This window comes from Lagenorhynchus albirostris, chromosome 4, assembly GCF_949774975.1.
Source record: "Lagenorhynchus albirostris chromosome 4, mLagAlb1.1, whole genome shotgun sequence".
NCBI classification, from domain to species: Eukaryota; Metazoa; Chordata; class Mammalia; order Artiodactyla; family Delphinidae; genus Lagenorhynchus; species Lagenorhynchus albirostris.
In genome coordinates this window covers 124,349,037-124,421,125 of record NC_083098.1, presented here as the reverse complement: position 1 = coordinate 124,421,125, position 72,089 = coordinate 124,349,037, and the positions used below count along the sequence as shown (strand labels likewise).

The following is a 72,089-nucleotide window of genomic DNA, read 5'->3' as shown; positions in this document are numbered from 1 at the left end:
TATTATAGATAATGCTGCTATGAACACTGGGCTGCATGTATCTTTTCTATAGAGTTTCTGTCTTTTCCAGATATGTGCCCAGGAGTGGGATTGCTGGATCATATGGTAGCTCTTCTTTTAGTTTTGTAAGGAACCTCCATACTGTTTTCCATAGTGGCTGCACCAATTTACATTTCCACAAACAGTGTAGAAGGGTTCCCTTTTCTCCACAGCCTCTTCAGCATTTATTATTTGTAGACTATTTTATGATAGACATTCTGACTGGTGTGAGGTGATACTTCATTGTAGTTTTGATTTTCATTTCCTAATAATTAGTGATGTTGAGCATCTATATATAGAGTATCATGTCATCTGCAAACAGTGACTGTTTTACCTCTTTCCTTCCAATTTGTATAATATTTATTTCTTTTTCTTGTCCTATTGCTGTGGCTAGTACTTCCAATACTATGTTGAAGTGAACAGGTGAGAGAGTGGGCTTCCTTGTCTTGTTCCTGAATTTAGCAGTGAGGATTTTGGCTTTACACCTTTGAGTATAATGCTGACTATGGGTTTGTCATAAATGGCCTTTATTATGTTGAAATATGTATCCTGTATAAACACTCTGGTGAGAGTTTTTATCATAAATGGATGTTATATTTTATCAAATGTTTTTCTATATCTGTTGAGATGGTCATGTGATTTTTTTCTTTCCTTTTGTTAATGTGGTGTATCACATGGATTGATTTGCATATGTTGAACCATTCTTGTGATCCTGGAATGAATCCAACTTGATCATGGTGTATGATCCTTTTTATGTTTTGTTATATTTGGTTTGCAAATATTTTGTTGAGGATTTTTGCATCTATATTCATCAAAGACATTAGTCTGTAATTTGATTTTTTGTACTTTGGTTTTGGTATCAGGGTGATGGTGGCTTCACAGAACGATTTTGGGAGTTTTCCTTTCTCTTCAATCTTTTGGAAAAGTTTAAGAATAGGTATAAGTTCTTCTTTGTATGTTTGGTAGATTGCCTTATTGAAGACATCTGGTCCTGGACTTTTGTTTGGAGGCAGCTTCTTTATTACAGATTCTAAATATTTCACTTCTAGTGATTGGTCTCTTCAAGTTATCTGTTTCTTCTTGACTCAGTCTTGGCAGGCCGTATGATTCTAGAAATTTTTCCATTTCTTCTAGGTTGTCCAATTTGTCGGCATATCACTGTTCATATTATTTTCTTATGATTTTTTGTATTTCTGCAGTATCAGTTGTTATTTACCCTCTTTCATTTCTTATTTTGTTTATTTGGGTCTTCTCTCTTTTCTCCTCGGTGAACCTGGCTAGAGTTTTATCAAAATTTTTATCTTTTCAAAAAACCAGCTCTTGGTTTTACTGATCTTTTTTGTGTGTGGGGGGGGTCTCTTTTAATTATTTCCACTCTGATCTTTATTATTTCCTTCCTTCTGCTGACTTTGGATTTTGTTTGTTCTTCTTTTCTAATTCTTTTAGGTGTCAGTTTAGGTTGTTTATTTGAGATTTTTCTTGTTTTTTGAGGAAGGCCTGTATTGCTATGAACCTCCCTCTTAAAATTGCTTTTGCTGCATCTCATAGATGTTGTAAGTTTGTCTTTGTCATTTTTCTCAAGGTATTTTTGTATTTCTTCTTTGATTTCAAGTTGACCCATTGTTTTTTTATTAGCATGTGGTTTAGTCTCCATGTGTTCATTCTCTTCCTGTTTCTCTCTGTGGTTGATTGCTAGTTTCATACCATTGTGGACAGAAAAGATGCTTGAAAAAGTTACTATCCTCTTAAATTTGTTGAGTCTTATTGTGATCTTGTATGTGGTCTATCCGGGAAAAAGTTCTATGCATGCTTGAAAAGAATGTGCACTCTGGTTTTCTCTTTCTTTCTCCCTTTCTCTCTCCCTTCTTCCCTCCCTCCCTCCCTCCTTCCCTCCCTTCCTTCCTTCCTTCCTTCTCCCTTTCTTCCTTTTCCTTCCTTCCTTCCTTCCTTTTCTTTTCTTTTTCTTGTCCTGTAGTATCAATTAAGTGCAACTGCTTTATTGTATCATTTAGGACTTCCATTGCCTTATTGATTTCTGTCTGGATGATCTGTCCATTGATGTTAGTGAGGTGTTAAAGTCCCCTACTATTATTTTATTATTGTCCATTTCTCTCTTTATGTCTGTTAGTATTTGTTTTATATATTTAGGTGCTCCTATATTAGGTGTATGTTAATGAGTATAATATCCTCTTTTTGTATTGATCCCTTTATCATTATCTAATGTTCTTCTTTGATTTTCTTTATGGCCTTTTTTTAAAAAGTCTATTTTGTCTGGTATGAGTATTTCTATCCCCACTTTCTTATTGTTTCCATTTGCATGGAATATATTTTTCCATCCCCTCACTTTGAGTCTTGGTGTGTCCTTTGCCCTGAAGTGAGTCTCTTGTAGGTGGCACATTGAAAGTTCTTGTTTTTATATCCAATCTGCCACTTTCTCTTTTGATCAGAATATTTAGTTCACTGATATTTAAAGTTATCATTGATAGGTTTGTACTTATTGCCATTTTACTCCTCATTTTCCAGTTGTTTTTGTAGCCTTTCTTTGTTCATTTCTTCTTTTTCCTTTTGTGTTTTGATGATTTTCTTTTGTAGTATGCTTGATTTCCTTTATTTTTATTTTTGTGAATCTATTGTATGCTTTGATTTGTAGTTACCATGGAGTACAAGTATGTTGACCCATAACTATATCTACTTAATTTAAACTGATAGTCATTCAAGTGGAAACACATTATAAAATATTTACATTTTAATACTCCCCTCCCCCATATTTTGACTTTAATGTTACATTTTATATCTTCATGCCTATCCTTTCACTGTTTATTGTAGTTATAATCACTTCTGCAGTAATTTTATTGTTTTTAATCTACATACTTGCTTATTTAAGTCATCCTTAATCCTCTTATATGTTCGCCTTTCCTTTTGTGATTTTCCCTTACCTGTATATCCTTGCTTATTTTCTATTCAGAGAAGACTGTTCAATATTTTTTTTAGGGTAGGCTTAATATTGTTCAGGACTTTGAATGTATCATGCCATTACCTTTGGCTTGCAAACTTTCTGCAGAGAAATCAGCTGATAGCCTTATGGGTGTTCCCTTGTAACTGACTCTTTGTTTTTCTCTTGCTGACTTTAGAATTCTCTTTTTATCTTTCATTTTTGCCATTTTAATTATGGTAAGTCTTGGTGTGGATCTGTTTGGGTTCATCTTATTTGGGACCCTCTGTGCTTTCTGTACCCTGATACCTGTTTCCTTCTTTAGGTTTGGGAAGTTTTTAGCCATAATTTCTTCAAATACATTTTTGATCCCCTTCTTTCTCTTTTCTCCTTCTGGAATTCATATTACGTGCAGGTTGTCAAGTTTTATATCATCCCACAGATCTTGTATATTGCTTTCATTTCTTTTTCATTTGTCTTTCTGCTGTTCTGATTGGATAATATCCACTATTCTGTCTTCCAGATTACTTATTCATCCTTGGCTATTCATTGCTTCTAGATTAGTTTTTATCTTGACAAGTGAATTGTCTGTTTTTGGTTGGTTCATCTTTATAGTTTCTAGTTACTTGTTAACAGTGAGCTGCATTTCTATCTATAATCTCTCTAATTTGTTAGCATTTTATTACCACCATTTGAAACTTGGGGATAGCAGATGGGTGAACTATGTTTTAATATTCTTTCAGATTTCTCCTGTTTTTATTGGGAGTAGTTCCTTTGCCTTTTCATTTTAATTAACATTCGCTATCTCTATGAATTGAGGAGAAATAGTTACCTATTGTGGTCTTAAAGGCATGTTTTTATGTGGGAGCATCTCTGTTTAGACTGTGTGTATCCAGTGTTCTGGTGTGAGGGCTGGTTTTGATATGGACACCAGCCATGTTTTTCCTCAAGGTGTGCTGGCTGTTATACCCTTGCTAGGGAATATGGTTGGTGCTGGAGTATCCATAGCCTGTGCGGGGTGTGAGGCAGGGCTTCCTCTGTGCTTTGTGCCTGTTGCTGTCCTGTCAGGTGCAGGGTCTTCTCCTTCTGTTGGAATAGAAGTGCTGAGGGTTGGGTTGCCCTTGAGTTCATGTCTTGCCCCAAAGGAGAAGATTGCTGAAGCAAGTGAGGCCTGTGTACTCACAGAGGACCTGTGCCCCACCTGTGTAGGCATCTACAGTTCATATTAGAAGCAGCTCAAGGTCGTATCCCTTTCTCTGTTGTATTCATCCCAGGTCCCAGATCTATTGCAAGGCTGTGGCGTGGAGTAGGCTGGGGCTGGAGGTCAGGGTGTTTGGCAACAGGAATTTAGGTGGCTAAGCTGCTGCCAGAGATCTGAGGCTGCCTCTGTGGCCTTCTTTTCCTACTTTCTGGTCCAGATATAGTGCTAAGCCACAGTGTGGAGTGGGTGGAGCTGAGACACTCTTGCTGAGAGACAAACCTCTTTGTACTATTGAGCCTCCCAGGTTTCCTCTGCATAGCTAGACTGAGCTCTCTCCCAGGCCCTGTCTGCCAGAGTTTCAGTGCTTAGGGGTGGTACTGCCTTGTGTGTGTGCTGACAATGGCTGGCACTGGTGCCCCACCTGCTGCCCCATGTATGAGCTGTCCCTGGCTGCCTTAGCTCCAGCCAGATCACATCCCACGCCCTTGGTCTGTCTTTGCATAGCTCTACCAAGTCTTTTCCCAGGGCTCAGTTGGCCTGCATCTCACACCAGGCTGTGGTGTGGAGTTAGTGGGGCTGCGGTGTTCACCCTTCATACTGGGAAGTATGGTGAGGCAACAGCCACCAGTACGAGGCTCTCTCTACCCTGTTAGCATGTGTGCACTCCTAGAGAGGACAGTCTGGGCTTCTACAGCCCTTCTGTCTGTCCTAGTGGTTTTCCCAGCAGGTAAGGGTGCTTGTCTCCTCTGTGCAGCACCCCAGGACTGGGATGCCCAGATTGTGATTCCACCTGCTCACTCCCTAGGGTGAGGGCCACCCATGCAGACCCTCTCTTCCTTACAGATCCTTCTCAGAGGCACATGTCCCAAACCGATGCCTTTTTTTCTTCTGTCCTTTCAGGTTACATAGAGATTTTTCTTGTAGCTTTGGTTGTAGAGGTGTTCATCTGCCAGCTTCCAGGTAGTTTTCCATGAGAAATTTAATATAGATTTATTGTTGATGTGTTTGTGGGGGGAGTGCAACTCTATCATCTTGATCCCCCTCTCTATACCACTTCTTCTTTATTGTGATTTTTAAAATTTTTTCCATTGAAAATAACAACAGCACTAACTATAGCTAACATTTTATGAGGTTTTTAATATATGGATCTACTCATTTAACCTTCACAATAACCACATGGTGTAGGTATTATTATTATTTGTTGATAAGAAAATTGAATTTCATATAAATTGTCCACTGTTACCTAGAAAAAAGTGGAGATAAAATTTGAATTCAATCAGTGTGCTTCTTGAACTATACTTATTGTATTACCTTTATTCTGGGTATATCCTCTTTTAGTTATATGCAAGAGTTTGTCCAGTTGAGAGGTTTTATTAGAAGTTTTATGGAGAATATATACCTTATAAATTGTCATTATTTTTGATATACTGTAACTATTTTTGCACTGGTGAAAAACAATATGTTTACACACATTAAATGTTCACCAGTATTAACTTGCATTCATAAGTTGACCTTGCTATTATACCACATTTTCAAAAATAATTCTTCAATGATTAAAATGTTTTATAAAGAACTGATGATTCACTATATTGTAAACCTGGAATCACAATTGTCTGTTGGAATTTTATTTGTATATATATCAATTTTAACCAGATTATTTGTCTTATTATTTTAATAAGGATTGAGTTTTTGTGATGAATGTGGGACTCTTTAAACCCAGAAAAAATTAAGGCATTCTGGTGTATTGTACTGGTTGTCTAAAATTACAAAATAATAGCTCTAAGAGCAACTGTTAAGAGACTCTCTTGTCTATTATTTTGATAGTAACTAATATATACTTAAAGTAACTAATATCTCAGACATTTTCTCTTAGAAATAGTGTATATACTATTTTTCATTTCCCAATTACATTTGGGAAAAATAATTTTTAATTTTCTCTAGTTTATAGGTATCTTCCTCTAGGAGTTGGAAATTCTGATGCAAAACAAAGCAAAATACAAGAAAGAAATGTACACTGTAAGTCTTTTATCCTTGCATTCATTCATTCATTCACCATGGCGATTGGATAAAAATCCATGGGATACAACATATTTTAAAAATTAAAATTGAGATTCAATTTTGGCTTTAGTATTTTTGGCAATTAAAGACAAAGATACATGATTGGGAACATAATTTGTACCATCATTAAGTAAGAGAACACTCTGCTTTATATATCAGACTTTGTACTTAGGTCTTGTATAGTACATGAAGTGATATAATGATTAATAATATAAGCCATCAGACTTCTAAGTGAGGTATGCACATCTCTAGGGATAACACAAGGCTTTCAAAAAGGTGACTGAGCAAAGAATTTTGAGGAAAGCAATTTTCAGGTATTCAAGTTTCATATACATTGCATACTGCTTCAACACGTTTGTAAAATCCTTTCCCCAAATTTCCTTAGGAAATGCAAACCCCAACTACTGCAGCAGGGACCATCTTGTTTAAAGAATAGTTTCTAGATATTACTTTCTGGTTTCATTAAGCCCTTTCTCTTCTTTCTTTGGTTTTCATTTTTGGGGTCAATCTTATATTAAGCAATATATTCTAATATTTCTGAACTTAGTTTCAGAAGATTTTTTTCTCAGGCACAAGCTACCAATAAAAGTCAGCAAACCTGGGGCTTCCCTGGTGGCGCAGAGGTTGAGAGTCCGCCTGCCGATGCAGGGGACACGGGTTTGTGCCCCGGTCCGGGAAGATCCCACATGCTGGGGAGCAGCTGGGCCTGTGGGCCATGGCTGCTGAGCCTGCGCATCCGGAGCCTGTGCTCTGCAACGGGAGAGGCCACAACAGTGAGAGGCCTGTGTGCCGCAAAAAAAAAAAAAAAAAAAAAAAAGTCAGCAAACCTTTGTGTTTTCTAGTTGCTTTATATTTTCTTTGCATGCTGACATATTTTGATGACAGAATTATGATAGTTTCACAAAACAGTGGACGACTTTGTCTTTTTAGCCTGTGAAATATACAGTTATGGAAAATTTATAATTCACCTGTAATGAACTCCAGATCTGGCAACTTTGTTTAGGCAAGATTTACTAACATTCTTGATATGAATATTCACCAGGGTGCTTGTTGAAAATACTGATTCCAAGGTCCCATCTTCCTTACTAGATCAGAATCTCCAGGAGAAAATTTATAACAGGTATGCCAGAAGATTCATACGATCAGGATACTCTGGGTATTTCTTAGTCAAAAATTTACATTTTTTCGTGTTCATATAAACATTTATGTTTCCTTAGAGAAGTATTACTTCTTTTAGATTTTCAAATATTTGACATATTTAATATTTTTCTAGGTATGTTTTGATTTCCTCTTTGATTTCTTCAGTGATCTCGGTTTCTTAGCAGCATATTGTTTAGCCTCCATGTGTTTCTGTTTTTTACAGGTTTTTTTTTCCTGTAATTGATTTTAATCTCATAGGATTGTGGTTGGAAAAGATGCTTGATATGATTTCAATTTTCTTAAACTTACCAAGGCTTGATTTGTGACCCAAGATGTGATCTATCCTCGAGAATGTTCAATGAACACTTGAGAAGAAAATGTATTCTGTTGTTTTTGGATGGAATGTCCTACAAATATCAATTAAGTCCAAGTTGTTTAATGTATCATTTAAAGCTTGTGTTTCCTTATTTATTTTCATTTTGGATGATCTGTCCATTGGTGAAAGTGGGGTGTTAAAGTCCCCTACTATGATTGTGTTACTGTCAATTTCCCTTTTATGGCTGTTAGTATTTGCCTTATGTATTGAGGTGCTCCTATGTTGGATGCATAAATATTTACAATTGTTATATCTTCTTGGGTTGATCCCTTGATCATTATGTAGTGTCCTTCTTTGTCTCTTGTAATAGACTTTATTTTAAAGTCTGTTTTGTCTCATATGAGTGTTGCAATTCCAGCTTTCTTTTGATTTCCATTTGCATGGAATATCTTTTTCCATCCCCTCACTTTCAGTCTGTATGTGTCCCTAGGTCTGAAGTGGGTGTCTTGTAGACAGCATATAAACAGGTCTTGTTTTTGTATCCATTTAGCCAGTCTATGTCTTTTGGTTGGAGCATTTAATCCATTTAATTATTGATATGTATGTTCCTATTACCATTTTCTTAATTGTTTTGGGTTTGCTTTTGTATGTCTTTTTCTTCTCTTGTGTTTCCCACCTAGAGAAGTTCCTTTAGCATTTGTTGTAAAGCTGGTTTGGTGGTGCTGAATTCTCTTAGCTTTTGATTGTCTGTAAAGCTTTTGATTTCTTTGTTGAATCCAAATGAGATCCTTGCTGGGTAGAGTAACCTTGGTTGTAGGTTTTTCCTTTTCATCACTTTAAATATGTCCTGCCACTCTCTTCTGGCCTGCAGAGTTTCTGCTGAAAAATCAGTTGATAACCTTATGGGGATTACCTTGTATGTTACTTGTTGCTTTTCCTTTGCTGCTAGTAATATTTTTTCTTTTTATTCGTTAGTTTAATATGTGTCTCGGTGTGTTTCTCCTTGGGTTTATCCTGTATGGGACTCTCTGCACTTCCTGGACTTGACTATTTCCTTCCACATGTCAGGGAAGTTTTTGACTATAATCTCCTAAAATATTGTCTCAGGCCCTTTCTCTTTCTCTTCTTCTGGGACCCCTATAATTCGAATGTTTGTGCACTTAATGTTATCCCAGAGATGTCTGAGACTGTCCTCATTTCTTTTCATTCGTTTTTCTTTATTCTGTTCCTCGGCAGTTATTTCCACCGTTCTATCTTCCAGCTCACTTATCCATTCTTCTGCCTCAGTTATTCTGCTATTTATTCCTTTTAGTGTATTTTTCATTTCAGTTATTGTATTATTCATCACTGTTTGTTTGTTCTTTAGTTTTTCTAGGTTCTTGTTAAAGATTTCTTGTATCTTCTTGATCCATGCCTCCATTCTAAGATCTTGGATCATCTTTACTATCATTATTCTGAATTCTTTTTCAGGTAGATTGCCTATTTCCTCTTCATTTATCTGGTCTTGTGGGTTTTTACCTTGCTCCTTTGTCTGCAAAATATTTCTCTGTGATCTCATTTTTGTCTAACTTACCATGTTTGTGGTCTCCTTGCTGCAGGCTCATAGTTCCTCTTGCTTCTGTTATCTGCCCCCTTGTGGGTGAGGTAGGCCCAGAGGCTTGTGTATGCTCCCTGGTGGGAGGCACTGGTGCCTATGGTCTGGTGGGTGGAGCTGAGTCTTTTCTCTCTGATGGGCAGCGGCTGATCAGGTGGTGTGTTTTGGGGTGTTTGTGAGCTTAGTCCCCCTTGGGCAGCCTGTCTGATGATAGGTGGTGCTGTGTTCCTATCTTGCTGGTTGTTTGGCATGAGGTGTCCAGCACCGAAGCATGCAGGCAGTTGGGAGGAAACAGGTCTTGGCGTCAAGATGGTACTTCCGGGAGAACACATGGCAATAAATATTCTGTGGGCTCAGGAATTCTCTGGCAGTCCAGCATCCTGGACTCAGTGCTCCCATCCCAGAGGCCGAGGCCTGACCCTAGGCGGGGAACAAAGAGCATGCAAGCTGTGCTGCAAGGGCAGAGAAAAAAGAAAGGAAAAGAAAAGAAACAGACAAACAAAACCCAAGACAAGTAGCAAAAACAAAAACAAACAGCAACAACGACACAACACACACACACACACAAAGAAAACAGACACACTAAATCCAAGACAAATGATAACAAAACCAAACCAACAGAAACAATGAAGCAAACAGAAGAAAAAAGAGCACAAACAAAAGAATTCTAAGGGCTTCCCTGGTGGCACAGTGGTTAAGAGTCCGCCTGCCGATGCAGGGGACACGGGTTCGTGCCCCGGTCCGGGAAGATCCCACATGCCGCGGAGCGGCTGGGCCCATGAGCCATGGCCGCTGAGCCTGCGCGTCCGGAGCCTGTGCTCTGCAATGGGAGAGGCCACAACAGTGAGAGGCCTGTGTACCGCAAAAAAAAAAAAAAAAAAAAAAAAAAAAAAAAAAAAAAATTAAAATGAGAACAAACAATATGAACTAAACTAACAAAAACAAAAAAATGAAAAATAAAAAAAACAGAAAGCAAACAAAAAAGCAAGAAAACATAAACACATAGAAACAATCAAAACATAAAAACAAAATAAGAAACAGAAAAACAAAAAAATCCAAAAAAAGTAAAATAGAAAAATAAAAATATGAAAAATAAAAATACAAAATAATAAAAACACCACCATCAACTGAAGAAAACTAAACAAACAAAAGAATAATGGTAATAAAAATATTTTCCTGGGGCCTCTTCTGTTAGTGTCCTTGATCTCACAGTGAGTCACAGCCAATCCCCACCTCCCAAGGAGGCCCTCCAATACCTCTAGGCAGGTCTCTGCTATGGTCACTGTGGGGCCAGCTCAGTCTCTGACCTGGCCCAACTCCTGTGTGTACTTGCTCCCAAAGTGCACTGCTGCTAAGGCTAGACTGGTAACAGTTGTGGGAACACTCCTTGTTTATTCAGGTATTCCACAGACACAGGATTTATCAAGCCAATCACAGGGATTTAATCTGTGGCTTGTGCAGCTGCATGGAAAGATTTCCATTCCTCTTCTGTAGTCGCACCACCCCTGGGGCTCAGCTTTGGTTTTGGCCCCACCTCTGCGAGTGCGCCACCCTCAAGCAACTGCTCCCTGCCCAGGTGAGAGGGAGTGAAAGCAGCTGATTGTGGCACACTTACTCCCTCAGGTTGGGGAGTATTACAGCAGCCACAACTGGGGTGTGCATGAATTGCCCATGGCGGTGGGGACCAGCAGGCAGTTGCAACAGACCATGGCATGCTCACTCTGATGGGAGTCCCTCCCAGTGCCTGCAAAGGCCAAAGAAGCTGGTGGGTGGGGAAAGGGGTTGTAATGGCAGACCTGCCCCTTATGCACCACTCAACAATGATGCCTTCTATTCCCAGGCTTTTTCTGCAAACTTTCCCCGTTGTTGAGCTCCTTACTCCTTCAGGCTGTAAGCTGAAAAGACACCTCCTTCAGGCTGTCTTTTCACAGCCAACAGCTATCCCCTCCCTGGGTCTGCACTGCAAACCCCACTTTCCAGCACCCAGCCCCCCTCTGCAACAGGAGATTCATGACTCAGGCTGAAATGTGCAGAGCTGCAGCACAGACCATGCACACGGTTCTTTCTTTGTCCTGCCTTCCACAGGCCGTCCACTGTGTTCTCCTTTGATCTTCTGCATTCTCCTTTGATCCCCTGAAGGTCCCTTTCTATCCCAGTGGATTTCCCCACCATGAGGGAGTTTTTCTGAGTGTGGGGACCTCCCCTCACCTTCAGATTCCTGCCAGGGTTGCTGATCCCTTTTTTGATTCCTCTTTCTTTTTTTCTTTCTTTTGTCCTACCTGGTTGCGAGGGGATTTTTCTTGTCCTTTTAGATGTCTGAAGTCTTCCACTAATGTTCAGCAGGTGCTCTGAAAGAACTTGCATTTGTAGACGTATTCTACTTTTTTTTTTTTTTTGCGGTACGCAGGCCTCTCACTGTTGTGGCCTCTCCCATTGCAGAGCACAGGCTCCGGATGGTGTGTTTACCCTTCTTAGATTTGTGATTGTCTCTTCTTTCATTTGATACATTTATAAACTGTAGTGTGTTTAAACTACTTGAGATTATAATTCTCCATAATGTTCTTTTTATAATTCAGTTTTGTTTACTAGCATATATTAGATCTGTCTTATAGTTTTCAAAAAAAATTACTGTTCTCTTTCCAATTTGCATGCATTATATGCATGTTATTTGTTTTATTTTAAAAACTGGAAATAGTTATTATTCTTTATAAGCCGCATAAATGTCAATAGGTTGATTTCTCACTATCATTATTTTTTAAATATTACAGCAGTGCTATTTTGATTTGATATGGACTTAGTTATTCATAAACATCTCACTGGTCTCAAACGGTTAACATTTTTAGTTTATTGTTCATTTTAACTTTATTATAACATAGGTTAAAATATTTTCTTAAGGGAATTCCCTGGTGGTCCAGTGGTTAGGACTCAATAGGACTCCACACTCTCACTGCTGACAGCATGGGTTCAATCCCTGGTTAGGGAACTAAGATCCCACAAGCCGTGTGACCAAAAAAAAAGCTCCTTAAAATTTTTTTATTTTGGGGATTCATTTATTCATCAATTATAGCCTCATATGTTCACCATGTACAAACATATGTATTAGCATACATATATATTTGCATATACATCACACTATATGTATAGTATATATCATATATAAGTATATATGAATAAAATAGTGATAGTGGGTCTAGAAATTAAATTGTATATGTAATAGAGGTATCTGATACAAAGTATTGGTATTTAATTAATATTTTATTTGGATTCTGATTATATACCATATTTTCTCATTGCATATATAATCTGTGACTGTGTTCTCATTTTGTTACTGCTATAAATTAATACATTATGAACAATTTTTAGTTTATATGTTTAATATTTTATTATTTGGTATATAGTTTTCCATAGAATAGTCTATGCTGAAGCAGTAAAATGAGCTCCTCTCTTGTTATATTGTGCCTATTTTTTAAAATTCAGAATTCAACTTTTTCCCCTGTGGTGGTTTCCCAGCAATTGATTATCTAATTTTCTTGAAATTATTTAGTGTGCTTCAAAAATAGAGTTGATTTGTCTGTGGAAAAATCTCTCACCATTCTGACTTTAGGTATAGATCTCTTTCCTGGTGGCACAAAATCTCCCAGTGTGTTAATAATATGCCTTTACTTATTTTTAACTGATCAAGTAACTATACTTTAACCAATCAAGTTACTGTACAGTAAGTATACTGTAATGCTGATTGTCTTCTATGCTTTTTTCTTTACCAGTCATACCCAAAGCAAAGAAAATGAGTGTACATATGACTTGCAAAGAAATAAGTATACATGGGACCTGCAGAGAAAATGAGCATGCATATGGCTTCACTGAGCACCATATCCACTGCCACTTGGCCATGTGTATGTACATATAACTTCCTTTATCACCATACTCACTATCATTCTGCAGTGGCACATAGTTTCAGGGAAACTTCTGTAGCCAGCTCAAACATTCTGTTTGTATTATACCAAACAAGGAATCTTTGGTTTTATCCCTGAGTATGCAATCTATTCTGTAAAATTAATGCCTCTGCTAACTTGCCCAAGATCAACAGTAATCAGCACTCACTCCCTTTCCTTAACTTAGCCAAACTGCAATGCAGTTAGCAGCCTTTCCTTATATATGTTGTAGTTTACATAGTACATGTTATTAGTTTTATTAGGTATGGAATTTTATTTTCTCATTATTGTTTGCAATTGGTTTCAGAATGTTCAAAAGGCTGAGACTTTATTATCTTACTTTGGAAGTGGAGTCTAGCACCCTTATTTACAGAATAGGAATTCTGACATGCTAATTTAAAGACGAGGAGGAGAAAAGCTACTTAAGTAGCTTAAGTTTAAGATCGTGGACAAGAATTCAGATTTATTAGCTCCACATTCAAATCCAATTATTTCCTAATGTGGCACTCTGCTGCCTTGAATACCTGTGATCCTTTCCAAGTTTAAAATAATCTATTTTTTCTGCTTATCTTCATTAAGTGGTTATGCATTTAGTTTCTTGTATTAATAGACATTGAGATATTGTAACCCATCACTAAATCTCTGGGGATAACTCAAAGTCAAAAGTTTATCTTTCAAGAAATATTCTGATATCTCTGATCAATGATTTTAATTTTTGCAATTACAATAGACATTTTGGTTGCCTCAAAAAAATCCATTTCCCACTTTAATAATGACTCCCCAATTTTCATTCTGTTATGTAATCTCTGGCCCAGAACCCATGTCCTTCAAAAGAAAAGTGGGTTTCTCCCCCATATCCAGAGAGAGACCTGATTCTTGAGGATAAGCCCATCCGTTTGCTAGTGATTCATTCAGAATTAAGAGAATTGGAGCATAGCATCATACTGAACAAGGAACTATTTCAAGACAATTATGTGCCCAGTTCAGGTCAATGAGATATGAGAAGTATTCTAGGGAGAGCTTGGATTCTTCATTTATTTTCTATTAAGAGATTGTTGCTGCAAGAGATAGGTTTTTCTCTCAATAATGACATATATTTATGTGAAAAGCTGCAACCATTTTACTGCCAGACTAAGACTGACACTGTAAGGAAAGGTTGGGGGACAGAGCTGAGAGATTGGCAGAAAAAGGAGCTGAAGCCCTGACTGACTGAACATTGGCAGCCATCTATTTAAAATGTAAAGTTTTTCAGTTAAATATGCCAGTTTACCCTCTTTATTGTATGAGCCAGAGTAGTTTTCTGCTATATGCAACCCAAAACATACTAGATTAAATGTAAATGCATGTTCATTAAAAGATAAAATAAATTGAAAATATTTTAAAGTCTACATTTTCTTGAAAATTATTCTCCATATATTGCCAGAGGCCCAGTCTTTAAAGGACAAAAATATTTCAAAATACATAAATGTTCTGACTCTCTTTGTTGGACTGTAAGAAACATTAAAATTAAGCATATTATTTAAAATCTGTTTTAAATCTTTCCTGGGGAAAAGGAAATGTCTAAATTATTCACTTGAGATTTTTTTCTAGTTGTAGGGTAACTATAGCCAACATGTAATTTAATTGTCTCTCAATTGTAACAAGAAATTGCTGGACATTTTTTAAATCAGTCTAATTTCATCTAGTTTAATATTTTTCACTAACTTTCTATAATTTTTAGACATTATATATTTAAGACATTTTTATGAAAGATATTGTTTTTTTCCTGATTATAAATGTTGCCTCGAAGCAATTCTAACACTGTGGTGAATCTAAATCTCACAGCATAATATTTCCTCCTACTTCATTTTAACATTAATGCCCATCTCCTGCTTATGTGCCCATAAGCAGAGGTGAAAGGAATAGCAGTATGAAATTGACTTTACTAGCTATATGACTGACGAGCTGGACCTAAAGGCAGAAAGACAATTTTAAATCAAAATTAAATAGCAGAACTTATAAGTTGAGAGAAAAAGTATGTTTAGATGATGTCTATGGACAAACTCGGAATTATGTTTAAGATATTTTCTTTTTTAAAATAAACCCCTAAAACCTCCTTAGTTTTTCACTATGAACTTTCAAAATGTAATCAACTAAGGAAGAAAAACTACTCAGCCTAGATTCAAACTAAGTTAACTGGGTGTATGTAGCAATTTGAAAAATTTATATTTTTAAAATCTGAAAATGATTGAGACTGCTTTTTTTCTTTTAACTAACTTATCACTTATTTTTAGAGATACTGCTATGTTCCTCATTTCTATTTTACTTTTCTTTAAGAATTCCTAATATTTCTAAAAATACTTGAAGTATTTAGACTTATCTTTGTTTTAGTTGAAGAAAGTATTTCACTTTACTATTTAATCAGTTGGTTTGGATATCCCACTTGATGTCTCTGAAACTTAGTTTTCACATTTTTATATGAAATTAAAGTGTTTGCTTTAACTTACACACATGAATTTTAAAACTACATAAAATAATGTATGAGAGCAGTATAAATGTTTGATTCTTTATTCATGTAAATATTATATATTTTCCCCATTGCTTACAAAATTTAGCTTTCTTATTTAATACTTCGTTATTAGTATTTTGATTAAATGTTTTAGAAAATGTGTTAACTGTCCAATTGTTTAATTAATGGATTGAAAAGCATATGCCTGATAAAGCAAAAGTTGAGAAAATGAGGTTAATAGAAAATTCCTGTGAAAGTTCTGGAGTCATATGTTCTAGATTAAAATGAAGAGAATTTATAGTTTTAAGAATTTTCACTTAAGTAATATGACAACACTTCAGTTAACTGGAATCTTCCATTGACTAAAATATAGGTTAAATAACGTTTTTATTATAATGTAGAGATATACCTATTCAACCGTACAACTCTTTCCTTCCAATAGATTTTAAGATGATAGAAACATTCTACACTGTTCTTTATGGTAGCTACTAGTAGCCACATGTGAGCACTTGAAATGTAGGTACTGTGACTGAAGAAGTGAACTTTGAGTTTTAATTAAATTCTTTTGAAATAATTATATATCCATATGAAGTAAGAAATAATACTAAGATTACACTTACTTTTTATCTAGTTTCTCCCAATGGTCACATATTGTAAAACTACAGTACAATATTACAGGATATCGACTGTAATAGTCATAATACAGAACTGTATAGTCATAATACAGAACATTCCATCACCACAAGGACCCCTCCTGTTGTCCTTTTATAGTCACATCCATTTCCTTCCTACTCCAACCCCTGCTAACCTCCTGGAAGCCACTTGTCTGTTTTCTATTGAAATTTTGTTGTTTCAAGAGTGACATTAAAAATGGAATCATATAGTGTGTGAACTTTTGAGATAGCTTTTTTAATCATCACACTTCCCTGGATATTCATGCATGTTGTTGTGTGTTCGCTCTTTTTATAGTTCATTCTTTCTATTGCAGGATAGTGTTACAAAATATGTATGCACCACAGTTTGCTTAACCATTCACATAATAAGTAGCATCTGGGTTGTTTCAAGATTATGGATATCACTAACGAAGCTACTAAAAACATTTGTGTATAGGTGTTTGTGTGAATATATTCCATTTTCATTTCTCTGGACTAAATTCCCAGGAGAGCAATTGCTGGGTCTTATAGTAGTTTATTTAGTCTATAAGTCTATGCTGGGTATTATTTAGTTTTTAAAATTTTTATTATTTTTGCTTTTTTTTTTTAATTGCCAAGCTGTTTTTCAGAGTGGCTGTCCCATTTTCCACTCCGACCAGCAATATGAGTGATCTAGTTTCTTCAGTCTAGGCAACTTTGGATGCTGTCACTATTCTTTATTTTAACCATTATGATAGGTATGTAGTGATATCTCATTGTGGTTTTCACTTGTATTTTTCTGAGGCTACTGATGTGGAATATCTTCTCATAGGTTTATTTGCCATCCGTATGTTTTCTTCCCTGAAAAGCCTGTTCATGTCTTTAGCCCATTTTCTAATTGGATTGTTTGTTGTTTTTTTCCCCTATTAGGTTTTGAGAGCTCTTAATATATTCTTGATACTAGCCCTTTATAGATATGTCGCTTGGAAATATATTTTCTCCAGTCTGAAGGTTGTCTCTTTAGCCTTTACATATGGACTTCCACAGAGGAAAATATTTTCATTTCAATGAAGTCAAATTTATCACTTTTTCTTGCTATGGACTGTGCTTTTAATGTCAACTCTAAGAGCACTGTGTATAGGCTGGGATTGAAAAGATTTTCTATTTTTGTATCATTTTATAGTTTTTTATTTACATGTAAGTATATTCATTTTCAGTTAACTTTTCAAAAATTGAGATTTAGATAAAAGTTAATTTTTTGCCTATGAATATCTTATTGCTCCAGTTAAAAAAGGCTATCCTTCTTCTGAATTGCCTGTGCAGCTTTATCAAAAATCAGTTGAGCATATTGTGTGGTTTTACTTTTATTTTTTCATTAATCCTTGTCTATTTCTTTACCAATACCACACATTCCTGATTACTTTTTTTTCCATTCTATTTTTATTGTCAAGATGGATTTAGCTATTTAAGCCCTGTGCCCATGCAAAAATTCTTAGTGACAGTTTGACAGGAATTTCATTAAATCTGCACAGTAATATGCTGTAGTGAACATAGGGTGCATATATCTTTGGAATTAGTGCTTTTGTTTTCTTTGGAAAAATAACCAGAAATGGAGTTGCTGAATCATATGGTAGTTCTTTTTAATTTTTTGAGGAACCTCCATACACCAACAATGCACTTGGGTACCCTTTTCTCCACATCCTCACCAACACTTGTCATTTGTTGTCTTCTTGATAATATCCATTCTGACAGGTGGAAAGTAAAATCTCATGTGGTTTTTGATTTGTGTTTAGCTAATAATTAGTGACGTTGGACCTCCTTTCATGTGTGTGTCTGTTGGCCATCTGTATGTCTTCTTTGGAAAGATGTATTGGGTCCTCTGCTCAATTTTTAATTGGTTTTTTTTTTGGATGTTGTGTTATATGAATTCTTTATATAATTTGGATGTTAACCCCTTATCAGATAGATCATTTGCACATATCTTCTCTCTTTCAGTAGGCAGCTTTTTCATTTCATTGATGGTTTCCTTTACTTTTCAAAAGCTGTTTAGTATGATGTAGTCTAATTTGGTCATTTTTGCTTTTTGTTTCCCTTGCCTGAGGAGACTTATCCAAAAAAATATTAAGACTGATGTCAAAGGGCATACTGCCTATATTTATTTCTAGGAGTTTTATGGTTTCAGGTCTTAGATTTACCTCTCTTTAATCCACTTTGGGTTTATTTTTATAGATGGTGTGAGAAAGTAGTCTAGTTTGATTATTTTACATGTAGCTGTCCAGTTTTCCCAACATCATTTATTAAAGAGGCCATCTTTTCTCCATTGTATATCTTGCCTCTTTATCTAGATTGACCTTACAAGTGTGTGTTCATTTCCATGCTCTTTATTTTCTTCCATTAATCTGTTTGTCTGTTTTTGTGCCAGTACCATAGCATTTTGATTACTGTAGCTTTGTAGTATAACTTGAAATCAGGAATCATGGTACTCCAGTTAGTTCTTTGTCTATATTGTTTTGGCTCTTTGAGGTCTTATGTGTCTGTATACAAATTTTAGAATTATTTGTTTCAGTTTTGTGAAAAATGTCAATGGTATTTTGATATGGATTACATTGAATCTGTAGATTCCCTTGGGTAGTAGGGTCATTTTAATTAATTCTTCCAATATGTGAGCACAGTATATCTTTCCATTTTTTGTGTCATCTTCAATTTCTTAAATCATTGTCACAGTTTTTGGAGTGGAGATCTTTTGCCTCATTGGTTAGATTTATTCCTAGGTATTTTACTCTTTTTGATGCTATTGTAAATGGGATTGTTTATCTTTCTAATCTTTTGTTGTTAGATCATTATGATTTCTTTCCTTATATTAACTTTTGGTTTTGTTTTTTCTTTTTTCTACTTCCTTTGGTTGTAAGTTGAAGTTGTTGGAGATTTTTTGTTTCCTTAGATAGACCTGTATCATTATAAATTTCCCTCTTAGAACTGCTTTTGCTGTGTTCCATTGACTTTGGATCATTGTGTTTTTATTTTCATTTGTTTCCAAGTATTTTTTGATTTCCTATTTGAGTTCTTTCATGACCCTCTGGTTGTTTAGTATCGTATTATTTAGCCTCCACATGTTTGTGGTTTTTGCAGTTTTTTGCTTATGGCTGATTTCTACTCATAAAATTATAGTCAGAAAGGCTGCTTGGTATGATTTCAGTCTTCTTAATTTGATGAAAGTTGCTTTGTGGCCCAGCATATGGTCTATCCTGGAGAATGTTCCATGTGTAGTTGAAAAGAATGTGTATTCTGCTGCTTTTAGAGGGATAGGTTTGTATTGTACTTATTGCCATTTCGTTAATAATTTCAGGGTTGTTTTTGTAGTTCTCTTTTGGTTTTTTCCTCTTCTATTGCTCTCTTCCCTGTGATTTGATGATTATTTTTAGTGTTATGTTTGGATTCCTTTCTCTTTTGTGTGTGTATTATAGATTTTTGGTTTGTTTTACCATGTGGTTTATATATAGCAATGTATATGTGATTTTATACAGATGATTTTTATGTTAATGGTCTCTTAAGTTTGAATGCCTTCTAACAACCCTCAATTTTCAGCCCCCCCATTGTTTAATGTTTTTGACATCATATTTTACATCAGTTTGTTTTGTGTATCCCTATAGTGGATATCGATTTTATTACTTTTGCCTTTTAATCTTCTTACTAGCTTTATACATGGCTGATTTACTACTTTTACCACATACTTGCCTTGCCAATAAGATTTTTCCTTTAGTCATTTTCATGTTTTTAGTTGTGGCTTTTTCTTTTATGCTTAGAGAATTCCCTTTATCATTTCTTGTAAAGCTGGTTTTGTTGTGCTGAACCCCTTTAGCTTTTTCTTTTCTATAAAAGTTTTGATCTCATTCAAATCTGAATGAAAGCTTTGCTGGGTAGAGTATTCTTGGTTGTAGTTTTTTTCTTCCTTTCTTTACTTTAAATATGTCATGCCACTCCTTTATGGCCTGCAGAGTTTCTCCTGCAAAGTCAGTGGATAGTCTATGAGGGTTCCCTTGTACATAACTAGTTGCTTTTCCCTTGCTGCTTTTAATATTCTCTTTAATTTTTGCCATTTTAATTATAGTGTGTCTTGTTGTAAACATGTTTGTGCTGATCTTGTTTGCAACTTTATGTGCTTCCTGGACCTAGATGTCTGTTTCCCTTCCAAGTTTAGGAAAGTTTTCAGCTATTACTGCTTCAAATAAGTTTTGAGACCCATAGCATGGGAATGATAGTACACTTCATGTTGTCTCAGAGTGGGTTTTAGAGTGTGTGAGATTTAACATGTGCCCTTGAAGAGCTGAGTCCCTATTTCCTACTGCCCTCCAATTCTACCACACATAAGCACAGCTGCCCTTAAAAGCCAGATGTTCTAGGGGTTTATCCTTTGGTCCAGGACCCTTGGGCTAGGGAACCTGATGTGGGGATTGGCTCATTTGCTTCTTCTGTAGAACCTCTGCAATTGTGAATATTCTACCATTTGTGGGTCACCTACCTGGGGGTGTGGGTCTTAACTATACCATGTCTCTGCCCCTCCTGTCTCACTGTGGTTCCTTCTTTAGTTCTGGAAAACCTTTTCTACTAGTCATCAGGTTGTTCTCATAGATAGTTGCTCTGTAAATCATGGCAATTTTGGTGTGCCCATGGGAGGAGTTGAGTTTAGGGTCTTCCTATTCTGCTATCTTGGCCACTTCTAATCTGAAGTAATTTGATATAAATTATCTTTGGCCATCTAATATGTCAAAGAACATTGCATTCCTTAGCGGTGATACATTAAAAATACTGTGTCATTTAATATATCCTTTAATATCTGTTAAACTTGATTCAAAATAAGATCTTCAAACTATAAAAATTATCTTTAAGACTGTTTCAAGTTAAGGTAGGTCTTATATTTTATATAAGATATTTCATAGGGAAAATGTTGGAATTTGGGCTCCACATCTTTGTATTCAAATATAGGCTATGTCACTACTATCCCAAATTTGACTTTGGCAATTTACTTAATTCTTCATTGAACACATTTTTATTTACTTATTTTTATTGAGATATAGATGATTTACAGTGTTGTTAGTTTCTGGTGTACAGCAAAGTGACTCAGTTTATATATATATATTTCTTTTTCATATTATTTTTCATTATGGTTTATTACAGGATATTGAATAGAGTTCCCTGTGCTATACAGTAGGACCTTGTTGTTTATTTTATGTGGACTATTTTTTTTTTAAGTCTTTATTGAATTTGTTAGAATATTGTTTCTGTTTTATGTTTTGGTTTTTTGGCTGCGAGGCATGTGGGATCTTAGCTCCCCAACCAGGGATCGAACCTGCACCCCCTGCATTGGAAGGCAAAGTCTCAACCACTGGACCACCAGGGAAGTCCCTTGTTGTTTATTTAATATACACTAGTTTGTATCTGCTAATCCCAAACCTGATTTATTCCTTCCCCACCCCCTTTTCCCCTTTGATAACCATAAGTTTGTTTTCTATGTTTGTGAATGTTTCATAAGTAAGTTCATTTGTGTCATATTTTAGATGCCACATATAAGTGATACATGGTATTTAACTTGTCTTACTTCACTTAGTGTAATCATCTCTAGGTCCATCCATGTTGTTTCAAATGGCATTATTTCATTCTTTTTTTATGGCTGAGAAATATTCCATTGTATATATGTACCACATCTTCTTTATTCATCTGTTGATGGACACTTAGGTTGCTTCCATGTCTTGGCTATTGTAAACAGTGCTGCTGTGAACATTGGAGTGCATCTATCTTTTCAAATTAGAGTTTTCTTCAAACATATGTCCAGGAGTAGGACTACTGGATCATATGGTAACTCTATTTTTAGCTTTTTTAAGGCATTTCCACACTGGTTTTCATAGTGGCTGCACCAATTTACATTCCCACAAACAGTGTAGGAGGATTCCCTTTTCTAAACACTCTCTCCAGCATTTGTTATTTGTAGACATTTTAATGATGGCCATTCTGACCGGTGTGAGGTGGTACCTCACTGTAGTTTTGATTTGCATTTCTCTAATAATTAGCAATGTTGAGCATCTTTTCATACGACAGTTGGCCATCTTCTTCATAGAAACGTCTGTTTAGTTCTTCTGCCCATTTTTGATTGGACTGTTTGTATATTTTGGAAATAATCCCTTGTCAGTCACATCATTTGCAAATATTTTCCCCCAGTCTGTAGGTTGTCTTTTCAATTTGCTTATGGTTTCCTTTGCTGTGCAAAACATTTTAAGTTTAATTAGGTCCCACTTCTTTTTCTTTTGCTTTTATTGATATTTCAATTGCCTTGGGAGACTGACCTAAGTAAACATTGGTCAGACTTATGTCAGAGAATGTTTTCTATGTTCTCTTCTAGGAGTTTTATGGTGTCATGTCTCATATTTGTCTTTAACCCATTTTGAGTTTGTGTACGGTGTAAGGGAGTATTCTAACTTCATTGATTTACATGCGGCTGGCCAGTTTTCCCAATACCACTTGCTGAAGAGACTGTCTTTTAAGAACACATTTTTAAACTGCAACTTGATTGACCTTACAAGTTTTAGGTGATGACTTAGCTGTAGTTGTTTTAAAGTATCCTGTAATGCCCAACATATTCATTTAACATTTTGGTATGTATTGGAAGTCCTTTTACCCTTCACCTATGTACTCATTTCGTTAACTGATGCTCTCCATTTTTTCTGTGAAACAAAGTGACAATCACAACTCACGGGGCACTTAGTATTACTAGGCTATATTTTAATATCTACTATCCTTACATATCTGCTTCCACCAAGTACCAAGTTATGTTTATTTCCAAACGTATTTGTGCCAGTTATACTTATGACTATAGTACCTAAGTATTACATAAAGTGTTAAAATATGACTGTAAAGAAGAAAAGTTTTTGCATTGAGACAAATGGTTTGGAAAAGCTACCTGAAAATATACATTCTAGCATTACGTGTGAACACAACTATAAATGTCAGAAAGGCTCCTTAAAAAATCATGAATTATTCTTCACTTACATTTTACTTCTATTAATGAACTAAATAGAAGAAGGTTCTTATCTACCTCATCAAACAGTGGTCCAATAGATAAATATTTAGGTTTAAAGTATGTTCATATCAATTTTATAATCCCTTTTGGTTAATTGCCTATATAAATACAGTTAATCACTCCTTGAAACCCTTCTGCACTTGGCTTTCCAGACATGACCCTCTCCTGTTTCTTGCTGTACCTCATTGGCTCCTCCACACAAAAATCTCAGGGCTTCTACTATCAACCCTTTGTTGGAGCCTGTCTCCAGCTCTCTCTGATTCTCCCTCAAAGCCCAGACTTGTTATAACAAATTCTGATCTGACACCTTTATTTGCATATATATTACACATCTTAAATTTAAAATGATCTCTTCTCCTTGCTTAACTCGCTTCAGGCACCCTGCTCTTTTTGCACTTCCTTATTTTTTTTTCATTTCACCAACTTTGTGGCAGCAATAGGACATAAATTCACCAGTGACAGTAAATATTATTGTGTAACAAACAGTTTTTATAGTCTCAGAATATTATGCTATGCCTAACTGAAAACTAACTGGTTTATATTGTTTGCAATTTCTTACCATTTTAAATAAGATGTATATCGAGTACATACAGATTAACTTAGACCTTATTCCTGCCTACCCAGTGAAAAGGGATGTAAATGAGCCTTCTTTATTAAGGGATACAATTTGAGGAGTAGTAATGGTTAAATATAAAGCCAATTGTGATATAGTCAAGATTATGATGAATGAACAGTGGACGTACAAAGTGACATGGTGGCTCGGAAGGAAATTCCACTTTCTGAAGAGAATGGGATAGAGGTCTTTTAAAAGGAGGGAGCTTTTAGGGGAGTCATGACAGATGAGTGATATTTGAAAAGGAAGAAACACGTAGGTTGAGCATTACAGGTATGGGAATGAGAGCCAACTAGAAATGCAGACTGAGTAATAGTAACACTCTTTTGAGATTTATTCCAGAAATGAAGAAAGGTACCTGGGCATAAGCAGCTCATGAGATGCACTTCTCAGGCAATATGCCATGATTTAATCGACTTTGGAAGGTGGTCCACTGAGGTACGTTGGTAAAACCTCCCAAACATAATTTCAAAATTAAAAAAAAATGACTGTCATACAATATTAAGATATGCATATATTGCAAATTTAGTTAAATCTTTACTGAAAGAACCAGCAGAATAATAATGTTGGTTACTCACGAAGTCTTATTCTTATTTCTGCATTCTTCTGAGTGTTCTGAGCCAGGTTTTCAAAGCCTCATAGCTTTAGAAAATGAAAGAGAACAGTAGTAAGATTGGTTGCTTTAGATAAGAATTATAAATACAATGTAACAAATGATCTGAAGGTAATGTGCACTGCAAATATTAGATAATCCAAATTTTCTTTTACAAATATTTCTGTGTGTGTGTGTGTGTGTGTGTATATATATATATATATATATATATATATATGTATATAATTTGCTATTAGCCACCCAGTGGTTTCTGTGGGAAATTATAGAGGTACCAGCATGTGACTTATAACCGGAAGTTTAGAACACAGCCATCTGTCAGTTAACAACTCCTTTTGTTTGTAGAACTAAATAGCTATCAGTCAAGACTGGTGCCATACAGCCATAATGTTTTACATGTAAAACTATTATCTAAGTTTCAAGGACTTTTTTCTTCTTACATAACCTACACCAGCTTTCAGTTTTTATATTCAAATGGCAGTTACTGTTTTCATGGACTTTGTCATATGGAATATATTCTAGTATTTCTGCTTTACTAATTTTTTATCACCTTAAACATGCAATGTCCATATATTTGTTTTTTTCTTTATGTGTTATTTAAACATTTTCATTATCTTCTTCTAATGTGACGGTATATAATCCAGTCTTTGAAAGTGGTTTTTGAAGTAGTACCAATTCTTTAAAAGATAGGAAGAATTCATCTGTAGAAGTAATAGTATCATGAGACTAGGATTATGCTTATACATATAGATTGCAAAATTTTAATTAAAATCATTAATTTTACATTTCTAATGCCTTTTGTGTTGTTTCTCCTTCCAGGTTTGAATACATACAAATATGAAAGAATTAAAGTGATTTAAATGCTCATTACTACTATGCAGAACTGAGGAAATGTAACCTCCAGGTAGTCTTAGAGCATTATACTGTGAATGCAGGTACAATCTGTTAAGAAGAATCATGCATTTCAAAAAGTAATTGGCCCTGTATTGCATTTTCTCCAGGAGAGAATTCTCCATGAGTATTAAGGCATTGTCTCTGAATAGGTATGGGATTCCTGGGCACTTACGAGTTGGAAAAAAACAAATGAGTAAAATAGGAATAAATGATTCAGAGGTTTAATAGGGATGTATTTTCATTGTCACATATAATTCAGGGATTTGTGCAGCCCATTTTAGCAGCTACTGTCTCAAAATGTACTAAAGGATGCTATTTAACATGACTTATTTCTGTGAAGTGTGAGACTGATTGATACTTTATAATTTAAAGATCTTTCTATAACAGGCATAATTAACCCGAAACTGAGTTTCTTTAACAAATACAAAAAATGCTGCTTGAAAGGAATACATTGAGCATTTAAAATGCCATTTATTTTAGCATAAGGAAAACTATGATCAGTAAGTAAGCTTTGTAACTAAATGTCTCAACTACACTTATTTACAATAATTCCATGGGGAAAGTATTGAAGAAAATGTTGACAATACTGTGGACTATTCATGAATATGGTACATACATTTTTGTTATTTTAGCATCAAAAATGAACTGAAGTGACTAAATGATTCTCCCACCTTTCTCTCTGATCTCCATAATTAATGACTGAGATTAGTCACCATTTATCATCTGAAATAGACAGCAGCACAAAATATTGTCCTCAGAAGATGTTTGAATTTCAAGAATATTTAGAGCTAGAAATAGATTTGTTATAAGGAAAGGACCAGCAGTTCAATTATTGCACAGCACAATACTTAGAAAGCAGTTTAGGATGAATAGCCCTCTCAGTATCTACAGCAATTACAAGTTGTCAAAAGTTTTAAAAATTGTAATGGATATACTCAGTGGATATATCCAAATGGACATGGATATATCAATAATTTTCAAATTTCATATAGTAATTTTATCACTATTATCATGAATTCTATTATTCCAAATTCAGAATTTCCATTCTAAATCTTTAAGTTTTAAAACGCAATGCATTCTCAAATGTACTCCTAATTTTTCTCTAGGAAATGTTTAGGCATCTGGTCTCAAATACAGGACTTTCTCCTGTATAAATTAAATACATTAATGGCAGAAAGTTATGGAAAAATTATTTTCTTCAATGGCAGAACACAAAGGAAGTAAAGGTATTTTCACAATTCTTCTAATTTATGATCCATTATGATCCATATTATGATTCATTATGATCCGTAGAGACCATTAGACTTTTATCAATGTGAAAATCATAGCTGAGAGAGGTTTGCTGAATTCTTTCCAGAAACACACTGCTAACAGAATAGTTGAGTTTTCCAAAGAAACACTCTTTTCCCTGTATTATATTTCCCTCCTTATCCCAGAGGTATAACAGGAGTAGCATCAGAGACCCTGGACTTAGATCTCAAATGCACATTCTAACACAGAACTCTATTCCCAGTAACAATAAGCAGTGTTGTGCATCGTCTAAGATGCAGTAACTATAGCCCTGTAATAAGCTGAATACGTGATCAGAAATTTAATAAGATCCTGAAAAACCATCTTAGACTAATGATAAAAAGAACAGTTGATAATATAAAATGTTAGCACATTGGCCATGAACCTGAATTGGCCCAAAAATCCTCCTAAAAAATGCTACATTAACTAGAATGAAGATCCTTATGCAGTTTACAAATGAAGTGATATCTATTTTTCCTTTAAATATCAAATATGTGCTATAAAATTGGAAATGAAAAAATACATTAGAGTACAGTCTGATTCCATTTCTTCAATTACATTTTTTTATGATTTATTTTTACAGTAATTTAACATTTTAATTAAATCTGCAACTATTTTCATTTCTAAAAGATGTCCTTCATTTTGTAATACTATATAACTAAATCACTAATGAAGTGACTTTCCATTCCAATTAATAGTATCTGGTAATAATTTTAATACCATTTCTAAATGACTTAATTCTATGATTGCACTTAAACTTTGGGGAGATAAAATTGAATACAACAACCCAAATCCCTGCCTTTGTATAGTTATGTGTGAGAGTCAAAATAAACAGTTGAATATATTTTATACTTTCTTTTAGTTTTAGCATCAGCAGGGAGAAGGGGATGGATTGTTGTGTTCATCCCAGCTTGTTTTCTAGAAATTTGGGTTATAATGTAAGCAAGAAGATACAGTAAAAGAAAGCAGATGGAAACCATTAGTGTACCAACATTTCATTTCAAATGGATAGACTGCATATTTTTCAGACTGGATAAATCTCTTAAAATGTGTATGATAGAATAGTCCCTTTAATGCACGCAATACATACCAGGTTAGTGGTATTACAAATGCTAATACACTTATTAATGAGAGTAACTACTGTATATTGACTGCATATTTGATCTTTTCAAAGTTTCAAATATATTAACCCATTTATTGTTGCCTTAATAACCACATAATTCAGGTACTTTTATTAACTGCATTGTACAAATGCGGAAACTGAAGCTCCAAGGAATTGATAACTCGCCCGAAGTCATACAACTAATCAGATTCTACAGGAGTCATCAAACTCTGGCAGTCCGGCCCCAGATCCTGAGGTCTGTTATACCATCTCACATGTATTAAACTAAATCTTAATATTACATATGCACAGATATGTATAAACTTTAACTCTCTTATATACTTAATCATTATTAATCATGGTATTTATTCATTCCTTCAGGAAATGCACATTGTTTTTCTACATGCCAGGCGCTATTATAGATGCTAAGTATAAAGTGATGGACAGGATTGCTAATGTAAAAAGTTATTCTGACAGTTATTATAAAGCGGTAAGAAAGACCTTATTTAAGAGATCAGGCTCAACTCCAAATATAGCAAAGGCAGTTGGGGATTTATAGCCAGCTCTAGTGAGAAAGTCACTGAATGAAAAATTACTAAGAGGAGATATCAAGGGTAGGGGGACTGGCTAACCGACTCTGAATTCTTGCTACGACTGGAGGTGAAGACACAGTCCAAAGATGAGGCCGAGTCAGAAAGAGGGCTCAGCTTCACTCAAGTTTCATTAAGGAGAGCGTCTTCATCAAGATAAACAAAGATGCTACGATTTGTAGCTTAAAATCTAGTAGACAGAAACAGTTAACAAAGGGATAAACACAGAAATTTGTGCTCCTGTTAAGGACTATAAAGAAACCAAATTAAGGTAATGCCTTGGAGAGTTACTGAGGAGGAGTTAAAGTGAGGTAGTGTTTTAAGTAACTCATGGCTTGAGGAAGGCCATTTTCAGGATATGATATTTGAACTGAATTTATTACTAGATATCAAGCCCAAAGTTGTACCTTAAAATAGTGAAGGCTTCATATTTTTTCCCACACAGTGAAAGAGGAAAAACTAATTTCCCACCTCTATTTTATAAGTTTATCTTAATAACGTTCCTTTTAAAAGCAATACAAATATTATATTCTATATATATATATATAATTTTAATATATAAAATTTTAATACATCCTTAGTGATAAACCTCTTGTCTTTCTCTAATACATCAAGAGAAGGTTTAGCTTAATACAGTGAACTCAGAACATTTTCCTCACGAAAGCCTTAAAGAATCCATCAGAACTTCCATTTTATCAGGTAATTTTTAGTCTCACATCTCTTTTATTTTACATTACCTGAGAGAGAAAAATAATTTAAAGAGAGCCCTTTCTCCTGACACATTAAACCACACTAGTGGATAACTTTTTTCTGGGTATTTTTTTCTAGGCAGGGTTTCCTTTTGATCTTTATAAATGAGGGGAGGGGTATTTTGAAATTGTATAAAGAAAGCAATGCAACCTAACAGTCTTATATATAAAAGAAAATTCAATTATAATAGGGAATTGACTTTGAAATTGGATCAATAAACAACTCTGAAGAGGATAAGAGCTGAAAGAGTAATGCTCAATCTTACTTATACCTTATATTCCCTTACCTAAGCAATAACTTATACAAGGTGAGTTGAAAGAAATATTAACTAGTCACAAATACGTCACTTGGGCAAACAAATATGAGGGGAAAGATGTTTTAAGGAAAATGTAGAGATTGAAAGCTTTCTAGTATGTTTGTGATAGGCTGACCTCACAGAGAAGAGCTGCATAGTAAAGTAGAAAAGCTAAACCTTCCCTTGGTGTCATTCAAAGATTTTTTTGTGTCATTATTCAAAGATTTTTTTTTTCTTCTAGATTGACTGCAATATAGTTGACATACAGAATTGAATAAGTTTAATTTCAAAGCTTTCTTTTAAAATACAGTTACTTCTATAACAAAATTTCTTTAAGGCATTGATTATGCCAAATTTGGGGTTTTTAAAAACAATTTTTTGATTCATTTTCAGGTATAAATGTTGTGACTATTTCAAATATTTTCTCATATAGGCTTCTTTCAATGTACTTCCAAAGACCAAAAAAAGATGCGTACATCCAACTCGGAATGTAACACGGTTGTTCAGTAAGAAGTAAAGTGGAAGGAACATTGTTACTCAAATAATGAAAATGAGAAGAATACCTGTCCTATTTACTTTAAGCGATTTGACTGTTGAAAACATATTCGAAATAATAAATTCAAATAAAATTAAAGATGACATGAAAATATATAAGCTATGGAATGGATTAAATGCAAATGACAAGCATGTATGTACAAAGGTGCATATGTATATGCCATCAAGTAAGAATACATAAATTGTAAAGAGTAGAAGATTTTAAACTTTGTTTTTCAAATGATAACCTGCAATAGTTGAACTTTATATTTGACTTAGAAATTATATAATTAAGCATTGATTTACTGTGCACCTAACTTCATAGCCTTCACTTTACATTGGTCAGCATGTATTATAAGTGTCAAATGATGGCTGCTTATAAATGTTGTAGCTATACTTTATAAACTAACTGGCCAAGAGATAATTGATTTTATTTTTCTCAGCATTATAAATCATACATCAGTTTAGGTGTTTCTATTAGATATGATACCAGTTTGGTCCCAGCTTTTTAAAAGAATAATAACATGGGCAGCCGTAGTGTAGTAGAAATCATTTTTAACACTATATGCAAAGAAGTAAATGCAATATGTTTTTTACAATGGCAGACAGACAATTTTTGCAGGAAAAAAAGCCTGGAAGAAATATAACATGTTCTGTAATTTAGCAACAATTATCAATATGATAGGTTGAAAATCATGATATTGCTTACCTATAAAATGTATTGTGACAACCTATAGATGTGAATAAAATTTAATTTCTATCTGAAGATGATTCTTGCATTAAAAATTGTAGAATTTGGAATCTACTTTATTGAATTGTCATTTACTTTTAGTTATACTTTTAGAAAATAAATCTTTAGAAGTAGCAAGTAATGAATGATTGCAGATGATTGTTGAAAATATGGCATCATGTTTTATTTTGGATAATAAATTTTAAAATAAATATCCTGATCAACTTTCTTTAAAATCTTCTTCATGTCAGTGTGCCTCTTTGAAAATGGTTTCTCAAAAGTGTTATTAAAATCAAACAGAGAAGTAATTTAGATATTAGTTGCTAGGAGTTTCGTAACAGAAGTCCATTGGTTAGAATACACCAGCTGAAGTTCTAGAGTCTAGAAGTCCGAGAGCAATATTCTGGCCAATTACCTTTCTGGTGAGAATGCTTCCTGACTTGTAGCCACCTTCTTGCTGTGCCCTCGTATGTCCTTTTCTTGGTTCCTGTGCACACAGAGAGACATTGAAAGTGTGCAAGCTCTGGTATCTCTTCTTAAAAGGACATTAATCCTATCAGATCAGGCCTCCACCCTAATAATCTCATTTAACCTTAATTATTTCCTTAGAGGCCCCATCTCCAAATACAGACACACTGGTGGTGTGGGCTTCAATATATGGAAGTATGAATTTTGGAGGGACACAAACATTCAATCTCTAACAGATATATTATCCTCTCTGAGTCATGTTGCCATCAACCAAGCCTAGATTGGATAATCTAACAAGTAAGAAGAAAGCTCATTTGTTACATTAAAATCTTTAAATACATACGTGGTACTGTACATAATTTCTAGAGGTTAATGGTAGCTGCTTAAATCAAACTCTATACATCCACGACTCAAAAATATCTAAATTTGAGAGTAATATAAGTTCATACATGACTTACGACTTCAACATTACTAGGAGACAGAATACCAAAAACTTCAAATTAACAGTATGTGGAGAAATAAATCCAAATTCCATCTGTGATCCTACTCTCACTGTAAGACAAATGGGGAAGGGGAGCCATAGGAGGCTCAGTTTTTTAAAAAGGGAGGGAAAGGACAGGAAAACCTACCACCAGAAAGACACCATCCAGGACTAAATGTCAAATGAAGATATTATGACTTGGTAGTACAGGAAATGCGCTTGAAAGTGCACTGGAATGAAACATTGATTCTGGGGTACAATCACATAAATAGAAAAGGAATGACAATGAAGGATGAAGGGACTGTAAGTATCCTGCAGAAATAAAAAGGAAACAGGAACAACACAGGCTAAGCCATTCTCTCACCACCTACCACTAACTCTGTTCAATAAAGAAATTGTACTTCACTATAGAGACCAAAAAAGGCACTCCTGAACATGAGACTGTTTCCAAAAGGCACAGGAACAGAAAAAAGCAAACTACAGACTAATCTCCTTAAGAAGAAAACAGAAATGCAAATTATTTCAGTTGATGAAAATGTCTAGAACAATAAATTTTAAACCTAAGTGCAAAAAGGAACAAACTAGAAGTGGATCTAGTTTTGATCAAACTCAGGGGAAAAAAGTTAAAGGAAAAAAAAACCTCATATCAGTTTTTTTTTTTAAATTACAAGAATTTAACTTATTATAGATATGGAAGAAAACAAATAGGAAAGTTTTTTATATATATATATATATATATATACACACATACACACACATGGTACCCAAAGTATCTATGTAGGTATATAATATGGGGAGTTAAAATTCAGTCATAATTTCACTTTCAATAAACAGCATGCACGATCTTAAGTCTCTCTTCCTTGTGCTAAGACGATTTGCTTTAATTGATTTACTAAAATGTATTTTCATGTCTATCATATCTAATAATAAAAGGCTGGCATTTTTATGTCTTCCTTAATTTTTCTAATAGTTATTTTTTATCTTGCAAAATATCAGTCGACATTACATTGGGGGAAATAGTCATTAAAGAGATTGAGAAGCTATATAGTTTACGTTACTTAAAATGTATATACAAGACATCCCTACATGTTTCATAATGCTATTCAAAGCTACATATCAAATATATTAGATTGGTATATGTATAATGTATATGATATACAGAGAGAGATTATACGACCACATTCTACTTTGTGGCCATGTAGTATCCATACAAATGCACACTTACATAACACAATCTGGTCCTTCTTTTAAGCACATATATGATAGAATGGAAGGATTTCCAGCACTGTGAATAAAACAAATAATTAAAATAAATAGTAAATAAATAAAACTTGAATGGGGTCCTATACTGACCACTGATGATAGTTTCATTAGTTAAGCATGAAATGAGCTAATCTTTCTACATCCAAGACCAAGAAAATTTAAAATATAATATGTGACAATCCAAAATTATGCTAAAATACTATAATCCTTTACTTGTATTTTGAGAACCCCTTGAAAGTGATCCAAATCCTTAGTCAATAACATTTTTTTAAAAATTTTACCTTTCATCCATTTAAACACTTGGTGGTTCTGCCTGTGCTTATTATTTTCATCCATATCTCTCTCTCAAACAAAATATAGGAACATTTTCTTTTCATCCTGCAATTTTAGGACTATATCTTCTCTTTTCTATTGGTATGATAATGTATAATTGCTTGTGCACTGGAGCTAAGCCCTCTTTCCTCTCAATTCTGAAATTCTGTTCCTTTATCTCCTTCACCCTGGTTTTACCTGTTTAAGGCGTTTAACTCCACAAATCCTTATCTAACACAAAGTAGACAATTTGTGAGAGTTAGAAAAGGGGCCGAGGTATGGAGGGGTGATAAGGTGGGTGAAATTGTAGAGAAACTGGGCCCACAAAAAGAATTTCTTTGGCAAGATGGACAAAAAAGTTGTTAGCTATTCAGAGATGAGGTGTTTATTCTCTCGCGTATATATATATATATATATATATATATATATATATGACAATTCAGTCTCATCAGTGCTGCAATATTTAACAACTATTTTTCTTATATCAAATTAGCTGACATTAAGAAAGTCTAATAGTACTTAAATCTTACATATTACTTAGGAGAGAAGGGGCCATACTTTTTATTTTCAGGGGCTTTCAGAGATATAATTAACTGATAAATTACATATTTTTTTGGAAAGCCACAAGCACTGTAGGAAAAAAATAATAAGAGCTTGCCTAGAGTGTTCAAAAAGAGCAAGGGTAAGAGTAAGGCTGGAACTCAGTGAGTGAGTGAAGGAGAGAAACCAGAGCAGGTCAGAGAGTTTGGGGTTAAATGGACAATATGAAACCTGCAGGCCAAGGTATGGACGTTGGCTTTTAGTCTTAGTGAAAAGGAGAATCATGGCAGAGTCTAAGCAGAGGAGTGACAAACTCAAACTGGTATTTTAAAAGAATTACTCTACCATTTTGAGGAAAATACTGTAAGAGGTCACGTGTAGTAGCAGAAGTATCTGTTAGGAAGCTGTAACAGAAACGATCAGAGTACATTTGGGGTGATAACAAAAGAGGTAGTATACAGGTATTAGGTAATTCATACATTTTGAGGTTAGGAGAAACAGGAATTTCTGAAGTATTGGGCGAGTGGTATGAAAAGGAGCAGTCATGGAGGCTTGAGGTGCCTGTGCAACTGGAAAATTATGAATCCTGAGTGAGATGAGTAAGGTGAAAGGTGGAATATGTGTGGAATTAGACACCGCAGGTGTCTAATTTTGGATATGATAAATTTGAAAGTGTTTCACATTCTAGAAGAGATTTCAAGTACTCAGCTTGATATATGGGTATGTAGTTCCAGACACAACATAACAGATCTTTTCATATTTACTAAATCAACTGAATGAAAGTCCTATCTTGGTATCAATTTTCATCAGAATATCTTTTCATATGTGCTCCAGCCATTTAGATTTCTGTGTGAGAGGATTATCCATTCCTAACCTTTTTTCTGTCAGTTTTTCTATGGAGTTGTCTTAAATTCTTGTCTTAAATTAACTTATTAACTTAATTAAATTAATTAAATGCTCAAATCCTGTATATTAAGGACAAGACTTCTAGTTTGAGATTCTGAATAGACCACATCAAGGGATGCAGGGAGGAGGAGAAGTGGGTGCTTTGGGTGGAGTTACACATTTCTAACATCTGTTAAAATATAAAGTGCATACCAGACTCAAATATTGTTCAGCTAAACAGACAGGTTAGGTTTACATGATGAACATGAATTCTGGAGACAGAGTGCTCAGATTCACACCCCAGCTCTGCTAATTGCACGGTGTTAGGTAAATTTCCTTTTTCTTTTTGCCTCAGTTTTTTCATTTGTTTGGGTTGCCTTTTTAAAAATTTGTTTGATATGTAGGCTGGGGTAAGTGGAATGAGATCGCATAGAGGATCACTGGATATTACAGTTGACCCTTGAACAGCTCTGGGGCTAGGGACACCAACTTTCCACACAGTCAAAAATCTGTGCATAACTTTACAGTCGACCCCCAGTATTCACATTTGCAGATTCAACCAACCATGGATCATGTAGTACGGTAGTACATATTTATTGAAAAACATCCACATATAAATGGATCCACACAGTTCAATCCCAAGTTGTTTAAGTTCAAGGGTACTACACATCTTCTTCATCCACCTTTGTATTTCATTTTGCTTTGTAGTGATCATATCATTCTCTTAGAATTAGAACTTAAATTTTAAAACATCTAGTTTTTGCATCTTATAAGTAATTTATATTGCTATATTTTATTTTTATGTTTTTATTGTATTTATAAAACACATATTTATTCAATTAAAAAATTGATGTATACCTAAATTATTCCCTTGCTTATTGAAGTACTCCATTGAAAATATTTATTGTTATGAACTATTGTTAGATAAACTTTTTGGATTATTCACTCAAAATTCCTTCTGAGAATGCAGAGTATAATCAGTGCCTTCTGGTGGTCTACATGGATAGGAATCCACATCTTGGCAGTTTACCTAATTCCACCAGCAAAAGGTATGTGCTGGCTTAATGCCTTGGTCAAACATGGGTATGAGCATGCCAAAGTTGTCTGCCAGCAATCTTTACTGACCTGAGCCTGAATCTCTGTCAGTGAGGGCTTTTAATGTGGGATTTTAATGCCTGAATTTGATTTTTAAAAATTAAAATGTTTACTTTTCAACTATGACATTTTTCCTATACAAAAATAAGCCTTTGAGAACATCATTCAGGCTAGCCTAAATGAGCTTATGTTTCCAACAAATAATTCCATCATCTGTCTTTCCATATCTGCTTCAGTTTGACACTGAAATTTAGCAACTTTCCCTAAAGCCAGTTGAAGATCTTCTTTTCCTTTTCATGACACAGACTAAACTTTTATCTACGGAAATTCATATTTTACTGAAGTATTCTTTTTTATTTACTCTTGTGGAGAAATGCCTCAGTCTTTCATTACCTTATTTAACTTCTAGTCATTTCAGTTAGATTTATTTCAAGCAACATTTAAAAAAGTACTGTATGCCAAAAATATACTGTCACCATTTTGCAAAGATGAAAAAATTTGAACCCTGTTATCCGCAGGTAATGTAGCTTACAAGTATGCATTGTTTCCTTAGCTTTTGGCATCCACAGAGCACTCAACTGGAATTCATGTCCCCATAGACTAATAGTTTCATGAAATTTTATAAAGATTCAAATCAATTTTAAATAAAACCTGTTATATCAGTAGGAGGAATAAATTTGTTTGCAATCCTCCAGTAGACAAGTAAATCTGGTTTATGATATTTAAAAAAAAAACCAAGAGTCATAGGGAAGGCTCTACAACCATTAACTTTTTTCTCAATAATTATTTCTGTTAAATTAGAATATGCTAACTTATAACTGTATGCCATAAGAATGCTAGCAAATACTTGAAAACTCATAAATTGTATGTATGTAAATTGAATGTAAATCCAGAAATTATGGAGAAGTTTCTCATTGAAGATTACTTTCAGCATCTTAGAAGCTAAATTAACAAGCCTATTACTCTCAAGTTGAAATATTGCATTTTTCATCTTCAGAGTCAGTGGCAAATGGATTCTCTTTATAATCTTTTCTTAAATTGAGCTCTTTATTTCTTCCTGCCCACTGGAACATGTGAAAGTGTTTGTTAAAACAACCCCAATCATTTTATCTTCCTGATGGATTAAAACAAATCATAAACAAAAATCCAAAAATATATGGAAATTAAACACCACAAACTGCACACCATTGGGTCAAATGAGAAATCAAAAGGGGAATTAGAAAATATCTTGAGACACATGAAGATAAAAACATAGCATACCAAAATTTATGGCATGTAGTAAAAGCAGTAATAAGAGGGAAATCTATAGTGGTAAATGTCTGCATTTTAAAAAGAAAGTATCTCAAATCAACAACCAAAATTTACACCTCAAAAAACTAAGAAAAGAACAAACTAAATCCGAATTTAGCAGAAGGAAGGAAATAATACAAATTAGAGCAGATATAAATAAAATAGAGAATAGAAAAACAGAGAAGAAAGTACCAATGAAACTACGACTTGATTCTTTGAGGGAAAAAAAAAAACAGAATTAACCAGACTTTAGCTTGATGACTAATAAAAATAAAGACCCAACTGACATCAGAAAAGAGGAGGCATTACAATGGATGCCACAGAAATAAAATTATGAGACTACTATGAACAATTATATACCATCAAATTGGATAACACAGAAGAAATGTATAAATTCCCAGAAACATGCAACCTACCAAGATTGAATGATAAAGAAAATCTGAACAGACTCACAACAAATAGGGAGACTTGTAATCGATAATCAAAAACCTCCCAATAAAGGAAAGCCCAGCACCGGAGATATGACATCAGTGAAGAATTCTATGAAACATAAAGAAAAAGTAAACCCAATCCTTCTCAAACTCTTCCAAAAAACTGTAAATGAGGGAACACTTCTCAAATATTTTTATGAGTCCAATATTACCCTGATACCAAAACCAGAGAAAGACACCACAAGAAAAGATTACAGACCAATATCCTTAATAAGTATTGATGCAAAAATCCTCCATAAAACACTAGCAAGCCAAATTCAACAGCACATTAAAAGGATTATACATCATGAACAAGAAGGATTTATCCCTGGGATGCAAGGTGATTCAACATGTGAAAATCAATAAATGTAACACAACACATTAACAAAACAAAAGACAAAGATCACAAGAGAATCTCAACTGATGCAGAAAACGTATTTGACAGAGTCCAACACTCTTTCAGAATAAAAACATCACAAAATATGATTGAAGAAAATTACCTCAACATAATAAATATCTCACATATGAATATCTCACAGCTAACACAATACTCATTGGTGAGAAACTGAAAGTTTTTTCTCTATGATCAGGAACAAGGCAAGGATGACCACTCTTGCTACTTCTATTCAATATATTATAAGAAGTCCCAGCTAAAGAAATTAGGCAATAAGAAGAAATAAAATAATATTCTATATAGAAAACCCTTAAGATTGCACACACACAAAAATATTAGACCTAATAAATGAATTTAGCACAGTTGCAAGGTATTAAAGAAATACCAAAAAAGATCTGTTGAATTTCTATACAATGAACAATCTGAAAGGGAATTAAGGAAACAATGCTATTTACGATAACATCAAAAATAACAAAATATTGGGAAAAATTGTATCAAGGATGCAAAAAACATGCATACTCAAAACTATAAAACATTGCTGATACAGACTTTAAAAGGCACAAATAAATGGAAAGACATCTAATGTTCATGGGTAGGAAGACTTCATAATGTTAAAGTGTCTATCCTATGCAAAGTGATCTACAAAATAAAAGAAATCCCTACCAAATGCCAAAGGCATTTTTTATTTTTTGGAGCAATACAAAAATCCATTATAAAATTCATAGGGAATCTTAGAAAACCCTGAGTAGCCAAAATAATTTTGAGAAAGAAGAACAAAGTTAAAGGTCTCAAACTTCCTAATTCTAAAACATATCATATAGCTACAATAATCAAAAGAGTATGTTATTTGCTTAAAAACATATATAGACCAATGGGACAGAAAGAGCTCAGAAATAAACCAATGTGTACATGCTCAAATGATCTCATGTTAAGTATTTTTACCACAATAATAAAAAAAAAAATGTCAGATCAAACTTGTCCTCTGGATGGTAGTAAAGTTAAAGATTGGTAAAGTACAAACTAATAATGTATTTAACTCCCCCAAATTATTTTTAAAGTATTCATTCATTTACCACAAGCATTCATAGTACCATATATGTACAAAACCATATTTTTTTCAAAATGAAACACAACTAACTCTTGAAGAAAATGTTGATAATGAGAAACATTCTATTGGAACTAATAATCAGACTCCAGACTACTTGCATTACATATCATGCAATGCCCATGTGATGTTTTTCATCAAATATAACTATTTTTATAAATTTCTGACCATCAAAATTTCTGTTTTATCTTTTAAAAATGCTAGAAGAGATTTTATATCTGAATTATCACAATTATTTCTATTATCTCAGTCAACAGAAATATATGCCATATCCTCACTATAGAGCATATACAATTGCCTACAGAGTTGCAGGAAAAGGTATTTTAATTTTGACTTAGTTCATAAACCAGCACATTGACAATATGTGATAGCCACTTATTTGAACTCATTAATGTTCCCATATTTTAAAATTAAGTAAGAATGTATGCTAACCAACACCTGCATGAAACATCATTCAATCCTGTATTTCCTTTTAAGTTTTGATATTTCCCATTTTATTTTCAGGTCTTTCCTGTACTCATTTCTTCAGTGCTATTGTGCTCTGATGTGGCATTTTACCCTCATCTGTCATTTTTTCTGTATTTTACCTATGAGCAATTAAAATCTCATCCTTCTAAAGGATAATGACTCCCATAAACACAAATACACACAATCTATGTCTGTCTCTTGAGTTGTTGCTCCAAATAACCATATCCTCCACTTAAAGACTTGGGAAGCACCTCAAAAACTCTCATATTTAATACTTTAAGGAATAGAGTCCATCATGTCCCTCTTTTGTTAAAAAGAAAATGTAGACTATATATAAACACATGAACTACATTTAGTAACCTCAAAATAAAGCTGTAAATAAACATTTTAATGTTCTACCCAAATCTGTATATAACATGGACTTTTATTAAATATAATCATTAAATGCCTTTTTATTCCAATTGGAGATTCTAAATATATGAAGGGGAGCAAGATTTGCTACCCCAAAATATGTCTCTTTGGCATAAGAAGTATTTTGAGCTGGTTATGTTTAAGAAAGAGTAGACACAAGAAGAGCTCTGAAAAGAGAGTAGATGTTACTCTGTGTAAGGAACATCTACATTTATAAAGGAAATCACCATTTGTAGATTTCATTTATGAATATAAAGGTGTCTCCCTCTCTGTATCAGAAAGAGAAGAATGACTAAAAACTGTAGACATTCTTATCTATGGAGAAGGCATGGATGTAAATCATCATGACAACCATATACTGTTTACTGTGCTTTTCATGGTACCTCTCATAACTGGCCTTCCCCCAACAAACTCAAAAATTTTAAATTGAGGTATAATTGACATACAACATTACATTAGTTTCAGGTGTACATGATTCGGTATTTGTATGTATTGTAAAATTACCACCACAAGAAGTCTAGTTAACATCTATTACCATACATAGTTACAGAATTTTGTTTTTTTCAACATCTTTCTCTTGTCTTTAGCTTGAGGTGGTATTTAGGTAATGGCTTGGACCATTTCAGGGGGCTATTCACACTTTCCCTGTGTGTCTTCCACGTATACAGGAGGTACAGAATTTATTAAACTTTTGTTTATTTTTCTCTTGTTGATCTTTTTATTACAGGGGGTCTTTCTTACAAGAACCTAGAAGGGTAGTAAAAATTATTTTTCTTCTCCAACAGTTTGGCAACCCACAATGGGACCACTGGAGGCACCATACTAATTTGGGGCCTGCAGAAGGGATCCTGGAAAACTGGCAGAAGCCAGCAAAGGGTAAGACTTCTTATCAGAGTTAGCTCTCCTAGATCTTTCTCCGTAGTGCCCAGTCAAGAGAGGAAGGTAAAAATTTCTTGTCTCTTCCTTTCTAAACTGAAGTTCCTTGGAGAAAATATTTGTGCAAACTAATTTCTTGGCTATAGCAACTCTGGTAAAGATTTTCTCAGGATAACTCTTGTTTTCTATTGATCCCTTTCCTCACAGAGATGGTCATTGTTTTCTTTGTTGTTGTTTTTTTTTTTTTTTTTGCGGTACGTGGGCCTCTCACTGCTGTGGCCTCTCCCGTTGTGGAGCACAGGCTCCGGAAGCACTGGCTCAGCGGCCATGGCTCACGGGCCCAGCCGCTCCGCAGCATGTGGGATCTTCCTGGACCGGGGCACGAACCCGTGTCCCCTGCATCGGCAGGCGGACTCTCAACCACTGCACCACCAGGGAAGCCCAAGCATTCCTTTTTGATCCCACCATGATAGCACTTAGATCTGGATTATGTAAACTGTCAATAATACATGTTTTGATGTACAGCCTTCTGTCTCAAAAAACTTATATAACCTGCGTCTTGACTTCTAATGGGCGGGACAATTCTCAGAGGTTTCTGAGACTCTCTTCCCCTGTTATAATCCTCAAATTTGGCTCAAATAAAATTTTCCAATTCATTCTTAGATTGACTGATGAATTTGTCAATGCTACTTAAAATAGTTATCCAAAACCCTTTGGTGATTTCCACTGTAGAGTTTTACTAAGTTAAATGATAAAAATTCATTGAATATCTAGATAATTTCCAAATAAAATACTGAAACATTAATTGCTGAACATAGTTTTATCTACTTTTGGATTCTTATTACAGAGAAACTAAAGATATTTGGATCTATTACTAAACATGTTCTATGTTACATTTAAAGATTGTACTATGAAGAAGTATATGCTTTTAGAAATTATGAAATGTATTTGCCAACCTAAAGAATGCTGATTTAATGGTTCACAATTGCTTTCTTTTTAGTTATCACTGGAAAGTAAGGTTTCTAATGGTTAAGAATTGTAATTAATATATGTAATTAAAACTACTAGAAATAACAAGTGAAACAACTTTGTATGCAAGGAGAGTAGGATATGTTTTTGGCTAAGAAAATATATGAGACATATTTTTGGTAAAGCAAAGAGTAATTTTTGTCCTGGTTTATTCAGAATGAAAATGAGGAGAATAAAGGACAAACTAAATAGCTATAGAAATTTGGGGGCGAGAGAGAGAAATTTAACTTGTGTAGTCAAGCTGGCTAAAATGTAATGAATTTAAGCTCTTTTAAAGTAAGTTTAACATCAATAATGAACTAAAACTTAATTTTCTTTCATCTGCTAAAAGGACAAATTATGCTTGGACTGTTTTTCTGCTCTTGATAAGAGACTGTAAAAGGTTTTTCTTTACCTTTTGAATAATCCTCCCAGAAAACAAAGATTTTGCATTTTATCAAAATAATTTTATCTGTAAATTGGTGCAGCCACTATGGAAAACAGTATGGAGGTTCCTTAAAAAACTAAAAATAGAGTCTCCAGAGGAGGAGTCAAGATGGTGGAATAGAAGGACATGGAGTTCACCTCTCTTCACAAGTACTAGTTTGGCCAAAAAGTTCGCTCGGGCTTTTCTGTACAATGTTACGCAAAAACCCAAACAAAATTTTTGGCCAAACCACTACATTAAGAATACATCTACAAGTGGAACGATTGCCACAGAGCACCTGCTGAGCACTAGTGGAGGACCTCGGACACCTAAAAGGACAAGAAAAATCCCCATGCAACTGGGTAGGATGAAAGAGAAGAAAAAGAAAAGAGGAAATGGGTTGGGACCAGTACACCAGGGTGGGGAGCTGAAGAAGAGGAGAGGTTCCCACACTAAGGAAAGCCCCCTCACAGCAGGGAGACCAGGTGGGACAGAGAAGGAGCTTCAGGGGATTGGAGGGGAGAGCAGCAAAAAGTCTGTGGAAGACAGGGCAGAGTAAGACCTATGCACATGGTCTGTGCTGCAGCCCTGTGCACCCCAGCCTGGGTCATGTGTCTCCTGGTGTGGAGGGGGTCTGGGTGCTGGAACATGGGGTTTGGAGTGCAGACCCAGTGAGGGGACAGCTGTTGGCTGTAAAAAGACAGCCTGAAGGGACAGGAGTAAGGAGCTCCACAACCCAGAAAGTTTGCAGAAGAAGCCAGGGTCACCATAGAAGCAAGGTGCCATTGTTGAGTGGCATGCAAGGTGCCATTGTTGAGTGGCATGCAAGCAGCCCCCTTCCCCTACATACCAGCCCCTGCCTCCACTGGCATGTGGAGGGGCACCCACCTGAGCAGGCTCACCTGCCCCTCAAGACAAACACCCCCCACACCCCCCCTCCGGCAGCACTGGAGAGCTGGAGCACTGCCCTAGCCAAAACACCTGTGGAACAACCAAATGGACAAGTGCTCCCACAGCTGAGACAGGTCTGGCTTTAGCAGCTGTGGGCTCTGTGGGCACGTAAACATGGGCATGGGGCCAGGCCAGAGTCTGAGCTGCCTCCATAGCCCCCACAGTGGGTCCAGGTACACAGAGCTGGAGGAATCAGGCTCCCTGCCTTCAGACTACACCACAAAGCTCCCTGACTTCAGATCATACTACAAAGGCACAGTAATCAAAACAGTATGGTACTGGCACAAAAATAGAAATACAGATCAGTGGAACAGGATAGAAAGTCCAGAGATAAACCCACACACCTGTGGTCACCTAATCTATGACAAAGGAAGCAAGAATATATAATGGAGAAAAGTCAGTCTCTTCAATACATGTTGCTGGGAAAACTAGACAGCTACACGTAAAAGAATGAAATTAGAACACTCTCTAACACCATACACAAAAATAAACTCAAAATGGATTAAAGACCTAAATGTAAGACCAGACACTATAAAACTCTTAGGGGAAAACATAGGAAAAAGACTCTTTAACATAAATTGCAGCAAGATCTTTTTCAATCCACGGCCTAGAGTGATGAAAATAAAAACAAAAACGAACAAATGGGACCTAATTAAACTTAAAAGCTTTTGCACAGCAAAGGAAACATAAACAAAATGAAAAGACAACCCTCAGAATGGGAGAAAATATTTGCAAACAAAGCAACTGACAAGGTATTAATCAACAAAATATACAAATAGCTCATGCAGCTCAATATTAAAAAAAAAAAACCCAATCAAATAATGGGCAGAAGATCTAAATAGACATTTCTCCAAAGAAGACATACAGATTGACAAAAAGCACATGAAAAGATGCTCAACATCACTGATTATTAGAGAAATGCAAATCAAAACTACGATGAGGTATCACCTCACACCAGTCAGTATGGCCATCATCAAAAAATCTACAAACAGTAAATGCTGGAAAGGGTGTGGAGAAAGGGGAACCCTCCTACACTGTTGATGGGAATGTAGACTGGTACACCCACTATGGAAAGCAGTATGGAGATTCCTTAAAAAACTAAAAATAGAGCTACTGTATGATCCAGTAACCTCACTCCTGGGCATATATCCAGGAAAAACCATAATTCAAACGGATGCATGCACCCCAGTGTTCATTGCAGCACTATTTACAATAGCCAGGACATGGAAGCAACCTAAATGTCCATGACAAATGAATGGATAAAGAAGATGTACATATATACAATGGAATATTACTCAGCCATAAAAAAGAATGAAATAATGCCATTTGCAGTGAAATGGATGGACCTAGAGATCGTCATACAGAGTGAAGTCAGTCAGAAAGACAAATATCATATAATATCACCTATATGCAGAATCTAGAAAAATGGTACAGATTAACATATTTGCAAAGCAGAAATAGAGTCACAGATGTAGAAAACAAACTTATGGTTACCAAGGGGGGAATGGGGGGTGGGATGAATTGGGAGATTGGGGTTGACATATATATACTACCTTATATAAAATGGATAGCTAATAAGAACCTACCGTGTGGAACAAGGAACTCTACTCAGTGCTCTGTGGTGACCTATATGGGAAGGGAATCTAAGAGAGTGGATATATGTATAACTGATTCACTTTGCTGTACAGAAGAAACTGTATTGCTGTACAGAAACTGTATTGCTGTACAGAAATACAACATTGTAAAGCAACTGTACTCCAGTAAAAATTAATAGAAAATTTAAAAAAAGAGTTGCCATATGATCCAGCAATCCCAATCATGGGCATATATCTGGATAAAAGTATAATTTGAAAAGACAGATTCACCCCAATGTTCATAGCAGCACTATTTACAATAGCCAAGACATAGAAGTAATCTAAATGTCCATCAATGGATGAATGGATAAAGAAGATGTGGTGTGTGTGTGTGTGTGTGTGTGTGTGTGTGTATATGTATGTGTATATATATATGTATACACACACACACACACAATGGAATACTACTCAGCCATAAAAAAGAATGAAATAATGCCATTTGCAGCAACATGGATGGACCTAGAGATGATTATACTAAGTGAAGTAAGTCAGAGAAAGAAAAAGAGCATATGATACTACTTATATGTGAAATCTAAAATATGATACAAATGAACTTATTTACAAAACAGAAACAGTGTCACAGACATAGAAAACAAACTTATGGCTACTAAAGGGGGAAGGGGGTGGGGGAGGGATAAATTAGGAGTTTGGGATTAGCAGATACAAACTGCTATATATAAAATAGATAAACAAGGTCCTACTATGTAGCACAGGGAACTATATATATATTTTAAATAGCCTTTATTTATTTATTTTGCGGTACGCGGGCCTTTCACTGTTGTGGCCTCTCCCGTTGTGGAGCACAGGCTCCGGACGCGCAGGCCCAGCGGCCATGGCTCACAGGCCCAGCCGCTCCGCGGCATGTGGGATCCTCCCGGACCGGGGCACGAACCCGCGTCCCCTGCATCGGTAGGCGGACTCTCAACCACTGCGCCACCAGGGAAGCCCGGGAACTATATTTAATATCTTGTGATAAACCATAATGGAAAAGAACATGAAGAAGAAAATATATATATATATATATATATATATATATATATATATAACAATCACTTTGCTGTACATCAGAAACTAACACATTGTAAATCAACTCTACTTCAATTTAAAAAAATTTTTTAATTAAAAAAATAATTTCCTCTGCTTCATATTGTGTTTATTAGGTCTTTGATTACATATGTTAAAATATAAGCTGAGGTTTATTAAACATTTTAAGAGTTTATTTGAGCAAAACTTGATTCAAATAGGCAGCAACCAATATAGAAGACAGAAAGGAGCTCCAAGGAGCTATACAAAATAAAAGACTTTTATAGGCAGAAGGGAGCAGGAAAAAGGAAGTTATACTAGACAAAAAAGTGTGTCGGTTATTTCAAAGTTACTTTCCTGTAGGAGATGGCAGGAGTCTATCATGCAGATTACCTAACTAGTGCTGATTAGGAAATTCCTAATTGAATTGTTTAATATTCCATTTCAGGGAGAAACAAAACTGTAACTGAGTCTTGGATTGATGACATGGGTCTTAGCATAAGTAACTTCATTTTGAGCCTATTGTCTTGTTTTTTAACACTTAAGAAAATCGTATGTTCTCAATATTAAAAAGCCAAGTTTTGCTCACAACTATGTAACCTTTTGTATTTGCTTTGGGAATCTTATTGTAACTTTGAGTAAATAGATATTATTCAGAATGATTTGTGATACTACTTAGTCATGTCCAAGTATTTTGATATTTGACAAACTTTCCCAAAACAAATTCTACATGAAACCTTTTTGATCTAGAACTAACTTTGAGATATTTCAGAGCTCTGCTGTAACATCTCAAAAGAAATGCTTCTCTCTTCTCTTAAAAAGAGACATTAAATTAGGTTTATTTCATGTGATAAATTACATGAGAAACACTGTCAAATAGGAAGTGATGCTAAACTTTTTTAGGTTATATTTGTATGGATATGTTATTAATCCAGAAATTTTACAAAATTCAGGTGTAATTCTAGTTATCTTAAAATATATGTCACAGAAAGAACCAAATTACCTTTTCAATTGCATTATAATGAGCTCTCATCAGATCTTTAACCATGGCCATTTTTAAGTCTTTCATCATTTACAGACAGTTATTGTTTTACTCTGATGCTTTTGCAAAAGTGTTTCATTTTCAAAGAAATTGATAGAAAAGATTCTGACAAGTATAGGTTTCTGATAACTTTTGGATCATATCACTGAACTGGGTAAGAATTTACAGAACTCTAATAGAGAAACTGATGGCTTCATAAAACTGCTAACAAAATATCAAGATTAATAAGAATTGATTACATGGGACTGAATGAAATAATGATGATTATAATGTTTATGACATTGTTTAAAACATTGCTGGTTCTTCGATATCTTGTTTTTCCAGATTTAAGAAAATCTTTTCTCTTACGCTATCTATGACTTATAGCAACTTGGTAAAGTATATTTTTTGTTAACAAAGATGAAACAATTACTTTTCTTTCCTACTTCATCCTTCCAGAATTCAGAAATTTAGTAAGTATTCTCATTTTCATGGCAATGTAATTATTTACTTAAGTTCAGTAAGAATCTGTTCTCCTTGTAACAAGACACAATGGGAAATATTAATTATATTACCAAAGCTTTGACTGGAATGTCTTATTTGAGAATGATGTACCTAGATTCAGATATGACAAGACAGTTTTAAGAAACTAACGTTGACTTTATGGAGCCAATAAAGCCCCTTGGGGAAATAAAAGTGCAGTCTAGTACCTTGCTCACAGGGTTGCCAACTGCCTTACAAGGTAAGGAAGGTCACTTTCTGGCAGGATATTTGAGGGATCTTGAGAAACGTAAAATTAAACCAAAGATATAGGTATTGCAGGTGAAGTCTAATAGTGATTTTTGCCTCGGCTTCCTAGCCTCAAGAGGCTTTTAAAAATCCAATCTGAGATTGTTTATAAAAAGTTCTAGCAAAGCAAACTTAAAAGAGCCTATATGGCCAATCACTATCCTTGCTGCACTTACGCAAATAATCAGGCCAAGCTTAAAGCAAACAAATTAGTTTTACTATAATTATCTTTGGTAAAAATGGAAGTGATCATAGAGAGAAAAATTTATGTTTCAGTAGCACACCTTTGTGGATATCAGATTCTAGTCCTATTGTCTTTCAAGTTTTTTAATCTACCTGCAAAATGGACTGGATCCTGAATTCTTCTAGTGTCCTCCAATATCTTGCTACAACTCTCCACACTAATGTTTCCAATTTACTTCCACCCTTCTGACCTAGAATCACTAAGAATGAAATTTCCCTTTTCCTGAAGTTCTGCAAACTAAATGTGAACAACTTCATATGAACTTCAGAGAAATCACCACGAGAAATCACCACAACAGCTTTATGGACAGTCTTTATTCCTGTTGCTGCGTGGGCCACTCAGAAAGATCACCAGAGACATTCAAATTTCAAACCAGAAAAAAATCTGTCAGATTGCCCCTCACTCCATCTGAAGATGCTTCGAGCCTGACATATGCCTGCCCTAAGAACTTAAAAACTGGGTTTATAATTTGCACCAATGATTCAACTTTGTTCTTTTGTTTCCAAAGAAATACCTCTTATTAAGTACCTGATTGCCTGCACCGTATAGGCCTAACTTTGGGATCCAACCTGCATCACCACCTTCTGAAACGAGACTCAACTATTTAACTGAAATGACCTATTCTCAGGACTAAGAGACTTATTCAATGAAAATGAAATAATGGAGCAATCTACCAACTCAGCTTCTGAATTGTGGAATTTTTTGGAAGTTTCAGAGGCATTATTGAAGGGGAGCACAATATACCATCCCTGAAGCACCTTTTTAGCATAAGAATTATTTTGAGGGTTTAACAATAAAAAACAAAAAAGAAAAACAAAAAACCAAAACAGCAGACACAGGAAAAGCTCTGAAAACAGAATGGAAGTTATTCTTTTAAGGGCCATTTATATTTATAAAGGAAGTCTCCATTTTTAAGGGTTTCTCCCTCTCCATACCAGGCAGAGAAGGATGACTGAAACTCTAGAAACTCTTATCACTGGATAAAGCACCTGACAAATCTGCATAACAGCCATATTCCTGTTACTATGCTTTTCCTGATAACCTCCCTTAACTGGCCTTTGCCCCATCCCCAACAGCTTTCTTTTGTCTTTAGTAGTAAATGGTATTTAAGGTGGTGGCTTGGGCCATTTGAAGAGTTACTCAGTTTTATTGGGTATCTCCCATGTATACTGGAGGTACATATGTTATTAAACTTATATTTTTCTCCTGTTTATCTGTCTTTCATTGAGGGGGGAATCTCAGCCAGAACGTAGAAGGCTGGAGGGCCAAATTATTTTCCTCTCCTACCTATGTTACTTATTTCAATAATGTTTTCCATAGTCTTGTTTCCAAATTTGAAATTCTATAACCTTTTTTGAATTCCTCTTGTATCAATGATGTTAAAGTATCTTGCAATAATGTATTTTGCTCTCTAGTAGATCTTCTTGTAGGTGGTCTATTTTTTTTTTAACCTACCATTATTACTTCTTTTCTTTTCTTTTCTTTTTTTTTTTTGTAGCACCAGTGGTAGAAAGTCTTTTGTTGTTGTGATCACTAGCTATCTGGTTATATATTGGTGTTCTTAGATCAGGAACCTAAAAATTATCATTAGACATTGCCTTGTAGAGAGTGTTTGCTGTGCAGATTTCAGTTTATTATATAATAGCATATATTTTTCTACTCGCTCACTGATGCAAGTCCCCACTCTTAATATTTATGGGGTGACTCAATTGCTTATTTATGCATGTTTAACTTCTGCAGTCTTATTAGAGCTGATAACATTTTGTCAGTATTCTTTTAGACATGCATGATAGAAACACATCTATTGAAAATTCGTTTGTTTAAGAAATGAATACTTCAAGGGAAGGTTGATATCTTTAGCAGAAAACAATAGTAGGACTCACTTTAAACCAAAGCCATTTTCAGTTCTATAGCCTTGAAGCTGGCTTCCTTCTGACTTCTCAGGAAGTCCAAACCCTCTTTTCACAGCCAAGACAGTTTGAATTCCACAGCCTTATGCCAACAAGCCCAGAAGGGAAAATGGAATTTATACCTCCCTTATAATGAAAGATCTTATTCACTCAAATTGGAACAACTTCGTTCACCCAAGCATCATTTAATCACCCACTGTGGCTCAGTGACTCCAATACATTCGTTGTTTCAGGAAGTAAGAGCTATACTTAGAAATGTAAAAGGGGGAGGTCATTCTTACTCAAATGAAATGTGTGATACTAATAATAAGAGCAGTTTCCTGACGAAGATTTTAGACTTCATCTTCTAAAAGTAAAAAGGTAGACTATTATTCCAGGAAACTTCATTGTTTTTAAACCTGATTAGGGAACACGAGTTTCTTGAGGGCAAAGCCTGTCGTGTCTGTCTGCAGCATCCACTATAATGTCAAAAATAGGGGTTGATAGAATTATTTGTTTTTAATCAGAAGATGGTTAGTCCCATTTTAAACTGCAAGCTTAATCTTTTATTTATTTCTCCTGTCATTGAAAATAGAGGCATGGTTTCTAAATTTTCCAGTACCTGCTACAAACACAGAGTTTGGAGAACCTGATTAGACTCATCCAAGAAAATTTTCTTCCATTTCCTCCCTTAGCTGTGTTCTTTACCTTCTTTAGATGTATGGCATGAGGAGTGGTAGAAGCTGGGTAAACCTTACAGATACTGATGTTCAGGCTTGAAAACTTGGAGTGGACATATATTCCCACCTACATATTCATTCAGATATGTTCATTTCAGTGTGTGTGCATCCTTATATAGATAGGTACATACATGCACAATAAAGGAGTATCATCCTTCTACTCATGCCACTGAGGCTGCAGCCCAGCAAAAATAAAGGGGTAAGAGCTCTGTATTTATACAGGTATCCTCTGCTTTTCAAAAGTTCACTTTACACAGGTTTTTGCTAACCGAAAAAAATCCAAAGAGGATTTTCACTTTTCCAAGAAGTAAAAATAGCATTCAGCACTTGCTTTGCAGTGAGCGGTTACAGAGGCAGCACACATCTCAAACAGCTAGAGTGGCTCCACCAAGCTCCTTCCCTGGAAAATACACTCAGCATCTCAGCATCAGGCCATCACAGCTCTGAACTTTTCCTGGGAGCATCTGTACTTTATCCCAGTTTATTTTGTGCATCCGTTAGCAAGATGTGTCCTAAGATAATTGCTTATTCCCTTTACTCCATTTTGGCTTATGAAAGATTTCATAGAACGGTCTACTTTTGGATAGCAAGGGAAACCTGCACAATAAATTAACAGTGTATAGCCTCTTTCCTTATAAAGATACTTAGTTTTTTTCCCCAATGATTGATTCTTCCTTTTCATAAGCTTTAAATTATGAATTATCTTGCTATTATAGACTTCTTCATTTAAAGGTTTATGGTTATTCTTTAATTCTCAACTGGAATCAAAACAATTATTTTAACTCATTGATATACACTCCCTAATTGTAATATTATATTTAGTATAATAAAAGTACTATCTCTGCTTCTATTTTTAATTTATTAATACAAGAAAGTTTTCAACCACACAGCTAGCTACATATGGCTTATGAATCACGCATCTGTGCAAGAAACTAAACTTTGCTGGATGAATATTGATCATAGGTTCTGTTATCAAATTATAAATTAACCTATAAATTGTTATTGGGACATGTCCTTTTTATTCTTTGAAGATTACAGGTAAGTATACATATTTTTTCCAAATCTATATTATGGCTACTTGTTTCAGTGATGTGATATGTTGCATTGTATACAATAGACTGTCTAAAATCATAAAGATTAAATATATATGTTGATATAGATGAAACTAAATGTATTAAATATTTCCAAGTAGACATTAATATTGTGAAGTATATTCTCCAACTTAAATTATACAGGAGATTCATTCCTATTCACAGGGAACAGGAAATCATTTCTGGCAGAAGATTTGTCACAAAACAGACTTGTCAGCTTTTTCTAGCTGGCATGTAAAGAAGGAACAAATTTCCATATAGTGAGTGCATTTTGACTAATTTTACAGTATACTGATAGATTTATGATACACTATCTGAGTATTTTTGAGATGTCTCAACTTTTTAAATGTTCTAGAAATCATATTAAGTAGCAAATTTTGCTCTGACTTTTTACAATAACCTGCTAGTTACAACAGGAGATATTACTTTGATTTAACAATGCTGTAAAAGTCTCCTTCCCCAATACTGTATTTTACTTTTAATACACAATTGATGTTTATAATAAAAATGTTCTTTGTTTAAAAATAGCATCTTCAGCATAATACGGAGAAATTCATGTGATATTCCTCTGCATTGTATTTCCTCCATTAAAGTTGTTTAGTATTTAGATATAAAAGTAAAAGACTCATATACCTATCAGCTAAAGAATACCCGTTAGACTTACAAAAACATTCAAACTCCCTATCCTGACTTAAGTGTTCTGAAAGGGGTGGGCCTACCTCTTTCCCCCACTTCTAAATTCCAGCCCCTGGCCTTCATTTTGTTTCTCATATGCAATACGCTTATGCTTATTGATTTTTTTTTCTCAACTTGGATATTCTTGGTAGAATTCTTTGTTCTAATATTTACATGTGTTTGGCTCTGTTTTGTCAGTCAAGTACCAGCTCTTATGTCACTTCTTTGAGGAGATCAACCTTGATTGGACCAACTAAGTAATCTCCGTCATCACTCTGTCACTTTCCTGTCCTCATGGCATCTCTCACTATCTGAAATCATGTCAATTTATCTATTTACATGTCTGTGTCTTCCACTCCCAAATTTAAGTATCATGAAGGCAGATATTCACTACTGTAATATCAGTGCCTAAGATGTAACAGTACAAAATACATGGCAGGTGCTTAATAAAAAGCCCACATATGCAAATCATGAATTAGATTTTTTTTTTTTATGTGTTTGGAATGGAATTCTTTAACATTCTGTTTAGGTAAAGTAAACAAACCTGTGCATTTTTTTCAATCTGAGAAATTCTTCATTTTTGCTTTTCATAGAAACTCCTTTTCAACATAGATCTAACATTTGGAAGCCTCAGAAACATTGTTATTGAAAAAGTTAAAGACTTTTTGGATGAATTGGGTCAAGTAGGCAGAAACTCAAGATGGTAATTTGCTGTTCAAGTGGCAGTTAAAAGTCATGTGATCTGAAAGGCATGATGAAGACAGAGCAGATAATGGTCTGTTCATCAGGTTAGTGAGGTAGGATAAGAGGCTTATTGAAGGCTTAATTTATATTGAATCCATCATCAGATCTAGAGTGGTAGTTGATGGATTGAGGACTTACACTGCAGCCTCCTGGGAGAGGACACAGGCAAAGTCAAGTCCTGAAAGTCCTGAGGACCCAGAGAAGCAGATTGAGATTCAGGACTGAACCTAATTTTCAGTTAGGAAAATGGAGAGCTAATCAGTTATCCATGGTAAAGGCCACCATATGGCCTGGATGAAGATAGCTGGTGTGAAAAAAAGACTGCTGCTGCTCCTCAGGTGTTCAGGTACTTGGACCCTGCAGACCATCAAGAACTTAGGAAGGCAAGACAAGGTCAACCTTATTTCGGGGCATAAGGTTTTCTTAACCTTCTGATTACAGTGAAAATTTTAATTGGAATAATACTAATAATAATATAAGCAAAAATGTTTTAATAGCTGAAAAATATCTAGCAATGGATTAAGTGAAATAAAAGCATTCTAAAACTTATGGGACTTTTAATAACATCAATATATACTGAAAAGTTATATAATATCTGGCAGCATTTTTAATATTCTAAGTCTCTAGTAAACACTCAAAAAAATAAGTATAATCATATATAATGACATTTAAATGGTTACCAAAGACCAACAGAAAGTTAAAAACTATTCTACAAGGGATAGGTACCACATATGGCCATCATTATTTAACATTGCCTACATTTCTGACAAATTTATGCAAGCACACAAAATAACTAGCATAATAAACAAAGTCTTCATCTGTTTTTAGACCTGACAAATCCAACAGATTTTTTTATAAGTTGGGATAACTTGTAAAATTTGGTAAAGTGGCTAGATATGAAAACAAGCTACAAAAACAGATTTTGTCTACTTGAGCAAATAGTACATAGAAATGAAAATGAGAATTTCAGACTAAAAAATAATATTTAGAAATGTGTGTAAATGAAAAGTATCAGGACCTATGAAGAGTATAAAATGATACTGAAATATATAAAACAAGATCTGAACAAAGAGAAAGATATACCATATTTCCATATTCTGTGTGCATTTCTTTCAAGATATTATATAAATTTAATCGATTATTAGGAATTTTTACTAGGTTCTCTTTTGCTGTGTTCTTTAAAAAATATAGCACCTAAATGATAGTATTCTTGGAATATGTATATGCATTGGTGTCCAAGAGGGAAAATGACCTCTGAGAAACAGGGAGGAAAACACACTGAAAATAGCAATAGAAGTGTTTGAGGTAAACCCTGCCTCACAGTATTTTAGCTGATGCAACTAAATCACCTTGGTTTTTTAATTAGGATCACAAATATTTTTCTTAAGAGATATTCTTCATTTAACTGTATGTGTAACTGATATACACTTTCAGTTTCCAGGAAATGAAATGCATTTGCCTTTATGGTAATAAGCAAATTGAGATGAATCAAGGCAATATATTCCTTCTGGATTTTTTATTTGTTATGCAAATAAAAATGCTTTCTCCTGCTAGATATATTTGGGGTGAACTGATTATTCAGATTATCCCTCAAAGACAGCCTAGGCCACATAGGTTCAAAATTCTATCTGATGATATAGTTTAATGTTCTGATCTTGCCTTCCTCAGGTCTCATTTGGCAGCATGGAGGAAACTTGCCCTTTTGAAAAAATATACATGCATGATATCATCTCTTCCTATTTCATCAATATATTTTTTTCCCCACAGTAAAACAGTGACGTTATCTCTGAAGGATGAACTTTAGATAATGAAAAATGAAATATTTCCTGCCATATCAGTAAACAAAGGATGTCACAGTCATCAGCGCTTGAAGCCCTCCAAGGTGAGCTGGTGAACCCTGAGGGAACTCAAGAAGGAAAGAATACCTGCCATCTAGCAGCCATCAAACTGCAGCCACTCCCCACGGTGAGCCCTGAGGAAACTCAGGATGTGAAAACGCAGGACACTGGTTATTCAAGGTGTTTAGAATTTGAGCCCATGATACACAGTTTGAGTCTGGACAAGTGACATAAAATACCAGATTCCTATGACAGGTTTAAGTCAACTTGGTAAGGGAGTACTTCCCTGTATGAATCAGAGTATAAGATACAATTGACATTTACCACCACACAAAAAAAAGGAATGTGGGGAATAAACTCCAACTCAACAGACAAGACATTTAAATATATTGCAATTGACTTTTAAGAAAATTTTGAAAATACAAGGAAAATTGACTTCCAAATTAGATCGAGATATTAATGTTTTTATACCTTAAAATTTCATTTGGCATGGATAGATTTCATAATGATGCCTAGTTCTCTAATGGTCCTCGATGAGTTCTCCATTTTCATGTTACTTCAGGAGAAAAGGAAGTTCCTAGTTTGACTTTTGCAGAGGAAAGAAAATTCAACATGTGTGTGAATCCAGCAGAGAGAGTTTTGTACTTAGTACTCAAATAAAATATTGAGAAGTGTAAAATTTAGCCACAAAAATAGGTTGATTGATGCCAAACAACTAGTTTTGATTTACTTTCCACTTAGTTTATTTGGTGTTTTGATATATATATATATATATATATATATATATATATATATAAAACTATCATCTTGAAGCAGAAACTATAAAATGAACATAAAAGAATGCTTGTCCATTATCTTTTTAAAATACCTTTACAAATGGAGAGATTCATTATACAATATAAATGAAATATTCGGAAGCATTCTTTTACTTTTGATCATATTCCTTCCTTTGCTCATCTCTGGTATTTTCATGCATTAATTTTTCCTAATCTCATTTTCTTTCTGAAACTCAGTTGGAAAGTTAAAATATTTTTTGAATAATTAAAGGCCTGCTCAGGACAGACTGATAGGTGATTCAACTAAGGTATGCTGAGGAAAAATATCACTAAAAAATGAATACTCCCACATAAGAGATGAAGAGCATTTAGGTCCTCGAGAATGACTTTAGTTTCTAACATAATGATATATTTTTTCAGGTTCTTGTGGTACCTTTCTCAATTTAATTTCTTGTTTATGTTACACACTCACTGCCTATAGACACGTCTTCCTGGTGGAATATCATCTCCTCTCCTTACAACTACATCCAACGATGCAGCAACCACAGCAAGATTGTGTAGGCTTTAAAGAAGATCATCTTTTTTTTGGTACCAGTTGGTGGAACCAGAGGTGAGAAGAACAGCTGAAGGTGTTTAGAGAAAGCACGCTCACTGTGTTCCCAAGAGATGGAAAAACACTTTCTATGAGGAAACAAAGAACCAAGCCGAATTCCTTAAGAATCTCTGATGACAAAATCACATTTTCCTATTTTCTTGCCTCTTCCACTAGTACAAACTGCAAACAGAAAAACATTCTTTTTCTTCATAATTAAGTAATTACAATAGTGGTTTTGTCATGTTTCATCATGTACATGTAGGGCAATAATACACGTACATGAGATTGTTCAGTACAGAGAATATAAACCCTTGGTCACTAATACACACATGCATGTACACACACCCATTCTCCAAAGACTGAGAGATCTGTGAGGGCATTGGCCATGATGAATTCTCAATTTTTTTTTTTGATAGTTCTTTTACATGGCGATTAAAAATAATGACACTTTCAGTGAAAGCAACATTTCAATTACAAATTGTAATGCCTGTTTAACTACTCATGGAGAAGCTCAAACATCCTAGAAAAAGTTTTCAATTTCTTGCATGCAAGAATAGTAAACATACACATCACATGGTCAGTAAACAATCATTCAATTAGTACTAAGATTAAAAGGTAATTATTAGGTTCAATTTAGAGATGTTTTCACTATTGTTAACTAATACCTAGCAAAGAGGCTCTGGACCTAGAACTAGTTGAATGAGTATCTTATTCTAAAATTATTGAATGTAATTCATTTTGGAATGTATCCTTATGAAACTGTACTTTAAATGCACTAGGAACTATCAGTAAAAAGTTTCCTTTAAGTTAAAAAAGAATTGGAGGCACTACCAAACGTAAAACAGATAGCTAGTGGGAAGCAGCCACATAGCACAGGGAGATCAGCTCTGTGCTTTGTGACCACCTAGAGGGGTGGGATAGGGAGGGTGGGAGGGAGGGAGATGCAAGAGGGAAGAGATATGGGAACATATGTATATGTATAACTGATTCACTTTGTTATAAAGCAGAAACTAACACACCATTGTAAAGCAATTATACTCCAATAAAGATGTAAAAAAAAAAGAATTGGAGGAAAAAAATGCGGGAGACATGTACTTGAAAATTACTCCTTTCCACTTTCTCCTGTGGATATTTTATAAAATTTAACGTCTAGTAGATACCATAGTAGATACCTAGTTATAACTGGTGATCAACATATATTTGATAAATGAATTAAGTCCAGTAGGAGGCAAAACTTAATATTCTTAATGACAGGGGCTCATTAAGGTTAATTGATACCTGAAAGTATAGTTGGCAATAATTTGCTAAGATCTATCTAAATTAAAAATATTAGAGAAAGAAGGTACTTATTTCATAATATGGATATTTATTAAGTAACAGCCAACTGCAAGGCTGATTATTTAAAAAATGGTACCATACTGGAGGCAGAAATAAAGAATTTTAAGAGGAGGAAATCTGCCATTGTGCTAAACCAGATCACATACTGATCTCTTTAGCAGAACTCAAATTTTAAAATTATGAATCCATACTTTTTGATATTTTATTCTATAGAAAGTTAATGTCTAAAATCCTAACCAAAACAATACTTTGTAAGGCCTCTTTGTCAACTAAAATCCAATAAAATGCCCTGGGTAAGAGACTCTCTCCTTCAGAAATGGCCATAGTATTTTGATAAATTCCCTTCCCTTCACAATAATGATTCCTCCCGAGTTAAAAATTCCTTTCTCCTTTTTTATTAAAAGAGTGAAATGAAGTAGAGGTCAGGCGATGTGGAACACAGCTAAACAGAAAAGTTGTAGCCCATTACCTAAGAGATCTGTGGCAAATATATATAGACCTAAAGGAAGGTGATAATTCCGGTAGCTCATCATGTGTCCCAAAGACAGGGAAGAGTTTCCTGGACTTGCCTGGGAGAGCTTCTGTGTGTAGGGCCAACCTTTCCCCCACCTCAGGTCCAATGGGCAACGGGCAAATAGAGCAAGAATAACCAAGCCTATGATTTTTCTATCACTGGCCCAATGATCAAATCCAGAGCAAAAAGATTTAAACTACTTACAAGGGAACACCAAGTGTGTATGTTTAAATATTTTGAATATAAATTCTCTAGGAAAAAAACACATTCATAAAACACTAAAATAAACTATACTGTTGTGTCACATGTTTGGGTTAAATATCAATCAATCAATCAATATACAGCATGATCAAATGACGGAGAACCATACTTGCAAATTAAACACTAACTTGAGCAACCTAGTTGGAAATGATCCATTGGTCTTTTTATTGATTTGGCTAACAACTTTAAGGGTATTTCATCACTTTCAGCTGTGTAAAGCAATAACAGTCTTTAAAAAATTCCCCTTGAGTGTCATAGATGCCTAGAATGTTTCCTAAAATAGATCTGTTAAGTGCTCTCATAAATTACACAAATCATTTCAGGTTTTACCAGATCTTAAAGTCATTTCAAGTTTAAGACATGAACTTAAAATAATTAAAAGGATATTAATAGTGAAGCTAGAGGTTTTAAAAAAGTGGTATTTTCCCACAAAATCAAGTTAGACATTAAATCTATAAGTAAGGTCATTTAAAGTAATTTCATATTCCAATTTAACTAAAAGCCAGTACTTTCTTCTCATTCTAGTTAGATGCACACAGAAAATACAAAAAAGATAACTACCACCCCTATAGAAATAAATATTAAACTCAGAGGCAGTTACTGAAACTAAAATTTCTCTTTAACTATTAGTTTATATAGATTAGAGTGTGGGTTATCTAAGTATCTTGATGGAGTCAGCAGAATTCTATGTGCAAAGTAAATTCTTTGTTAACAATAAGGATTAGAAAGAGAAATAAATGATTTGGTAATTTTATCTGCAATTAAGATTATTACTTCTTTAAAATGGAGGACTGGCATCAAAGTTAAACTCTTATAACTATCTGAAACACTTTACATATCAAAATCCTTTTACTTTAATGTGATGTGTTTAATCTTATGTATTGCTAAGTTAGAAAGTAATCTTAAGCACATTTGGAAATTTGCAATTTTTCTAAAACTCAGATCATTACCATGACAATATCAATTACATTCAAAGCATCAATGTAAGGCAAGATGTTGACTTTCATTTTTTCTGTGAAGAAATTGTAATTATGCTGAGAGATAGATGGTCAAATATTTAAGGAGATTGGACAATTATTGAAGTAGCTGATGTGAAAAATGAGAGAAACAAAAGTTTGTTCTGCAACACAGAAGGCACAATTGAGGAGAACACTAAAATTAGTAGCGGGAAGCATTCAAGGTTATATGATTTCATAGACGAATTTTCAGCTACCTCAGATTTGGCATAGAGAATGAATAGTATTATAATCTGAGTTTCTCAGACTGTAGTTTTACCAGGTTAAGTGTAAATAAAGAACACTGGCAAAACTGAGTTGAAATAATATGCCTTACTAGAAAGCTGACAGGCCAAAAAGAAAGCTGATTTAAAAAATCTAAAAAAAAAACCTTAGATATTATAGGATTGGGTTTTTCAATCAAGCCAGAGAAGAAATATAGTGGGAATAATTGAATAAGAAAAACTGACCTAAGATTTGGGATTTGAACTTGATTTCAACTATGTAGGAAGTCAGTATTATTTAAAAGAATGTATCCTTAAAGTAGTGCAAGAAGTCCAACAGATACAAGGGTATCCTGTAACTAAGACTAGTGGCTGTTGGGTATTCCAGATAAAACCAGAAGTCAGCAAAATTCTTCAAAAGGATAGAAGAGTTTGATCTAGGAAATCAGCAGAAAATGAACATAAATGTACTTGGGGAAAAATGAGAGTCAGAGTGCTATAGCTTATTGTTTTCAACCTGAGTGCAAGAAGGCTATTTTACAAAAGGTGCAGATGGTGTGTGTAGAAGCAGCAGCAAACAATACCATGTAAGTTTCCGCACTTTCTTGTTTTGAGGGCCCTGGGTATGCAAGAATAAACACTATATACCTAAGAGGGTAAGAGAAAGTTTCCAGTTTTGGTACAAGTCAACAAAGGGAATGTTGAAGGGAGAAGTTAGGATGAGAATTTGTTTTCCAAAATATGCAGAGGTTCCAGAGGATGTGGTGAAATGATCTGGTAATAAAAGAGGGGGTTTTGGGTGAGAGGAAAGTAATGACAGACCATTCTGTGATGATAGTGTGGGAGATGATACACAACCAGAGAGGAGCTGTTTTGGGGAGTCACAGATAATCGGAATAGAAAACTGGGTGGTTTTAACTGGTCACAGCATCTTCTAGATTATTAGTTAAAACAGTAGCCAGGTAGATTGGAGCACATGTCACAGACAGTCAACACTGGCTTGTTGGCCTGAACCTCTGGTGGATATTTACTGTCTAGTAATTATGGGGACTCATCCTACCTGAAAGAAATGTGACTTGGATTCTTTGTTTTTTATAGATAATCTGTGGGGCCCTTGGTAGAGGCTCAGTGTTTAATGCCACTTGTATTCAGAATCCCAGGGTTAGAGGTGTGAAATATGTAATTTAAAAGAAAGAAAGAGAACATGTTTCACTTGTTCAACTAGAAAGAAAACATCGGTAAAGTATGGGGTTTTATTGTAAGAAATCAGAAACTACTACATTGGAATTAGAACTCGGTAATCATGTCAAAAATCAGATTAGAAAAAGGAGAGAAGTCTTGGCATTGTAACAACATAATTAAATAAAGGAAGATAATAAGCCTCAGATAAGTATTTGGATATAGAAAGGAAAAACATAGCTTGATGAAAACAAATACACGTTCCATCCCTGTTGGATTCTGAACAAGTTGAGACGTTAAGTCAAAACAGGGGCAGATGGATCCAAACCTTCAACTTTATCCCTGATAGAGGACAGACTAGAGAATAGGCCTTCAGGGTTGCTTGAACCCAGAATCAGGCAGACCTACTCAGCAAGGTACAGACCAGGCTGGACCAGTGAAGCCCAGCCCAACAGGGTAGAGCTTCTGCACAAATGACTGCCTGGAGGGCTGGGGCAGGCTGGCTCTGCAGAGGAGGGTGTGAGCCAATCCTGTGTGAGCCAATAATCTCTTCTGAGATTAACAATCAGGCAAGACACAGCCCCTTATCCCCACCTGGGGGGAAAAAATGGGCCAGGGAAAAAGACAGCCTAAGAACATCCTCAGGGATCAGCTGTCCACATGGAAACTAGCAGTAGGGAAAACTTATTTTTAATACAAAGCAGTTAGAAAAAGAGATTAGAAAGGGCAGCAACTGTTGACTTTTTTCATTGAAGATTCAAATAAAAACATGTTAATTTTAAATTTCAAAAAAAGTGTTCAAAGGAAAAAAAGAGCCCATTCTTATGCTATTCCTCCATTATTTTACATTCTTACCTGTTATAATTAAAACTATTTTTGTTGTCTCTTTCAGCCAAAGCTCATAAACATATGCATTCCAAATAAAAGTTTTGATTATTTAACCGTTTGTTCTTTTTCATTCCAATCTACTTATCATTAGAGTGTTCATTTTGTACTTTTATCCATTAATTCATCCTATGAATATTCAGTGCCCCTTTGTGCTGCTTAGTTTGCATTTGCAAAGTGTTGTAGATAAAGAGATTTAAAAAGTCTACATCTTCTAAAAAAGCGCTGTTAATCTGATGAAAAGCAAAGCCGAATTTTGACACAGACAAAAAAAATAAAATAGACTTTATAAGCCAGACGCACAGGACTAAGACGCATGTGGCTTTCTACTTCCTAGCCATGAATATTAAATAGGCCTATGTGTGCCATCATTAATTAAACCAAGGTCCTTCAATTAATAAAATACCACATCTGTGTTATCCAATTTAGCCCTTGCTTGGCTAAAGGAAAAATTATTTTTCTGAACACATTTTACAAGAACACTTTTTACAATTATACTTCAGATTTGATGGATTAGTTGATTAATTGACAGATGGGCTTGTTTTGCTTCCTCATGAACAGGTATGTGATGGAGTGTATGCCAACATGAGATGAGGCTTACAGAGTGCTGATCTGCTGGAGTGGTACTATCACTCTCCAGTTTAGACAAATGAGTGATATACACAGAAAATGCATGCCCTCCTTAAATGTTGGGAAATAAACTGAGTGTTGGTAAAATAATTTTTCTTCAACAGGGAACTAAAAATTCTTACTCACATTTTATCTTAATATTGAATTATGATCCTCTAGGTCCAGGGTCCTAAATCCCTGGGCCATGGACCAACCAGTACCGGTCCATGGCCTGTTAGGAACCAGGCCACACAGCAGGAGGTGAGCGGCGGGTGAGCGAGCGAAGCTTCATCCGTATTTACAGCCGCTCCCCATCGCTCACGTTACCGCCTGAGCTCTGCCTCCTGTCCGATCAGCAGCGGCATTAGATTCTCATAGGAGCGTGAACCCTACTATGCTCTGCACATGCGAGGGATCTAAGTTGCATGCTCCTTATGAGAATCTAATGCCTGATGATCCGAGGTGGAGCTGAAGTGATGCTAGTGCTGGGGAGCAGCTGCAAATACAGATTATCATTAGCAGAGAGGTTTGACTGCGCAGAGACCATAATAAATCAGTTGCTTGCAGACTCATATCAGAACCCTATCAGTGAGTGACAAATGAAAACAAGCTCAGGGCTCCCACTGATTCTGCATTATGGTGAGTTGTATAATTATTTTATTATATATTACAATGTAATAATAATAGAAATAAAGTGCACAATAAATGTAATGCACTTGAGTCATCCTAAAACCATCCCCCCACCCCGGTCTGTGGAAAAACTGTCTTCTGTGAAACCAGTCCCTGGTGCTGCAAAGTTTGGGGACTGCAGCTCTAGGTAACCTAATGCCAGGCTTATGTAGCTCAAAAGATCATATAAAAATAACCGTTTTATATTTTTAAGAGACTCTTTGGCTAACTTTGCTCTAAGTTGTGTGTGTAATGAACATATTACTGTAGAAGAAAGGACACAAAACCTATTATCAACTAGAAATGAAAAGGTACTATGGCAAATTACTTTCTAAGCCGCAGCATTTTCTCTTTTGTTATGTTATATGCATTTGTTAAAGCTTTACTGAAAAACAGTGACTTTCTCCTTTTACTTTTACTACTCATAACTTCTATGTTAGTTTTCACCACACCTCCATTTTTTTTTTAATATTTGAGGAACTATTAGGATTATGAGCCTCCACCGACATGGCAACAGTGTTCTGTATTCTCATCTCACCTATTATTTCAAAACTCTGTCTTTCATGACCTAAAATATCACCCAATCACATAGCTTTTAAAAATAAATAAATCTTGGGGCTTCCCTGGTGGCGCAGCAGTTGAGAGTCCGCCTGCCGATGCAGGGGACACGGCTTCGTGCCCCGGCCCGGGAAGATCCCACATGCCGCGGAGCGGCTGGGCCCGTGAGCCGTGGCCGCTGAGCCTGCGCGTCCGGAGCCTGTGCTCCGCAACGGGAGAGGCCACAGCAGTGAGAGGCCCGCGTACCACAAAAATAAATAAATAAATAAATAAATCTTGAATAAAATTTCATTCCTTGATGTATAGAACATAATGTATTAACTGTACAATTGCTACAAAAAAGCAAGAAGGTATCCAGTTAACACTTTATTTTCTAAATTCTCTTTTGTACTTAATGTGTGATTTTTAAAAACCTATTTTAGCTTTATCATATGTCCATTAATTTATGCAAAATAAACGTATTTTCAGCTTCAAATGTTAATGAAGTATCGGGTTTAAAGATCAATACACAAATTATCTTTCCTACACAAGAAAGTCCATTTAAAAGTTGCCATATTTGTTCAATAAATTCTTTTTTTGCAAGTCAGCATTTTAATCGTAGATATATAAGTTTCTATAAAATTATACATGTATGAAAATAGGATTAGGGATCATTAAAACCTATGCAAATGTGTGATTACAGCACAACAATTATCTAAATACATATACAAATGTAGTAAAATTCCTAGTAAATATTCTAATCAACTATGTACTCAGCTGCACACCAGAGTTAGCCTTTCTTTTGTCCCCCACACATAAAAGTTCCAGAAGACAGAAGAAAATTCTCTCTCTACTAACTCAAAATATGGGTTGTCTCACAATATAAATTCCTGGCCCTCAAATATTCTCTTTTAGTAAGTTTGATTCTGAACTTTTAATTCCCTTTACTCATAAAGTTCAAGCCTGCTCACCAGCCACACAGTTCACTGGGTTGGCCCACATATCTGCAACAACTTTTTCATACCCTGAGTAAGATCAGTATTTACTTCTGACCCTTATCCAGTAGAGACTTCTACTGGATATATATTATATTATTTAATATAAAACATTTCCACTGCCAACTCTGAATCTTGGTGTTGGTGCTATTAAGGCAGCACTAAAACTGAACTTATATATCTTGAGGAAAAAAAGTTAACCCCTCTTGTACCACTCAACAAGGAAGCAGTAGTTCCCACTCAGCAATGAAACAGTCCCTTCGTGGTGACATTGTCTGGCAAGATGCTTCTCTGTCTTGAATGACCTTTCTCACTGTCCCACTGTGCAATGTAGCTCTTGGCAGCCCAATTATCAAAGGTATCAGGCTTACAATGCTTAACAAAAGGGATAAATTCTCATGACTTTTCCCCCCAAAACATAGGAACAGCCTGTCTCGAAGTTTCTTCAAATAACATCAAGGAACAATATTTGGGGGAAAAAAATTCTCGCTACTCTGAAATGGCAGTTTTTGTCTAAGCCATAATTTTATCAGCTATTTCTTGAGTGGCATATCCTACTTTGGTGTGTTTACTTTGATTCCACAAAAAATTAAGTTGGTTTAAAATACGAGTAGGCATTAAAAAAATCTTTCTTCTAAATATTAAGACTTTTTAGGCCAGTTTTATGTTCACAGCAAAGTGGAGAGGAAGGTACAGAGATTTTTCCATATAGACCCTAACCCCACACAAACAGAGCCACCCTCATTATCAACATCCCACACCACAGTGGTACGTCTGTATGTCTCTTTAGTGAAGTCTGTGGCCTATTTTTTTGTTAGGTTGCTTGTTTTCCTATTGCTGTTAAGAGTTCTTTGTATATTTTGGATAATAAAAGTCAAGTCCCACTGACTTTCTGCCTGCCAGGTATGTTCATTTTGGATAGAAGGTATTGAAATATCCAAAAGGATAGTGGATTCATCTATTTCTTCTTGCAGCTCTATTAGTTTTTCCCTCACATAGTTTGACACTGTTATTTGGTGCATACATATTAAGGATTGTGATGTCTTCTTGGAGAACTGGCCCATTAATCATTATGTAATGCCCTTCTTTATTGCTGACAAGTTTCTTTATTGTAAATTGGCTCTGTCTGAAATTAATATAGCTACTCTTGCAATTTATAATTACACTTAGCATGGTATATGTCACAATCCATTTAACTGTAATCTGTGTGGGTATGTCTCTGTGCCTCTGGGGGGTACCTGGGGGGGTGTGTCTCTGAGCCCCTGGGGGTGCCTGGGAGAGTGTGTCTGTGTCACTGGGGGTGTCTGTGGGGATGTCTGGGAGGGAATGTGTCTCTGGGGGTGTCTGGGAAGATGTATGTCTCTGGGGGTGTCTGGGGGAGTGCCTCTGTGTCCCTGGGGGGGGGCATGTCCCTGGGGGTGTGGGGGTGTGCCTGTGTGCGTGCATGCCTCTGTGTGTCTCTGTGTCTCTGCGTGTCTCTCTCTGTGTCTCTGTGTGTCTGTCTCTGTGTCTCTGTCTCTCTGTGTTTCTGTGTCTGTCTCTGTCTGTGTGCGTCTCTGTATCTATCTCTCTGTGACTGTCTCTGCGTGTCTGTCAGTGTCTCTGCATGTGTCTCTGTGTCTCTGTGTGTCTCTGTCTCTCTGCGTGTGTCTGTCTCTGCATCCTTTGTGTGTATAAAATGGGTTTCTTGTAAGCAGCATATACTTGGGTCTTGCTTACTCACTCTGACAATCCCTGTTTTTAATTGGTACATTTAGAACACTGATGTTCAAAATCATTATTGGTACAGCTAGAATACTATGTCACATATCCATTACTGTTTTCTATCTTTGTTTCTATTTTTTTCTTCCACTCTTTTTACCTTTAGTGTTTTTTGTTTTTTTTTTTTGCGGTACGCGGGCCTCTCCCGTTGCGGAGCACAGGCTCCGGGCGCGCAGGCTCAGCGGCCATAGCTCATGGGCCCAGCCGCTCTGCGGCATGTGGGATCTTCCTGGACCGGGGCACGAACCTGTGTCCCCTGCATTGGCAGGCAGACTCTCAACCACTGCACCACCAGGGAAGCCCCTACCTTTAGTGTTTTTAAAGGGATATATATGATCCCATATTCTTTTTTAAGTATATTGTATATACATACACACACATATGCACACATACACATATATTTACTTTTTAAATGGTTGCCCTAGAGTTTGAAAGTACACATTTACAGCCAATCCTAGTCCACTTTCAGAAAACACTACACTACTTCAGGAGTAGTGAGGAGTACCTTAAAGTAACACCACCAAAAAAAACCCTTAATTCCTTCCTCCCATCCCTTGTAGCATTGCTGTCATTCAATTCACTTACGTATTCATACCCAAGCATATATACACATATAAGATGTATACGTAAGCATACATAATCAAGTACATTGCTATTATTTTGAACTTACATGTTTGATCAATAACAAAAATAAGTGTATTTTACTTTCACTTATTCCTTCTCTGATGTTCTTCCCTTATTATAGAGATCTAAGTTTCTGACCTATATTATTTCCCTTCTCTTTAAAGGACTGCTTTTAACATTTCTTGCAAGGCAGGTCTATTGACGACAAATTCCTTCAATTTTTGTTTGTCTGAAAGACTCTCCTTCCCCTCATTTTTGAAGGATAATTTCCAGGGTACAGATAGGTTGATGGTCTTTGTCTGACCATTTAAAATAGTTCACTCCACTCTCTTGCTTGTATGGTTTCCAAAGAGAAGTCATACTTTAATTCTCACCTGTTTCTGTATAGGTAAAGTATTCCCCCCACACCAAATCCTGGCTTTTTATGTTCTCCAGTATTTTATTTTTCATTTTCAGTAGTTAAAAAGTGATATGCCTAGGTGTAGATTTGTTGGCATTTATATGGCTTGGTTTTCTTTGATCCTCCTGGACCTGTAGTTTGGTATCTGACATTAAATTAGGGAAAATTCTCAGTTATTGTTTCAAATATTTCTTCTGTTTCTCTTTTCCTTCTGGTATTTCCATTACATACATGTTACAATTTACCCATAGTCCTGGGATATTCTGTTCCTTATTTTTGGGATTTGTTTTCTTTGCTTTTCAGTATAGGAGGTCTCTAATGATGTATCTTCAAATTCAGAACTTCTTTCATCAGTTATGTCTAGTGTGTTGTTAAAACCAAAGTAATTCTTCATTGCTGTTACAGTGTTTTGCTTCTAGTAATTTTTTTTAAGGATTTCCATCTCTGTTTATACTGCCCTTTTGTTTTTGCATGCTATGTACTTTATCCATTAGAGCCCTCTATCATAGAGCAAATTAATCATAGTAGTTTTAAATGTCCTATATTGATAATCTTAACATCCCTGCCAGGTCTGGTTCTGATGCCCTATCTCTTCAAACTTTTTCAAACTTTTTTTTTGGGGGGGCGGTATTTTTCTTTTGCCTTTCAGTATGCCTTATAATTACTTCTTGATAGCCAGACATGATCTACTAGGTAAAAGGAACTGCGGTAAATAGGTCTTTAGTAATGGGGTGGTGAGGTGTTGGGGGAGGGGAAGCACACTATAGTTCTATGACTAGGTCTCAGTCTGTCAGCAAGTCTATGCCTCTGGTCTGAAAGCTCCACAAGTGTTTCTCATTTTTTTCCCTCCTCCCTCAGGTGGGATGACATAGCTAGAGTGGGCTGGAGTTACAGATATTCCTTCCCCCAGTTCCATTAGACTCTGATAAAACCCAAAAAGTTAGGCTCTGGTTAGTTTCTCCTGAGGTCAGGCCTTGTTAAAGAGAACAGAGTGTTCTGGTATATTTCCAAAAGGGTTTCTTATTTCACCCCCTGCTAGAAGCATGAGGGGTTATTTTCTGTTATTTCCTGAGAGCCTGGTGGAGCTCATGGAGTTAACCAGTGCCAGGGTAGGAAAACCTGAACTATAACTGACAAACTGCTGGTAGCTCAGTGTGGACAATTCAGTTTAAAACCCCAAGGGCACCCAGTCACAGGGGAGCCTGCACTAGTTTCTCAGGTTTATCTCCAGGAGTGCCTGCCACCATGTTCTCACAGTAAATGTTAGATTAAAATCACCTCATGCCTCCAGCAGGGAGAGGCGGAAAGGAACCCTTTTGAAATACAGGAGAACAACACTCTCAGCAAGTCTGAATTGAGGAGAATCTAATTAACTAGAAGAAAGCAAATATATTTAAGCTATGTTTTTATTATGATGTTTTTTTCCTGAATATATTGCCAGATGATTTTAGTTAAAATATTATACGTTTCCTAAAGTTGTTGTTTTTTAAAATCCAAGTCAGACAGAATACATGCGCCAGCTTCCCTGGGACAGCAACCGATACACTAACTCTGTTCATTTCTTCTGAGTTAACAGATGACATGGTCTTAGTAACTGAACTCAAGTACCTTTAATCTCATATACCAAAGTGAGTAATGGCTTAGATATGGATTGTTTTAGTGTCACAGAGATTATGCAACTCCAGGTGAAAAATAGTGAAGGATTGTGTTCTCGTCAGCTGGCTTAAGTTTTATACACAATTTTATTTGTAAAACTTTGATCCTAAATATTTCAGATTAAAAAAATAGTGGTGGTGGGTTTATAAAAATTAAGAAAGTGAGTTTAAGGAGGAAGAAAGAATAGGGAGTATAATTTCTGAAGTTCAAGACAATTTCATACAAGAAGTAGAGAAATATTAATGTTAACATGTTAAGTACAGGAAAAGTGATAGTCATTTAATCATAAAAGAAGTTTAATAAATCTAAATGTTTTATGATAATTGACAGGAATTAAGTTTAAAAAGTTTTATGTTTCTCCCCCAGAGTAAACTAATTTTACACTTTTGTGCTCTTTAGAAACATTCATACTAAGTAACAAAATTAAAAGTTAACTTTTGATTGCTGGTTGTGCTTCCCTGGTTGACAGAAACGACCTTATTGCCCAAAGAAATTTAATTACCTAACCATCTGAATAACTTACTTAGAGCACAGAATTTTGGGTTACTCAGATAGACTATAATAATGTCTAAAGGATGATGTGCTCTGATATAGAACAGCTGAAATAATGGTAACTGAAATCAGTGACCAACAGAATTAAGGGAGAATCAAATCAGCTGAGCAGAGGTTTACTAAACATTGAGGAAGGCTATCTATTCTAAATGTATTTAGTCTTACACAGCAAAGCAATGTCTGGAAAAAAAGTTTTACCTGAGATTTTTAAGATTTTGTGTTTTTTCTACCATTTAATATGGTTTGGTGAAGTAAGAGCCCAGAAGGCATGAATCAGGAAACAGTCCCCAATGATTTTTCTTTTTTTCTTAGTGTATGTCAACAATGCGTGCATCTTTACACGCATTTGTGAGGAAACTAATATCTAGCTGTGCATAAATCCATGCTACTAAGACATTTTAAATGAAAAAGAGTACTTATAATTAGCACGTATGTGGTAGAAGTCAGCTTCTGAAACTACTAGAAGCTGCTAATTTAGTTCTGAAGTCTTAAAACTTAAAAGGCATGAAAAGTGCTATATATATGAGAATTCATCTGTTGCTACGATTTCTTTTTTTTTACATCTTTATTGGAGTATAATTGCTTTACAATGGTGTGTTAGTTTCTGCTTTATAACAAAGTGAATCAGTTATACATATACATATGTTCCCATATCTCTTCCCCCTTGCGTCTCCCCTACAATTTCTTTTAACCTATCACTAAATGGCATTTTCATTTCGCATGCTTTCAACTATTCCTTATATTAAAATGACTCTGATTTCTATATTCTCTTTTGATTTCCTAAGCCAAAAATGTGCTAGACAACTAAACATCTCAACAGGCACCTTAAATTCAATAAACATAAAAGTGAAAAATCATGACCCCTAATGAACTTCATTATGACTCAACCCTTCTGGTTTTTGATTTTTTGTGGGGTTTTTTGGAGAATAAAAAAAAAAAAGAATCAATGCCTAGTAACCTACCTACAGTAAAAATCTGGAAGTCCTTCTCCATTAAACTCCTTTCAACATTGTTGTACCCAGGCCACTTTGTAAAAACAGGAGGAAACTCCACCCAAAACTTGGTTTGAATGTGGCGACAGATGATGACACACATACACCAACAAGGTATGAAAAGATTTATGACTTACATAACTGAGCTCTCCAGGACAAGCAGAGCTGTCACGAGCAAATCCAAAACGCCATGAGAGAAGAAGGAAAGCAGACTGAGTTGAGGCTTTTATTGTGGTCAGGGGGCGGGCCTGGGTGAGGATTCCCAACAGAAGGCAGGGATTGGGCGGTTTGAATCTCCTACACGTGCTAAAGGAGGAACACCTGGGCTTCCTTATCCTAGTGCCCAGGTGAGAGGCACAGGAAGAGGCAGTGTGAGGCTTAAAAGCTATTTGCAGTCAAGTATCAAAATAGAGTTTAACGCTTTATTACAAACCTCATCCACATAATCACCAACATGTTCTTCCAATGTTACTACACAAATTTTTCTTAAAGTTTTCTTTCCTCTCTTACTATCTTATTTTAGTTTTAAGTTATCCTCTTTTCCAAATATATGTGATATATTTCTGACTCATCAGATTACTGTAATTTTGTATTCAAATTCTATCCTTCACACATAGAATTTCTAGAACACAGAAAGAATTATACCTTTTTCCCCAAAGCATTACCTCCTCCAAAAACCTTTTGTCCTTAAACAAAACTAAAGGACATCTTTACCATTGTACATGCAATTTGATTGATCTATTTGTTTATTTTTCTTCTATCTTTTATCTATCATCCATCAATCTACCTCCTTCAATAAGTTCTTTAAATGGGAGCCATGTCTACTAGTTACTGTATCATGTTAATCACCTCTGTGTCTGGCAGAGGGAATGACAATAACAACTGCTGAACATGTGAACATTTGGGGCTCAGGACCACAGACCCAATCATCATTGAAGGCTCCCTATCCATGGAATTACATTTCTTTGATACAATCTGAGATTTAGAATTACATTAAATAATTAGAATTACTTTAATTAAGAATGAGATCAAAGCTCAAATAATTCAAAACACATTTTCAGTCTTTATGTAATTTAGAAAATATATTTCTAGCTAATGATGAGCAGGTGATAAAGTAAGTTACACTTCTTCAATTTCTCCTTAATGTGTTTGGTGGCTTTTCCCACTGCACACTCTTAGGAAAGGCCTTCACTTCATGATCACAAAGGCACTGCCTACTTTGAATAAAACTGCATTTGCATAAAAACTCATTAATGACTAAAATACCATATTCTAAAATTTCAGCAAATAATAGCATGTGAATAAAATTTTTTTAAGTTTTCAACATAACATTTTGAAATGGAAATATTAGACAGAATAATTATGTGTATTCAGTTTTTCCCAACATGTAATGCATCTGAACCTTTAACTTACCTGCATATATAATAATGGATTTCAAAAGTAACTAAACAGAAACTTGAATATAACTTCATTAATTATTTTCTATTATGTTAAAGGGGAGAGACTAAAGTACTGCAGAGTACATGGAGTGGTTTTTCTTTTTCAGTCTTTGTACATGAAATTCATAGTATTTAATGTATTCT

At 35.1% G+C, this 72,089-nt stretch overlaps 1 long non-coding RNA gene across 2 annotated transcripts; it reads left to right on the top strand.

The window, feature by feature from the left end:
* The first annotated feature begins 24,012 nt into the window (after positions 1-24,012).
* On the top strand, positions 24,013-56,636 carry LOC132519474 (uncharacterized). Of its 2 annotated transcripts, XR_009540171.1 has the most exons (7): positions 24,013-24,455; positions 25,447-25,562; positions 26,628-26,747; positions 28,037-28,169; positions 40,780-40,870; positions 54,874-55,071; positions 56,202-56,636. It is a non-coding gene; the product is annotated as an uncharacterized LOC132519474 (long non-coding RNA). The 2 variants fall into 2 exon arrangements; XR_009540170.1 differs by lacking the exons at positions 40,780-40,870; positions 54,874-55,071; positions 56,202-56,636 and adding an exon at positions 29,982-30,804.
* Positions 56,637-72,089: the final 15,453 nt, after the last annotated feature.